At 39.9% G+C, this 72089-nt stretch overlaps 1 protein-coding gene across 1 annotated transcript; it reads right to left on the bottom strand.

The window, feature by feature from the left end:
* Positions 1–34250: 34250 nt before the first annotated feature.
* On the bottom strand, positions 34251–47418 carry LOC137284655 (transcription factor Sox-10-like). Its single transcript, XM_067816553.1, has 3 exons — positions 46882–47418; positions 36062–36399; positions 34251–35878 (listed from the first exon to the last, which is right to left on the bottom strand). The coding sequence occupies exons 1-3, from the start codon at positions 47247–47249 to the stop codon at positions 35151–35153; spliced, it is 1434 nt and encodes a 477-aa protein (XP_067672654.1). The 5' UTR covers positions 47250–47418; the 3' UTR covers positions 34251–35150.
* Between the last annotated feature and the right edge of the window lie 24671 nt (positions 47419–72089).

The following is a 72089-nucleotide window of genomic DNA, read 5'->3' as shown; positions in this document are numbered from 1 at the left end:
GTTTCTGTGGCCAGTCAGCAATGACAGGAATAGGAAAGAATGTGAAGATCTTGAACTTCTTTTGAGTAGTATATATTTTACCAGTTTTGAGGACCACCTTATGGTGTGGTGGTTAGAGCAAGAGCGGAAGGTGGTGGGTTCTCTTGTTAAAAAAACCCATTAAAATATGATACTTATTGGTCCCTGCCTCCCTGCCTGCTGCATGTCATTACTGGGAAAACGAGGACTGGTTGGCTCGGAGTCTAACGTATAACGTGTCTGAGTCGGGTATTCTTGCTTACCTGCAGCATGGTATCTCAGCGAGCTAGCACTAAAAAAACCCAGCTTAAGTCTGGGGTAGTACAAGCAGCCTCACATGCACACACATGCATGTCATCATGAGTGAAGTCCAATGTTAAACCCAATTTAGCTTCACCCCTTGAATTGTGAAATTGAATTTTTAATCAGGGAATGTTGAAATGCCCCTATTTATACTCAATGTTTAACTTTTGCTACAAAGTGATAATGCTGTAGGATATTTGATGCATACATAAAGTTAGAGAAAAGCATAGTCATTTGTAAGGATGTTAGGATAGTTGGCAGGGCTGAGATAAATTTGGACTGATGTGATTTATTGCAGTAGATATATCATGCTGCTTTTCAGGACGATGTACAAGTATGGCTTTTGTGTGTCTGACAGAACTGATGTGAACAGACAGGATGGCTTAATGAGAGGCAAGTCAAGTTTTATTTCAATGAGGTGAAAAGAGAAAGTTTGTTTTCACTAAGCACTTGGGAGATTTATGAAAGAAAAAACAGTAGACGATGAAAAACATGTATTCTTTGCTTCATTATCTTATGCAATAAAGTGTTGCTGATTAGCAATGAATAAAGGAGTGAGTAAGTGACTGTTTGAGTGAGTTACACTTTATGCCGCACTCAACGTTATTCCCTCTGGCTGCCGGTAAATAATCAAGACCAAACAATCCAGTGATCAACAGCATGAGCATCGATCTGTGTAGTTGGTATACATGGGAACTAGGTAGGTGAGCCCAACCACCTGATACTGTTAATCGCCTCTTACAACAAACATTGGGTACTGGAGACCAATTCTAACCTGGATCTTCATAGGTGCAATAATGAGTAGACCAGCATTGGCTAAAATGTGCTCATTCAGAACAGATAGTGTAGTCAGATCAAACACTAAAAATGCATCGTAATAATGACACAAATATAATTACTTGTATATGTAGTGTGTCTAAGTTCATCAGAACTTTAATGAGTGTTCTAAGAGTATGTCTGATGCTGCATGTCTGTTCTGATACAATCACATAGTTTCCAAATGTATCTGAGGAATCGAGATTAAAGCTGGTATTATTTCTTTGGTATTTACACAGATAATTCCTAGTTATCGTCTTCTTGTGATTGTTCCTCCTTTAAGAAATACATGCATAAGATTGACATCAGAAACTTGTTGAAATCTTATGTCTACATCATCCAGTAATAGTGTATGTTATCCATTGTAATGTGAGGCCAAATAAACAACCTGTCAACTCCTTTTGGTATATTCATTCACTGTGAAAAATAGTTCCTCAGTTTATTTAAAGATAATACTTGGACAAAGTTTGTGGAATAATTAGACCTTTAATAACAGTAACTACAAGGATTCTGTCATTTGTTTATGTCTCTTGTATGAGTACACTGAATATTTACCTTTTAAACCTAACAACACACTCACAGGAAAAGTCCTACTTCAAGTTATCAAGTTGGCATGCATATTTTTGAGTCAAAAACTTATGTCACAGATAAACACTTTTGTTAAACAATAAATCTAGGTTATTGACTGCTGTTTATTCATCTTAGTCCTTTCTGTGGATAGCAGTTCTAGAAGTTCCTTTTGGCATTGAATCCATTGCTCAAAGCATCTGAGACAGTTTTGTAACTATGTACTTTACAAATTTCAGTTGTAGATCTAAGATATTTCCTGGAATGGGGCCTATGTCAAAATGAACGTAACGCTATGACTATTGTAGGTCATTATTAAGGTATGGGAGTTATGGCTTTCTTGGTGGCAAGATTTCATTTAAAACCGGGCTCTGGGTCACGATTTTCTTAGTGCCTCAACCATCGTATGTCAGTTTGAAGTATGTGAGTTGCGATCGTCTTAGTATTAAGATTGCATTGAGGAATGGGGATCTGGGTGAAAATGTTCTTAGCACTACATATGGTCTCTGTTTACATATGGAAGTTAGAATCAACTTAAAAAGTGTATTGTGGGTTGTCACCATAGGTGACGACAGAAATATGCATCACAAATTGCACGCAAGTGAGGAATCGAAATCATGCCTTTACTGGAATGCTTTTACCTCTAAGTTACCCTACTACCCATCATCTGTTTGAAGAAGACATAAGGAGCAGCCAATCCTTTTGAATGAGGAGATATGAGAAGAAAATCAGATTCTTCTGTTCAGAGTAGCAGCAGACAGCAAAACTGATTGAAAAACATAAACAGCAAATTCTCATTAACAGAACTATGTTACCTCTGAGTAGGTATACAAGTTTATTCTGAGTATTTACAGGTGTCACACGCACTGAATATATGTCAGTCTACATTGTCTATACTTTGTGTTTGTAGGATAAAACTTTATTGCTACAAAAACATCAGCATCAGATCTGGGTCAAGATGTTTTCTGTGAAGGACATAAACAGACAATAAGGCCTGGACAAGTCGGCCCAGAAATAAGAGTAAATTTGGGGACAGTATTAGGGGTTTGGAAGACGGGAAGGGTTTGAAGTTGACAAAGACTTTTTGTTTTTAGTCAACTAAAGGTCATGTTTGTTGCAATGGAACAAGGGCTAGGTAAACCTACAGAGAGATCAAGTTTCACCTGTCTCTTTCATGGGCAGTGTTAATTTAGGAGTGGTTTCATCAAATATGTGGGGAATGCATGTCAACCACATCAAGAGGGTGACAGTGTAACGGTCTTGGTCAGCATTTACCTGGATGATGGTCAGACAGGTGAGATGAGGTAGGTCACACATGGGCTGTCAGATTTTCTACAGGTAAGGCTTCTATCTAAAATGTGTGTTTTGACATGTATGTGTTGTGATATAATGGTATTATTTGTGAGTACTCCTGTTTCTGTGGATGTAGAAGAACACAAATTAATTAGAATTGTTTTGATGTGTGTAGATGTACCTGTATGAAGTGTACAGAAATACTATTTAGTCTTAATCCAAACCCACTCGCTCACTGTAGTGAACAGTGTGTGGTGTATGTTCTAACACTTATTTCTCTTAACAAAGCAGTATAAAACATGTAACCTGATGAGATGTCATCAATCTCAAACAAGTCTATATGTAAGCAAGTCTACATTTCATTTTCAATCATGTGATAACGATACTTAAAAAATATATTTTTCCTTGTCACAGAGACTGAATTATATTAAAGAACTAATGTAAAACCAGTCTGATTTGATTACTTACGCAATACTACGATATTCAATACTGTTACCAATAATCTAGATCACTTGTATTGGTACAAGTTTTGACTTCCAATATTTTCCTTGCATATTTCATGGACATTTATTTTCTAGCATTTTACAGGTTATTGATAAGATCAATCTACCAGGAACTAGAGAATGTTAGACTCTGCTCTGTCTTTCACCAGTCAGTTAATAAGATATTTCAAACTATTAAAGTATGTTTCTGCCAAGAATCATTTTCAAAAGTATTTCCCCAAGAACATATATCTTAAAAACTCTTGTGACAATGCTGTTTCTTGGTTACATAAAGCATATTGATGGAAATCTTTTATATTCTCTGACAGGAGTATATAGTTTCAAACATCTAAATGTAAATGAAAATAAAATATGTTTGTAAGATCGTATACATGTGATATCTTATTGATAACACGTGTCAGTGTACATGTTGTTGCCATTACAGTTTAAACATGTTTAGACAAAACACTTGCCCAGTTCACAGGAAATATCTGTGAGTCAGTTTTAAAATCCAACTATATCTTGAGTATGTATGAATCAATATCAGATAGTGGTGATACTAGAGATTCATAAATGCATGTGTGTGAACTTATCCCACCGTTGGCACCTGTCATAAACACATGCAATGGCAAGTCAGTTATTTCACCTGAGTGAGTTGGGTTTTACATCTTTTCAGCAACATTTCAGCAGGGGACACTGGAAATTTGCTTCACACAATGTACCCATGTGGGGAAATGAACCCAGGCCTTCAGCAGGATCGGCAAACACTTTAACCACAGGTCTATCCCACTGCCTCTTATTTCACCTGAAGGAACAGGTAACCTTGATTAAACAACTTCTGAGCAAGACCTGTGTGATAATTAAGAGAAATCTTAAACAATAGAGTAGAGTTTTGGTGAATTAAGAAATCCTAAAGTAACTATTACCACCTGGTTTTGATATACTTATCGATGACACATGGAACTTATTCCCACAGATTCCATATCAGCCAGGTGTATGTACAAAAGGTAAGTCAATGTAGGTATTATCAGATCTACCATTATTTGTTCAAGATTACAGATCCCATTTGAAATTAGATTAGAGAAAAAACCTAGTCAGAGCACCTGTCAGAAAGGGATTAAGGACCATGCTAGGCATTAGTTTGAGGGAGTGATTTGTTCCTCAAACAGGAGATCAGAGGCTGTTAGTTCACAAATTAGCAGGTCAGTTACAGCGCTCGGGGAGAGACACTTGCCCTGAGAAAAAGAAACATCTCGTCACTGGAGGAAGATGTATTTATCAATACTTCAAACTCTTGTTTGTGTAGGAAGAGATTTAGCGCTGGCAGAATTTGATATTGTTAAATAATTTTACAGTTCTGGTATTTTGAGTCAAATTCCGAGTGCTTTTTTAGTTTGATGTGTGCAAATGTCTGCTGTAGTGGACAGTCTAGTCAGTATTGATGAGGGCTGCTTGACCAAATATGTTCAGCTCATGCAATACTTCAAATAAATTGTGTAATGAATTCTTTGCCCATCCTCCAGTCCACTGGTATTCTTAATTACAGGTGGAAAGTGGAGGGGATGAGATGGACAGGTGTGCTCGTCTGATCTCAATACCTGTACAAGTATTTCTATATGGATATATAGAAAAATGAGGTATTATGTTTATTGATCACTGAACACTTTTCTGTGTATTTTTTAAAATTGTGTGTACTTTCTAATAAGGTGAATCAGTCTCTAGCTCTGTCCGTCAGTTACTGTATTGTTGTGTTAGTTAATTTATAATTTGAACACTTTTCAGATACTTGCTACTGTCCTGAACTTGAGATATGGTATGAATTAAACAACACAATTCATATGATGGATCATATTTTTGTAATATCTTCAGTTATTGAGCTTTTAGATATGGATAAATCCCATTTCTTCTGTGTAGATTGTTAAGATGATTAGTAAAAAATAATGTGTTTGGTATTCATTTATGGAATAATGAATATTTGAAATTGACAATATAGCCGTTTCTGTGAAATAGCAGATTTTTAGTGAATATTTTTCTTGTGTTTTTGCATTATAATAATAGGTACTTTTCTTGGAAAATACTGAAAATATGACTTTTATGGAACTGGACAGTCTCTGTAAAAATGGATATTTTGTGTTGAGCTATTATCTTAGGTTTTTGTAATCTGATATGTTTATTTTTATCACAAATTTTGTTTTGATGTTTATGACTGAATATTCATTGACTGGACAGAGTTCTCAGCTGACTGACATTTAGCCGAGTACTGGATGGCTGAAAGCTGATCTATAGAACACGTCTCCTTGCAGAGAGCTGTTGATCTAATCAAGGAAACTATTGTTTTTCATAAGAGAAACATGTGGATCTACTTGTGTTAATGACCTTTTCTTTCAGTTCTATACCAAGTGGTGTTCCTGTGTCACATGAGGCCTGAGAACCCCAGTGATGAATCTTGGAAAGTCTTTATCAAAGTTCTTCATACATATATGAACATGACTGTAGGATATAAATGGCTTCTTCAGTGCTGCTGTCAAACTGGTGCTTACTTAATATAATCATGATATAAATATGCAATGAGCAGACTGTTGATATTTCATGTCATTGAATTTTCTTAAGTGTGATACTTTGTGAAGCATGCATCAGTGAGGATTTCATGTGAAGATGTTTACAGAATTTTTTATCCATGCTCAGTTAACATGAACATGTAAGTAATGTCCTCTCTGATCTGTGTACATTCAGTCATATGTCTGTGGTTTCATATTTTTCCATTATTTAGAATGGTTTCAGTAGAAAGTCATGTTTGTTTCTAACTGGGGCAGTGGTGTAGCTTAATGGCTAAAGTGTCTTCTCATTACCCTGATGACCTGCGTTTGATTCCCTGCATTTGTACAATGTACCCATTTCAAGTGTCCGCCAATGTGATAGTGGTTAGATATTGCTAAAACAGTAAAAAACATATACATACATACTAGTTTCTCATCCACTGGATAGTTCAAAACACTCTGTCTCAAAACGAATAATCCCATTACCATGTTTGACTTGGCTGTACCTCAAACCCCAAGACTCTGTCTAGCTCTGCGTTTGAGAATGGATGAAGATATGCATGTGGATGAAGAATAGAGAACTATTTTGGTCTTGTCCTCTGTTGTCCTTGATGATGACCTCTGATGGTAACTTTATCTGATTGGCCTTTATCAATGGTCACATGCTCCAAAAATTGGTACTGGATCGTCCTCTGCTGTTGAAGTTGTCCTACCCTGATTGATTGGCCTCTGCTGCTGAAGTTGTCCTACCCTGATTGATTGGTCTCTACTGCTGAAATTTTCCCACCCTGATCGATCGTTCTCTACTGCTGAAGTTGTCCTACCCTGATTGATCGTCCTCTGCTGCTGAAGTTGTCCTACCCTGATTGATCGTCCTCTGCTGCTGGGTTTGAGACAAACCTGGTTTTCATAATGGTTTGACAGATAGATTCAAAAGTCTGAGATCATTGTGAAAACTGATTTTGTCATTTTGTTCATCATGATCCGAAAAATAAATGTGAATGTGATGCAGCACCAGATGAAGACCTAGTGGAGGTTTTAAGAAGGTGAGTGCCAAGTGTAGTTATATTTGTTTGATGTCTATCTCTATCATGGCATGCAGGAACAGATACAGCTTTTTGAGAAAGGGGAAGGTGCACACCCTTGACAAAGGGGGTTACACACTTCATTTTTACCCATTTCCAATGGTCACTTAATATGCTTTCAGGACAACCCTTCTTGATCTGCCTATGGCATGCATGTTGATCTTGGCACTGTTTCACAAAGCTCTCAAGCACTGAGACTGCCATAATCCCACATTGGCTAAGACTAATTTGTGTTCTTACTGATGGCAATCACTAGTGGTGGTAACAATCTCAGTCTTGCTCCCTAAATATAAATGATTTTGATACTGTTGCTACAGAAAGCTATGGATTGTTCCATATGATTTCCTTCACAGATTGAAACATATGTCATCAAGAAGAACCATAATCTTAAGGAAAAGGTTAGTTTCACTTTCAAAAAACATTTGCCATGTAGACTGGAATCATTGAATCTTGATAGGTAAATATACTGTTGCCTGACTGAAATTATACATTCTCAGTATACAGGCAAGTGAGTTCAAAAACAGATCCAGCTGCATCTGATGTTTGGTCATGATGCATGAAACTGATGCAGCGTATCAAAAGCGGGACAAGTTTGGATCACAGATCTATGAGTAAACACTTTGGTTAAACTTGTAGCTCTGTGTGAGACATTTACAACAAGCAACACGGGTGAGTGGTCAACACAGGCTTCACTGCCAATGATTTCTGACTGAGTACACCCGAAACATGAAACAGGTGGTGAGTGTAGGACATGTTTGCTATATTTAAAATTAAAGAATCAAGTTCAAATTTCTGTCAATAGTTAATCAACAAGAAGCTGAGTTCATCTTCAAATTCTGATATTTGAATTATGACAAAGCTCTTATCCTGAATCCTTCTGATAACAAGTTCTGATTATTTAAAACGGTCATAAGAAGAAATATGAAAGTGTCATAACATTGTAAGAATGATGAGCGTCCGTATGAAGACTGAATTCATCATGGTTATAAATTAGCATCTGTCCTTGGTTGCTATAACTATCTGTGCCGTGGAGTAAGTGATGTACATATCCATAAATCTCTTCCTTTGTGGCCTCCATGAGAGGAAATGGTGTGTAGGAACAAGAAACATTAATTGTTCATCATAACATGTCGCTGATAACAGAAACAATTACATGTCACCATCTTGTTATGGTCCAGCTGAACATTGTTTTTGTAAATGGTTTCTGTTAGGCCAGGATAAAGTAATTATTGGATTTATGTCTCAGTAGGAAACACTTTACTCACAGTGGTATTCAGTGGTATTGTTATGTACCAATGTACTGATGTACAGTTACTTTCCTCCTTTATGTGTGAAGCTCATTTCTGGTGTCCCCCATTATGATATTGCTGGAATATTGCTAAAAAGTAACGTAAGACTGAAAGAAATTCAAGCAGCTAAATATTTTAGCAGAAACATATGATATTGAGAAACATGTTTTGAGTGCTACTTAAACGGCAAAAGAAATGCAACTCAGGCTTTGTGTCAAGTTTTTAAATAGAAGACATAAATATGAACTTTTATTAGATTTTTTTTTTTTTTAACTTGTGTTTCTTTTGCTGTTCATTATAGTATGATATTATCTGGAAGTGTTTCGATGGTATGTTTTATGATACAAAGTAGAATTTGAAACTCACAGTTATAGATTCCATGGAATCAGCTGTTTCTGAGAATTCTTGGATCAGTCAGGAGAGAGTATCCCCCACTGTCATGGTAGCATGAACATGTTGTTGGAGGCGAGTGCAATGCAGGACATGTTCACCTGATGTCAAGTTCAAGGTGTTATAAATAGTTATACCTTATACATTGGCTTTTATGTTTTGTTTTACAGACCTTAAGATCAATGGGCCTCATGATACACTCATTGATTGTGATTTTTTAAAATAAAATAAGTGAATAAATATCAGGGTTATTTGGTTTCAGTAATGACAAACTGTTTTGGATTCCAAGCACAGACAGAACCACTGATCTTGCGTCTCTTCAAATTAGTGCCAGCAGGACTGAAGGTCTTTTTGGGTTTGTGTTATTCCTCCATCATCAATCAGTCTCTAGATTTTGTCAGAATCAGCCAAACTGACAAGCAAAAACTTTCAGGATTATGTGTTGTCGGACTAAAATTACTTCTTTGACTTATTTGTTAAGAATCACTGAAGAAAATTATTCTGCCTTGTTTGAGACAACACTGTCTACAAGGTTTTAGAATTTGATGCATAATACGTTTATCAATAGAGGTTGATTAATATCTGTTTTGAAGTACAATACCAGGGTTTATTCAATAAAATCTTATCATGGAAATCTCAGGCGTGATAACTCTGTAGAAGGTCAATAAACGTACACTTAATGTGCTGTACATGTTTTGTTGAAACAGTTGTTATGTTGTTTAAATCCGAGGAACTAAAATTTCGCTAATCGATTTAAAATTTCTAAATCCTGTGGTGTAATACAGATCTATCATAAGAAGAATTAATACAGTAGAACTCAAGCAAAACAGAATAGCTAAGATTATAATAAACACATTCCAAACACACGAGGGTGACAACTGAATAAAATATTACCTGCTGCCAGGGTAACCACCAAACTCTCTGCCAAGAAGCTGTATGACAGTCGTATGATGTCATGACACATGCAGTGCCCATTGTAAGAAACAATTCGATCAGCTGCTTTTGAATTCACTGTGTATACATTTATTTTACCAACTTTCACTGATATATTTTGAACTATTTTATACTTTGACTCATTTGCACACTCAGATCCAACATAATTAACCATTTATAGTAGTTTTGAGCTTGTGAAAATGAAAAGATAATCTCAACATGGCTACCTTGAAATGATACTCTTGTGAAAGACTTGAATATTGTTTGACATAATGAGAAATATGACTTATGGCAAGTGCAAGTTATCTTTCTTTCCACACTTTTATGTTTTATCAAAGAATCCTATGTAAACTTATGTAAAAATGGAAATTCTTTATGAGTATTTGTCAGCTTGAGATATCAAAAAAGAAGCAATGATTAAAACTGCACTTTAAATGAGCACATTGCCTGTCAATCCACAGAATGAGCTACTTGGTGCAAGAGGTATTTGGTACTCTTGGTGCTTTAAGTGTGGTGGGATACCATAATGGTGAAAGCCTTTCTAATCCATGCCTAAATTCACTCACTCACTCACCCACCCACTGGCATCATATGAGATGGGTGGTATTCTTGGTCATACACATTCCCTAGTAACGTAATTATGATTGTGATAAGAGAATAAATATCGGAAAGACAACTTAACTGTGTTTGGTGAAGGCAAGACTGACATGAAACTTTGGTACATTTATTATGAGTCTGACAGTGATGGTAAGATGGGAACTTGATACCTTATTTGTAGGTATGATAGGGTTGAACTGGGAATTTAGTATCCTTTGTGTATGCAGTCACACCCAAAGGGTATAAGCAAATAGAGTGAGGAATTTGGTAATCAGGCTCTTTAACAAAGCTCATTGGTGGTCATCATACTCAGGTGGTGTTGAATGTAGGTGATCATGCTCAGGTGGTGTTCTCAGGTGGTACAAAGTCTTATTGTAGATCTTGAAACTCACATGTTACTGACTTTTGATCATTATACTCAGGTGGGAGAAAGTGTTATTGTAGATCTTGAAACTCAAATGTTATCAACTTTTGGTCATCATACTCAGGTGGTGTTGAATATAGGTGATCATACTCAAGTGGTGTTGAATGTGGTCATCATACTCAGGTGGTACAAAGTCTTATTGTAGATCTTGAAACTCAAATGTTCTCGACGTCTGGTCACCATACTGAGGTGGCGTTGACTGTAGGTCATCATACTGAGGTGGTGTTGAATGTAGGTCATCATACTGAGATGGTGTTGAATGTTGGTCATCATACTCAGGAGGTGTTGAATGTAGGTGATCATACTCAGGTGGTGTTGAATGTAGGTGATCATACTCAGGTGTTGAATGTAGGTCATCATACTCAGGTGGTGTTCAATATAGGTGATCATATTCAGGTGGTGTTGAATGTCGGTCATCATATTCAGGTGGTATTGAATGTTGGTTATCTTACTCAGGTGATATTGACCTTAGATCATCATAATGAGATAGTGTTGACTGTAGGTCATCACACTCAGGTGGTATAGATCCTTGTTTTAAGCTTCTAGTCAGATTTGATTGTTTACTGACCATGTGATTACTGAAGAGTTGCAGACAGTAGTTTACAACAACGGTCAGTCACTCATTTTGTCACAACCTTAGTTGGTTGTACTTGAAGAACCATTTGGTTCAGAAACATTCTCTACACAACAACACTCACAACTCTCTCCCCGGTATGACCAAGTCACCCCGATAGGTTTTATAGAATGCTCTACTAGATTATTGCCAATACTGCACCTTGTGCCCAGTAGCAAATCCTCTTACTGTGTGTATGTCTATCACCATGGCAGGACACTTGAAATATCAGTCCTACAGGATATAAGCTCATATCACTCCAGGGTTAATATGCTGTGAATATTCCGTCTGGAGTCATGGTATTGTTATATACTGAACCACTATACCAATTCATAGTGTTACCAGTGTTGTTGTGTTGTGTCGGCCCTCTTTGACCTGTCACAATTTCAGTCAAATTCCGAAGCTAATATCTTCAAATGTTATTTGTGGTTAAGTTATATAATATGGACATTTTTAAGTGGTCCACTGTTGCATCAAGACATTGCATCAGGTCTGTATACCTACTGAGGCATGTTCAGGCTTTTTACTAAATATGTCCACAACTGTTAGCTCAGTTTTTCTGACCAATTTGATCTTATTGGCTAAATGATCTGCTGTGAAATAACACTGGCAGGTTTCTTAGCCAAACTCTCCCATTTCCCCATATTACTTGCTGCATAGGTCACAGGTCAGTGTGTCTTCCTCTGTTTACCCTATGCTTAGGTTACATGCTCCATAGCTGGCTTGACTGGCTTGACAAGTCAGTGTGTCTTCCTCTATTCACCCTATGCTTAGGTTACATGCTGTATAGCTGGCTTGACTGGCTTGACAAGTCAGTGTGTCTTCCTCTATTCACCCTATGCTTCGGTTACTTGCTGCTTATCTGGCTTGACAAGTCAGTGTGTCTTCCTCAATTCACCCTATGCTTCAGTTACATGCTACATCCCTGGCTTGACTGGCTTGACAAGTCAGTGTGTCTTCCTCTATTCACCCTATGCTTCAGTTACATGCTGCATACCTGGCTTGACTAGCTTGACAAGTCAGTGTGTCGTCCTCTATTCACTCTATGCTTAGGTTATATGCTGCATACCTGGCTTGACAAGTCAGTGTGTCTTCCTCTATTCACCCTATGCTTCGGTTACATGCTGCATATCTGACTTGACCAATGTGTCTTCCTCTATTCACCCTATGCTTCGGTTACATGCTGCATACCTGGCTTGACCAATGTGTCTTCCTCTATTCACCCTATGCTTCGGTTACATGCTGCATATCTGGCTTGACCAGTCAATGTGTTTTCCTCTATTCACCCTATGCTTAGGTTACATGCTGCATAGCTGGCTTGACCAGTCAATGTCCCTTTTCCTTTCCATCTCATTCTTACATTACCTATTGCAGTGTCATCTTGACCATTGACCAGATATCCCATGACGCTACCAGATAACGAACATTTCGCGAACAAGTCTAGTCTATATACCAGTACCGGTCATCTGTAAGTGTAACGTCTCTGTAATTATGACCATTCCGTTAGGGTGTAAAGAGTTGTTTAGTTTCCCTTTTGGAGTAATTTTAAATAAAAACACTGAGGTCATGTTAGGAAACCCACGAAAGGATTATTCTTGTTTTGTCGCTGGGGTGGTATGGCACTGCTGTGATGATGATAGTATGGGAAGGTCTGCATGCCATGTGTGCTGCATTGGGTAATTTTAGTCAGTAGAGTGAGTGAGTGAGTGAGTGAATGCCAGCAGTGTTCCAGCTCTTTGATGATGTGAGCAATGTCTGAATGTGGATTGGAAATACCGCTTTTAAGAATTGACTGGGCCTTCGGTATGAAGATCGAACACCACGACACCGTTTTTGATGGACAGAGCATTGCCAAGACATCGTTCTATAATGGATTACATCACGAAGAGACCGTGCTGTACTGGAAAGAGCGTCACAAAGACATCGTTCTGTCGTGGAAAGGGCGTGACGAAGACATAGTTCTATGTTTGAAAACCCACCACGAAGATATTGTTCTATATTGAAAGAACTAGGGGTGACATAGGGTTTAACGTTGTGCTTGAGAATATTTTGCACATATGACGACGTGCATGCGTATGTAAGAGTGGCTGCTTGTACTAGCCCAGACTTAAGCTGCTTTTATAGTGCTAACTCACTGAGATACCATGCCGCAGGTAAGTATGAATACTCTGCGCAGACACATTATACTGACCCCAAGCCGACCAGTCCTTCCTTTACCCATTTAATGCCGAGCGCCTGACACGAACCAAAAAGGTCCATGTCTTTGAAATGACGCATCAGGGGATCCACTTTCCATTTTGGAAAGAGCGTCACGAAGACATCGTTCTTTGATGGAAAGGGCGCCACGAAGACATGGTTCTGTCGTGGAAATAGCTTCACGAAGACATCCTTCTTTGAAGGAAAGGGCATCACGAACACATCGTTATTTGAAGGAAAGGGCGCCACGAACACATGTTTTTATCATGGAAATAGCGTCACGAAGACATCGTTCTTTGAAGGAAAGGGCATCACAAAGACATCGTTCTTTGAATGAAATAGCGTCACGAAGACATCGTTCTTTGATGGAAATAACGTCACGAAGACATCGTTATTTGAAGGGAAGGGCGTCATGAAGACATCGTTCTTTGAAGGAAAGGTCGTCACGAAGACATGGTTCTTTGACGGAAAGTGCGTCACGAAGACATCGTTCTTTGAATGAAATAGCGTCACGAAGACATCGTTCTTTGATGGAAATAACGTCACGAAGACATCGTTCTTTGACGGAAAGGACGTCATTAAGACATCGTTCTTTGATGGAAATAACGTCACGAAGACATCGTTCTTTGAAGGAAAGCGTGTCACGAAGACATCGTTATTTGATGGAAAGGGCGTCACGAAGACATGGTTCTTTGACGGAAAGTGCGTCACAAAAACATCGTTATTTGAAGGGAAGGGTGTCACGAATACATCGTTCTTTGAAGGAAAGGGCGTCACAAAAACATCGTTCTTTGAAGAAAATAGCGTCATGAAGACATCATTCTTTGAAGGAGAGGGTGTCACGAAGACATCGTTATTTGAAGGGAAGGGCGTCACGAAAACATGGTTCTTTGACGGAAAGTGTGTCACGAAGACATCGTTCTTTGAATGAAATAGCGTCACGAAGACATCGTTCTTTGATGGAAATAACGTCACGAAGACATCGTTCTTTGACGGAAAGGACGTCATTAAGACATCGTTCTTTGAAGGAAAGCGCGTCATGAAGACATCGTTCTTTGATGAAAAGGGCGTCACGAATCGTTCTTTGAAAGAAAGGGCATCACAAAAACATCGTTCTTTGAAGAAAATAGCGTCATGAAGACATAATTCTTTGAAGGAAAGGGTGTCACGAAGACATCGTTATTTGAAGTGAAGGGCGTCACGAAGACATCGTTCTTTGAAGGAAAGGTCGTCACGAAGACATGGTTCTTTGACGGAAAGTGCGTCACGAAGACATCGTTCTTTGAATGAAATAGCGTCACGAAGACATCGTTCTTTGATGGAAATAACGTCATGAAGACATCGTTCTTTGACGGAAAGGACGTCATTAAGACATCGTTCTTTGAAGGAAATAGCGTCACGAAGAGATCGTTCTTTGAAGGAAAGCGCGTCACGAAGACATGGTTCTTTGACGGAAAGTGTGTCACAAAAACATCGGTATTTGAAGGGAAGGGCGTCACGAATACATCGTTCTTTGAAGGAAAGGGCGTCACAAAAACATCGTTCTTTGAAGAAAATAGCGTCATGAAGACATCATTCTTTGAAGGAAAGGGTGTCACGAAGACATCGTTATTTGAAGGGAAGGGCGTCACGAAGACATGGTTCTTTGATGGAAAGGACGTCACGAAGACATCGTTATTTGAAGGGAAGGGCGTCACGAAGACATCGTTATTTGAAGGAAAGGGCGTCACGAAGACATCGTTATTTGAAGGAAAGGGCGTCACGAAGACATTTTTATTTAAAGGGAAGGGCGTCACGAAGACATGGTTCTTTGAAAGAAAGGTCGTCACGAAGACATGGTTCTTTGATGGAAAGGACGTCACGAAGACATCGTTATTTGAAGGGAAGGGCGTCACGAAGACATCGTTATTTGAAGGAAAGGGCGTCACGAAGACATTTTTATTTAAAGGGAAGGGCGTCACGAAGACATCGTTCTTTGAAAGAAAGGTCGTCACGAAGACATGGTTCTTTGACGGAAAGTGCGTCACAAAAACATCCTGATTTGAAGGGAAGGGCGTCACGAAGACATCGTTTTTTGAAGGAAAGGGCGTCACGAAGACATCGATCTTTGAAGGAAAGGGCGTCACGGAGACATCGTTCTTTGAAGGAAAGGCTGTCACGAAGACATCGTTCATTGATCGAAAGGCTGTCACGAAGACATCGTTCCATAACTGACGACGCCTCTGGTACAGAACATTCTTCACCACAGTGTCTTTCTATAACAGACGTGTAATCTACATCACAGACCTGAAAAACATGGAAAAATTTTTTCGAAAGAAACCAACCTTGTACACACAGAAAGATGTCTTTCTCATCAGATTGACGTAAGTATATTTTGAAGAGTCACATGTAAAAGGATTTTCATGAAGATGGGTCACTACTTGAATGAGAGTGATATTGTACCTGAACAGGTAGACCATTGTGCAACGGAGACATGAAGGCGTGTTGCAGCGTATTCAACTAACGCGTCATGCACACGTTTTGTATGTCCATGCACTTCACGTGTCAATGAGGGATGAAGAGGACGTCGTTGGTACGGATACTGCAGATTTATGATTCAGATACATATCTGTATACAGAAACATATCCCACCCCGAATCAGAATACCTAACACTTCCCAAAGATACTACGTTTGGTCTCGCGGAATCGTTACTTGAAAGCGGCGTTAGCCTGGAAACCAATTAGACCGCAGCAGGCATGCCATAACAGGAGTTGGGAGGAGGATAACGGGTTGGGAGGGCATGGTCTCCCAGACAAGGTGGTGACCGGTGTGACCACACATGTCGTAAGTTCACAACCACCTGCTGGTATTCGGATCACCTTTACAACATCATGAAGACAGGCAAGAGCGAGTAAGTGAGTGAATCAGGTTTTACGCCGCTTTTAGCAGTATTCCAGCAATATCACGGCGGGGGACACCAGGAATGGGCTTCACACATCGTACCCATGTGTGGAATCGAACCCGTGCCTTCCGCGTGACGAGCTTTAACCACAGGGCTACCCCAACCGACCTGAACACTGGTAAGAACCAACACAAAGACCTAATCGGACAGGAATGGTTGACATGTCAGCGATCACGTGTTGGCCCACTTCTTCCGAGACGGACCAATAACAGTTGTATATATTGGTGTTATGGAAATATTTTGACCGCAATAACAGTGAAAACGTAACCTGACATTACGGAGCAACATATCACATAAGAGCAGACTTTTTTCCTCGTCAGTGAAAAATTAAAGTTGTCGAAAGGCCATTGAGAAACTTAAAGATTCTGAATGTACAGTGTATGTACACTAGACTGTAGTGGATTTAAATTTCATATTGGTTAGCCCACCTATGACTTCGGGGAATGTACACCGCTTGCTAAACAGCTTGTGTGAATAACACTTAACTGAGATAGAGCCATTTGTAAAATGTCAGCCTAGTGTATTTTTTCCACTATTGTCCTCTGTAGCTTATGAGTTTAAAACACACTAAGTCCCTTATTAATAAAACTACACAAGATAAACACGGACAGTAGATGTAAGTATTTAGGTAAACAGACGTCATTGTGGGGCCATACACCTAGACATTCCATGGCCTAAGTAGGTAAATTCGCAATCTGCAAGGTGAGGTCAGGATGTGTTTTGGAAGATTGTCGAGCTTGAACATCTTGCTTTGTCGTCTCGCAGTGATTGAGGACGTTTTGCGATTTAGATTTTAGTCAAATATTGACAAATACTCCAGTTCGACACAAGAATGGAGTTTAAATGGTAAGAATGAAGCCGCCATGTTTGAGAATACTGAGCTATCAATACCCGCATCAGCCGCATTTAGAAACATGATAGTCCACGTTGCTGGCGCTCAGCCGTTATGGCAAGGTCACGTGACTTGAACAATTGTCATGGCCAGAAATTCCAAATGTTGATCTTTTTCGCAAGACACTGTATAGGGCCGTGCTTGCAAATACAGAGCTAGAGCAAATAGACTGATATATCATTGGTAATATTGTTCACATTTTTCACATTCCTAGGGACGGCATACAAGTATTTGCATTGGGGGATCTTTTTTAAATTTAAGCCGCAAACCCTGGTAAGATTTGAACTTTATTTTGTGATAGACACACATGCAAATATATCCAACTGTTTTTTCCCGCTGATTTATCTTGTTGAAATCACAGAACGATTATGTTGTCTACCGTCACGTTTTCACGAGCCAGAATTTGGTTGGTTTGGTGTTTAAGGCCGCACTCAGCAACATTCCAGCTATATGGCAGCTGTCTGCAAATAAAAGTGTCAGCACCAGACAAACCAGTGATCAACACCATGAGCATCGATCAGCACAATAGGGTTACGATGACATGTGTCCAAGTCAGCGAGCCTGGGTCTTTAGTCTCGAAACGATCGTAGCACTAAGAATTCTTAACTTTGATCGTAACCAATGTGATTTGGCGGATGTACAAACAATATGCAAACATTGCTACTAATTCTGCATAATCACTCGGCAATTACAACACGCCCCGAGTGGAACCCTGATCAAAGAGTTATAGAATTCAGCAATATTCCACATCATGACAAACCAATGATTGATATCATGAGTAACGATCCGTGACGTCGGGGTATGACGACACACCATCGGCCAAATCGCTATGTTGTAAGGGATCAGGTTTTCCAATGTCATCAACCTCGACGAGCTGTAGAGTGCTGAGGATACACGCTAACCCAGGTCAGGGAACACAGGCGATACTTGTGACGTGTTATCGGCTGATTGGGAGTTACCTGTGGTCTGAGATAGACGTTTAAGGGTTTTACACCCATGATTAGGAATACAGGAATCCTAGGGGAAGTTAAGTTGACTAATGTGTAATTACCTGTACTCTGGATAAATTAAATCACTATCATACATTACAAGTCAGGCTGAAGTTTAATACAATTTTTTTCAAAGGAAAATCTGTATTCCTCGAGAAACATCGATAACACAATCGCACGCTGAAAAAGGGTAAACACGCTCCAGATCGTTAGACATGAGTTAGTACGTTAAACACACCTCACTACGTTGAACACGCACCAGTACGTGAAACACACATCAGTGCGTTAGTCAGGCGCCACGCAGTACGTGAAGCCCGCTCTAGTACGTCAGTAGGTCAAACTCTACGACGTATATCTACGACGATGTCATTCGAAGTGAAAATGTGACTTCAGGTTTATTGAACTCACACAGTGCATGTATGCAAGCAAGCAAGAGCCATCAAACTTATGCCAATAAGTTAAACACGTGTCATTACGTCAAACCCACCCCAATATGCTAAACACGTGCCAATACGGTAAACACACTCCAATACGTTGAACACAGACGATACAGCATGTTAAACCCGCGCCAGTAAGGTAAACACACTCAGTACGTTCAACACGCGCCGTACAGTACGTCAAACCCGCCCCGATATGCTAAACGCGCCAGTACGTTAAACACCCACTAGTGCTTTGAACACGGCAAAAGGGTAAACACATGGTAGATGATCTTATGTGATCTCTGTATATCTGTCATGTGAAGTGAAAATGTGACTTCAGGTTTATTGAACTCACGCAGTGCATGTATGCAAGCAAGCAAGCAAGAGCCATCACATCCGTCTTTTATCAGATAGGTTATAACCAAATATTTTGCTATGACGCGTAAGGATTCGAACAACTCACTTTCCGTTTTCCAGACGAACGCCGTATCCACAGGCCCAAGGAGGCGACCCGAGTAACAGATTCAGGACCCTTGCCATGTCGCGGACACCGAGTCTCAGTAAAGCCTGAAGATGACCGGTTTAAGCAGTTGATTGGCCTAACATTCGATCCTCTGGCGGGACATGTCGCTTTCTTAAAAAATAGCAATCCCACGCGGTAAAAGGGTGGAATAAACAATGGCCCGATAATGTAAATGTGCAGTGGGTGATAAATACATCTACGTTACATCTGTTGCTGAAAAAATTGTTTCTTGTGTTGGGATAACGCCTAACAACTATTTTAGGGATTGAAATTATATTTGCAAGAAGTTCCTTTAAATAGATTATGTGTCCCTTATATCTTCAGTATCAGGAACCGATATCAAGAAAAGCGACTACATTTATGCGAAAGTATGAAACCTAATTCTTTACAAATAGTCTAAGGAACGTCGACAAATAACAACAACAGCTGTTTATATGCAAATGAATTATAAAAACACGACCTTTAAAACAAACACATGTTTTGCAAACATTCTATATTTTAAACAAGAAGTATGTTGACACAATGTCTTGAATAAGATACAATGACGTTTCCGCGGTATATATCATGAAATTACATGCCTAAGATGTCAGTTCCGACATAGCGAGTTCAGGCGTTGTCCTAACATTAAACAAGGTTTACGACACGCATTCTGATGCATTTCATATGTGGTAGCATCGATTCTGTGGTCCGTGCATCCTTTTTAACACACCATTGCTTCCTTTCAGAACCTGTTATGTGGTAATTTTAAACACAATTTGCCAAAAAGCACTCAGGTGACAGTGGTTTGACTCCCTTGCAACCGATTCAAATTTCAGTCGACATTTTGAATTTTGGTAAGGGAGCGGATACGAGGTTCGCAAGTACTCAATTTCGAACCTATTTCACCGTTACCTAATAGTTAAAACGTTCGGAAAAACTCGTGTGTTTCCGAGAATAATCGTGAAATCCTTACGAAGGGACTGGTTTGAATGTATTTGTCAGAGGTGAGTTATCGAGGGATATTCTGAACGAGGTGGGTTCCTGTTTCGGAATGGCTGTACATGAACGGAACAGAATCCGAAAACTGTTTGACAGGTCGTCGTAGATATTTCCTTAAATTCGATGAAGACTTCCACCATTTCGCGTCGTCCGACTACATAACTGTCACGTGATTGCGGAGATACCACACCCCGTCTTGTCAAATTCACACGGGAGCGTGACGTTATATCAATATGGCCGCCGCGGAAGTTGAAAAGCGCCGTCCCTCGGACCAGGCACGATGTCTGCTGCCGCAGCCAGGGGTGAAAGATGGCGGGTAAAGTGACGGGTTACTTGGCCGCTAGGTGGCGTTTGAGACGTACAGGTGGTCACAAGTGGTCGGTTGGTGTCGGGCTGGGTCGGTTTACAGTAAAGAACATGACACATGGCAGCAGGCTTGTTAACAGCGGTGATCAATCACTGAAGTCGCTACCTCCAACACCTGTCCGGTGCAGGGACAGGTACTGCAAGTCATTTCATATGTTATCTAATCCAGCCATATATCTGTTGTCTAATATCTTACCTCTGTATTACCGAGTCATCCGTTTTGTGTCACGGGTTGACGTAACCGTGAAAATAGCATTGTGGTTAAGGGACGCATGAGTCTATCATCATCGTGCTGTCCCGAGGGAGTGATTGAATGTTGTTAGACGCCAGCATCAGAATGTTTCACGCTATATATAGGTGACCTGTAAATAATCGAATCTGGACGGGACAACCCAGTGATCAACAACATGAGCATCGATCAACGCACTTGGCTTGGGATACGATGACATGTATCAACCAAGTCAGCGAGCCTGACCACCCAATTCCTTTAGTCACCAGTTACGACAAGCATGGGTTGTAGATCTCTAGTCTGTCTCACAGTCCCTGAACCACATTTTTTTTCCTACTCCGCAGCCCTCTCTGCAGGGCTAAAGCCGCAAATGAAGCATATATATATATCTATATATATATATATATATATATATATATATATATATATCTATATATATATCTATATATCTATATATCTATCTATCTCTCTCTCTCTCTCTCTCTATATATATATATATATACACACACACACACACACACACAGAGATATATAGATAGATAGATAGATAGATAGATAGAGATTGGAGAAATGAGCAACAATGAACCCATCGTACCATGATGAGCATGGTCACCAGCCTCTGGGTACTTCAGAATCCCCAAGCTTCCAACCAAATGGTGGGATGGTATGTGCGTGGACGGGTTTCTATATGAATTCCGGTATCCCTGGAGATGTCGCAAAAATTTGGTAACGGTAGACCAAAAACAGTATATCAATTTCTTCTCCTAATTTTGGAACTATACTTTTATCGCCACCCCTCACTTAAACAGACACGGGAGTAAACCTCGACAGCCGTAAATTAACATGTTTCCATGAGGTGATAACACCTGCAGTACTCCTGGAGTAAAAACAGTGCCGTCAGTAATTTCACTTTACAGCACAGAGGACACTTTCATTGTGTGGGTGACAAGAAGATGTGTCAAATGCACACCGTAGTTTAGGGCATACGATAATTGCATGGATACCCTCTAGGACGAACTGTCGTAAGATCGGTTAAGATACTGCATCTGATGACCCTAGACCGGTTGGTTAGCCTGTTGTTGAACCTGACTCCTTGATGGTAGGCTGGTCTGTAGTTGAACCTGACTCCTTGACGGTAGGCTGGTTGGTTAGTCTGTTGTTGAACCTGACTCCTTGACGGTAGGCTGGTTGGTTAGTCTGTTGTTGAACCTGACTCCTTGACGGTAGGCTGGTTGGTTAGCCTGTTGTTGAACCTGTCTCCTTGATGGTAGGCTGGTCTGTAGTTGAACCTGACTCCTTGACGGTAGGCTGTCTGGTTAGTCTGTTGTTGAACTTGACTCCTTGACGGTAGGCTGGTTGGTTAGTCTGTTGTTGAACCTGACTCCTTGACGGTAGGCTGGTTGGTTAGTCTGTTGTTGAACCTGACTCCTTGAAGGTAGGCTGGTTGGTTAGTCTGTTGTTGAACCTGACTCCTTGACGGAAGGCTGGTCTGTAGTTGAACTTGAATCCTGGACGGTAGGCTGGTAGGTTAGTCTGTTGTTAGACCTGTGTCCTTGACGGTAGGCTGGTCTTCAGTCCCACCTAAACGGAGTGATACGTTAAACCAGATTCCTTGACAGGAGACTGATGGGATGATCTGTAGTCGCATCTGATTCCTTGACAGTAGACAAGTTGTTTAGACTGAAATTAAATCAGATTACTTGATGGTAGACTGGTGGGTAACGTTAGCATGACTATTACCACTACCGAAGTAAGACCTAACTCACGCACCCATTTACGCCCACGCGTATATACGTGGGTCCTCTCCGCAATGTTTTATCGCTCACATGGCGGAATAATATCAACCACGGTGTACAGAATCTTGTTTTATGCGCAGGCTTCCGAGTAAGACAGCAAGATATTAATGGTGGTACCATGGCTGCACTGACGTAATCCAACTCGAGGTCATGTGTCAATCATGACACCGGCGTATCCATACATGACACTTTCTGACTTACATTTCAGGCCTTGATTGGCACAAGGGATCATCCTGGATATACCTTACATGCAATACGTCATAGACTTTTATCCGTTAATGTTTTCGCTTCTTCCAGCTTCTCATTACAGCCCCGATGTTCTGTAGGTCACCGTGACATCCTAGTTTATACCCCAAGGGATTATCATGTATACTGCTGGTATATGTATATTTAAAACATTAGCAACCACGAAAGAGAATCATTTTACCCAGATGGGAATGTTATTCCAAAAGAAGACAGAAAGAAGAATGGACATACGATGACACGTTGTGTGTATACGAAGGGGTAAAAAGTACGGAAGTAAGGGATTGCTTCTTGAATCTGATCTGTTCCTGGTTTTTTGTATACTAAATTGAAGATGTACCATGTTGATTATACGTTAATATATGAGGAAAGTAAACATAAGTATATGGGGTATGTCGTGAAACTATTTAATTACTCTAAATATAGGTGAATATATTCTACATTAATTTTGCTGAAACAAATACGGGATTTTTCTTTCATTTATCAAAACACATTTTCTGCGATTGTGACAAAGACGAATATGCTAAGCTAATGAAATACACACGCGTTGAGATGAGATGTACAACTAACTGTCAATCAAGCAAACATCCCAGATCACTCATTAACGGGGCGTTTGACAATCGTGCTGTGACGCCCGGCGAACTCCGTAACCCCATCTTAAGAATGTTTATAATGGAATGTCCGTGATTTATGACGAAGGTTTGGTGTGTTTCATCTTAATCTGGTGAAATTGACAACTTGCGACATTAAGACAGCCTATTGCAGCTGCAAAGGCTCGAGGTGCAATAGCTTTCCACCTTGTACGTGTGTGCATGCGTGATACGAGAGGTAGATTGTGTCTGTATGCTTACGTTCTTCTTTAGTATCATTACGTGGGTTATAAACGCAGTAAATGATATGGCATATTTGACAATCAATTAAGTGAATATGGTTTAAAATAATTAATTTTGACGTCATTCTTACGATCAACAAACTTATCCTTTCTTAATGATTTGTGTACTGGAGGACATTCATGTTGTGTCATTACTTTGTGTATGTATGTATGTATGTATGTGCGTGCGTGCGTGCGTGCATGCATGCAGGCGCGTGCGTCCGTGCGTGAAAGTTAGTAATTGTTTCGGTAGTTTCATAGTAATTCTGAAGTATATAAAAACAGTTTTCCTGGTTCCATACAGATGAAGCATAATAATATATGGCCTTTTTTCTGAAACGAGCGCTTACATTCCAGCCAATAACGCCCTTCCGCCAGAAAGCCCTCTGTTCACATCATTCGACAGTCACGTACAGATTTTATTGTTATCAGAAATTCAAACAGTCCATCCAACCAGACCAACACAACAGAGTATTTACTATGTAATCCTGCTTCTAAACAACGAAGTTTAACTTATCAATATCGAAAATCACGGACATATATCACACCTTTCGTTAGAGGATAAACCTAATATGGTTCCACTAAACAATAAATATTTCCTCGGTTTCTCATCAAATCAATGAGATGTATCATCTTCTGTGTCTGATCGTATACATTTCGGTGGACTCAAAGTGTTTGATGCCGTCGCTTTGTTTGCACTAATATCAACTTTTCGACACGCACCGTAAACAAAGCCCCAAGGAAGGAACTTGTCAAGATCATATTAAAATTATGTTTCCATATTTCACATCTCTGGCACTCGACTGCTACCGGGGACCGTGTTTGTTTCCCATGCACAACTAAGAAGGGTCGAGCCCCCGGGGCTCGTGTACACAAAGGGCAAATAGGGACAACGTCCTTCAAACGGATACTTCATACAAAGAAAAGGAAAGAAATCCAGATATAGAAGTAATATTATAAATGATAAATAGCTGAATGTTTTCGTGAACCTAGTGTTGAAGTATTTCTATTTGAAACTTTAAGGTAAAGGGTTATGGTTTTAGAACTTGTTAATGAAAAAAATTGTCTCGATTTTAATCCAGTTTTAAATCAACATCTGCCACGAGCGAGCATCAGTGATGTAAAGCGTTTGTTAAATATTAAACGTCTACGCCCGGAAATATCGGGTCTCATTTATACATATTCATTTGTGACGTCATTCTAACTTTACGTCACACTATAATTTGAATGACGTCACCACTGTTGATGACAAAACAAAACAATTGTTTACGTGTCAATACGCGGTGAATAGTCTTTCAGTTTCCGGGAATCTAATACCATTTAATCATGTTTTTCAACCAATCAGATTACAGAACACAGTGACTTTTGGTTTACATTTATACATATTCCATTACACCCAGTTGAATACAAACTCTTAAAAGCTCTATTGAAATTTGTTGACTCCTTTGAATTTTTAAATATATATTCTACGATGGTACAGTCATGATATACTTCGGACTCTTGTATGTTGTTCAACCTGTTATCTTTGGTTGATTCCCTTCTTTATTTTACGTACAAAGTCAGAAAATGCACTGTTGAAATTTGCAGTTCGGCACACGTGTTCCCTATAGCGCGACGTAACCGTTGCGCTCTCACACAAATATCTAAGACTTTCTCACGGCTGAAGAGGAAGATTATAGTAAGGAAACTACAAAATGTCAAAACAGTCGTGATTTGGATAGAGAGGAAAAAGGAAAACGACAGCAAAAAGTACACAATCATTTGAGTTGTTCCAGTTCAATCACCATTCATTAATTCGTTCGTTAGTGAGTTCATTCGTTCTGTGCTAATATCATTCGTCCATTGATCTACCATCCATTTATTTGTCCTTGTATCCACCAGTCCTTTCATCTTACTGTTAATGTCTGTGTATCTGTTGTTCCGGAACAAGTCCGGGGTGCATCTCCAATCGTAAGAACTGACTAATGGTAGACGTGCATGTGGGTATGACACGTCCTCTGGCCAAGTGATGCGTCATGTGGTACCGTCTCCTTGCTAGGGAGTTTTAAGCATAGAATGTCAGAGCAACAGAATACCCACTCTTCTAATCTTCAGAAATAATTTCCGTTTGATGTAAAAGCAAAAATAGCTTTGTAAATATATGGACGAATCTGTCTCTGAATGTGACAGGACCACTCCTTATCATTAGCGCTTTACAAATATTTTGATGAAACAGTGTGGGTGGTGGTTGTCCTCGATACATTTTCACGGTTTGGTGGACACCTGGTGTCTTCCTTGTCTTGAGCCCCACATGCATCTGTCCTTTCTAGTTCGTTGGCGTAACACTTCACTTCAACTCGACTCTAGTTCGCTTTTAACACCTAATGAAATGAGTGATGCAGATTTGGAGACTGATCATTACCAGTCAATAAGGTTTTGAATTTCCTTCCTTTCGATATTATTGTTTGGCTGCTGGGTATTTGTGAATGTGGCTATAAACAACATGTCTTTACACAGTCCGGTTTCTTCAAGTATATATAATTGAATTAAATTCTTCTCTCAATCTGACGAGCAGTTACAGAACCCAACGTATGCTGGGCTGTATAATTCGTTTTGTCGGGGCGATGGGGTAGCCTAGTGGTTACAGCGTTCGCTCGTCACGCCGACACCCCGGGTTCAATTTCCCACATGGTACAATGTGTAAAACGCATTTCAGGTGTCCCCCACAGTGATATTGCTGGAATGTTGCTAAAGGCGGAGTAAAACAAAATTCACTCACTCACTCCTGTTGGTATCCATGTCCATCATTTCACGAGCCAATCCGTTTTGATCAAACCCGTCACTTGGTCAAGTGGTAATTTATTCGCTACGTCTATAACTGCAGACAATCACTGTTTCTACCATTGAACCTTTATCGATCTCAGTCATTCATTCCACCCACCCATCTACTCATCCATCAATCTTTTCATCCCTTCCCATCGCGCATACCCTAACATACCTACCGCCATCAAGGGGACCGACTTCCTTTGACTTGAGGGAAGAGTTTAGACCACGCCATTTGAGAACACAAATAAAGGCGGGAAGAATATGTAGTGTGAGATTTTAATGATGAAATTGACATTTTATTGCACGAGGTTATTGCAGAAAGTACCACCAAGATCGGGATTTAACCACAAACATGTGTCTATGCTGTAGATATGTTTATGTCTATCAAAATTGTGTCCGAAATTGTTATTTATATTGTATCGTAGTAATTTGATTCGCCGAATAGCATTTTGACGAAGACTTGAACGGATATCAAAGGATATATAAGTGTTTGACGAGTGTCAAAGACGACGTCTTTTGGCACCACTCTAATCTTCTACTGAAAAAAATATGAAACAGAGACATTTTACGATGTTGTTCTTTTTTTAAAAAAAATAGGTCGTGGTTAGGTACGAGACCACCTCTGGAATCCATGAGAAAGGCTTTGGGACGAGAAGAACGAAGTTGAGTCAATAAACTACGTGTCACCTATAATGCTGGAACTCTTTAAGATTTTGGTGGCCCTTTAAGGTTTAGTTCTTGGGATATGACATTTACAATTTTCAGATTTTATGAGGACAGTTAGACGTTGCCACAGAAATTGCATCACCGCTACAAACCTCCGTTAGCTGGAACAGTTTTAAAGCGACAATATCAGCTTCTTCAAAGTTATATAATAGTGCTAAATAAAAGTCACTATGCGTTGCCTCAGATGGATATTTTAAGGACACTAACACACTGTCGATGTGAAAACAAGTGCAAAGGTTCCAAATGATGAACTTTCGTACTAATCTTCTGTCCTATTAACACTAAAATGTCAGTTAAGGCCGAATAGTGTTTATTCTTGGATATTTAACCCGTCTGTTATGATGTTATGTAGTGTGCATGATTTGTGTTGCTGTGAAAATGGTTGTCAAACATTTTGCTAACTATTTTCATAGGACGTTGACTATACTTTAAACATGCAGACATATTTCAACAGCTGATATTTCTATCTGATTGTGATTCATAACCGTATGATTAGGATATGGACGGAATGATATTAATGAGATATTTTTATGATTATGGGAGTGCTTGATATATTTTATTTATTATCATTCAATGTAAATATTGCTAATGACCACGCCTAAAGTAACATCAGTCACAGATATTTCAATCTTTATAAATGTGTCGTTGAAGTTGTAAAAATACAAAACGTATAAATAACGAAATAAGAGTACAGAGTGTATTTGTAGGAGCGCCCATGCGTGTTTTTCTCCCATAGGACGATGGGTGCAGTATGTTTAATGCTTCGCTGCATTCTCACATCAGGGGAAAAAATATATTCCGTTCCTCACATTGTTTGAATGTGTGAGCCAATACTTGTAATCGCAATGGCATATTACGGCAGTATGATTATGATAAAATCATATTATTATTACACACCCATTCATTCACATACTTAATTGTCTATTCACATTTCTCATTCATTCGCCAGCCATCAATACATAATTGCTCCGACACGCTATTATGAATTGCAATCTTGTTGATGCACACGGCCAGTGTTCGTCTCGAAGTAATATTGACTCCATAATTCACACGTATATAACTTTTAGAATATCATTGTCACGCCGATCTAAGTCATCAGATACCAGCACTGGCATAAGCAGTAGGGTGATAACAGATGCGGTTTTATCGTATATTATAGGATGGTTGACCCATTTTCTCGCCAATCGTGCTTCGGTTTGATAAAATGTAAGAAAATAGCATAATGGATTATATCAACTTAATTGAACCTGAAGATGAATGATAGGAATATTCATATCATTTGTAACTGGGCTCAAATTTTTGCGATAGACGGCATCCCGGAGACTTGTGGCTTGAGGTTATGTGAAAGTGACAAATTCTCTCGTTTCTCGCAGCTTGAGACAATATGTATTAATTTGCACTCTGTTGCCCTTGACTCGGTGCGTGATAGCATATGACACGGAGGTGTCATTACACCTTATTCAATTTTAATTTTAATTTACGTGTGTTGACTCTGTTTAGTGCATTCAGATTCAATTTCATTTTTAATCATTTTTGTTTCTCATTCAACATCTACACAAACAAACGTGCCAATAATATATTCATATATTTGTAGTTTGTGAGAATTGATCCGGTAAGTTGAATTCAAAGAGTATGAAATCACTGTTAATTTTTTCTGCCTTATAGCGAGTGTGAAAATGCGAAAAATGGAATACTATACACATTATTTCGACATTTTAGTTCAAGTACATATATATATTATTATGATGAATGTATTCTAGATTTAAGAACCGCCTACATCAAACTCTCTCGTATTCAGAAATCACATTGCTTGTAAGCTTTGTTTTGAAAAAGGCCTTGTTTACTTAAACGAGAGAGTGTTTTGTTTAAGCGGAAGAAGAATAAACTACATATTTCTTTTTGTAGAGTTGTGTATGTTACTTTTGTAGTTTTTATCCAAACACCATGTTATGGGTTTTTAGGGGAGTTAAATTACAAAAAAAATTGGGTGGTCCCCGTTTTCTAGAAGATGACATACATAAGATCTCAGTTTTCGTGCGAAACGCGTTCTCTGCTAAAGTGATTAAATTATAAACGCATGCAATTAGGCATATAATATATCATGTTTATAATTACAAATATTATTTTACATGTTTATAAAAGCCATAAATAGAGAGGGTCTCGATGTTAGATAAACATTCCCTCGGCTAAGCTTTCCCGGCTCGCCCATACTAAGGAGGTGAATCAATGGTGTCTATATAAGAAACTGAGACGATTAGCATAAAAAATGTATTTTTCAAACTTGACGAGCTCTCTAGTGCTGCAGTCGTAAATTTAGGACACGATGGAGATTGTCGCATGAGTGCTCAGTGAGACTTTCGCGTACGTTAAGAATTCGTGCCTTTAACAAAATATTTTGAAAAATAACTTCAGACTTGTTGCCCTTTCGAGGAACAGATTAGGAACAAGTGTTCTGGAGGTTACCTACAATGTGTTAGGGACATATTCATACAGGTGATTTCAGCTTACTTGTTAAACGAGCTGTTTTCTTAAGACCTATACTTAAACTTGATGTATACGTCTGTACCTTTTGTCAGTTTAAGATATGTGGCACTGAACTCAAAGAAGATACTTTTTTCCTAATTGGGAACAAAACCTAAGTACAGAATATTTTAATATCAGTCTTTGAAAATATATGGACCTGTGTGACTATATATGTAAGCGTTAGTATTAAGTCATTATAGGCCCCATCCCACTGCTCAGAAAATTGACAGAAATACAATACCATGATGAATTATTGATGAAAGTGTTTGCTACAGGACAGAATGACACTCTGCATTTCCTTGCAATGCTCATGATGTTCATAAATGGATTGACAAGTCCACACACGATTGTTTTAAAAAAATATGGCAGGTATATATTGCCCCAAACAAACAAACAAAAAAGAAAGAAACAAACAAACATAAACCTCACGGCAATAAAAATATGGAACACGTATGGCACCGTTGACGCACTTGTAACATCAGCATCAGCGACTTCCACAAAATGTCGTCTACCTAAAACGAGTACCCGGGAAGATATGAATTTTTGCTGTTCAGTAATCGTATATGTGTAACTCGTGTGGGTAACTAGAAACATTCAGACAAACTCATGGTTGTTATTCTCTTTTTGTTTTCATTATAACAGTTGGAAGTAGCCACCGTCAAGTACCGTCAGCGTTGTGCGTGAGTTTGGGTCAGTCGCAGCGTCACGCTTGTCGTAAGCTGTAATAAATTGTGTTGTGTGTCACCGAAAATAAAAACATATATACTCTATGCTCTTTCCATGCATATTCTGTGACTAATGAACAAGTGTATGCAAAGGGGAGGTACATGGGTCTCTCACATCATCATCATCATCGTCGTCGTCGAGGTGGTAGTGATAATTATCATCATTGTTGTCATCATCATCATCATCATCATCATCATCATCATCATCATCATCATCACGATCATCATAATTTCCATTTCTTTTTAATCTTGTACTTCCAACAAAAGGACTAGTTTCAGACGCCACAGACTTTCCGTGTTTATCACAGGACTGATTTTTTGAAACAATGTAAAGCTGCGCACTATATCATTCAACGTCCTGCTTATAAAGTCTATATCGGTTGTGAGCGAATCCTCAGATTACTCCAAGACACGAGCTGATTTACACACGAACTGACTGATAATCGGGGTGATGTATGTATGTATTTACCCCTGCCAAGAGAAAACAGGGAACATTGGTATCTTGCTGATGACAGTTTAATTGATCCTGGAGAAGGAGCGTGTGTTAGTTTTACGTACGCCATTGCGGGAGAGAAAGAGAGAGACCCTCTACTGATTTGTAGTGCATGAGAACGGTTTGGATTTTAAAGAATGGATTATTTTCCTATAACGTTTAAAATGTGATAAGTGATATTCGTGGACATGCTTCCACTTTAGAAGAACGATGGTAGCAATAATTTTCACCCATAAAAGTCGAATGTACGATTCCTACTATATAGTGCACGTGTTTATGAATCGCAGTTGAATAGCGATGATGTCGACGAAGAGGTAAGCGGATCCTGCCGCAGGTGGCATCCGTCAGCAACACACGCAAAGGCTAGTCAATTGTTCACCCGTGAAACACTGGAACGTATGGTACGGACGACGAAAAAAGGAACTGCTTCACCCACCATTTTTGTCACGGAGGCAATATGCGGTACGGACGACAAAAAAGGGAACTGCTTCATCCACCATTTTTGTTACGGAGGCAATATGCGGTGGGGAGCGTATAAAAATGATGTCTTTAACATACCCGTAATGGTATACTAAAATTGATGGTATATATTCAAAGAAAGCCTTTTCATGGATGGTTGTTTTCTTTACCCATCCTTTATAAGCTGAAATGAATTTTGTGCCTTCAACCATATCCACCGATTACAACATGTTCATGACCTGAACACTGAATCAGTTTCAATTATCCATTTTCCTGTCGTATTCCGTGGACAATTCTACATACAGAAGTGACGTTTACGTCAGACATTATGTTCACAATAATATTAAAGTAATAGAAGTTATCAACAGGGTCTTAACTGCGGGAGGTGATAGACATCTTGAACACCTGTGGCCCGGATGTCGCTGTCTGTGTCCCGATGTTAGTTATGGAGCATATCATGTCATCATAATCTAACTGTGATGACGTTTCTCGACTATTGACGTAAACCGTGAATTGTATGGTTTTAATGGCCCAGGATATTGGTCACAGTCATACAAGATGTAAAACAGGTTTAAGTTAATAGATTTAAAGTTAATAGATTTCGTAACACTGGAAAGTATAATACTTGTGTCGTGTGAAGAAAGGAAATTCACTGGTGACATACAGTGGAAGCTGTCAAAATCGGCAACTGTCCAATCCGGCAAGTTGTTGTCAACACCATCATGAAATCAAAGTCTCATCCGATACTTGTACATGTATCATCAGCTCTACAATCCGGCACATTGTGTAAATTGGATTATTTATTCAGTCCCAAGGAGTGCCGGTTTAGACAGCTTTCACTGTAGTTAGATTATGAGTTGCATTAGGTCTTCTGGTGTGTACACATCCCATGACTTCTTTAACAACATGGTGGGAATGTGGAATGACATGAGTTAAAACCGGATTTAAATGTACAGGATCATCGGATATTTGTAGGTTTAGTCCCCAAAACGATCTTAGCACTGCAACACAACCGAGCATTGACTGGTCAGCCGTGTCGCTTATTCTGAACAAATGAAAGAAGTCGCCAGGTCCACCTACACTTACATCAGTCTTAGAGGTGGAGCTTTTGGATCTCGCGATAAAATCGCCTTATGCACGTGGGTCCTTTCAGAAACTGATCTAAAGCAACCACAAGACTGTGTGACGGTATAGTCAGTCATACAGACTGAAACAAATATACCCAGTGAAAGCTATTCAAGTCTAGAATGTGTTGCAAGTCTAGATGAAAAGAGAGAAAGTCACGGTGCCCCATGTTAATATATTCTTTGAATATGATTTAGGATTTATATCCTGTAACATATGTTATTTTAGAGACAAAATTTTAGGCGCCACGACGTTAGCGCTATTTCTGGAATGGAAATGTGAACGGCTGGTGGTATAATGTACCTCTTGTTCAAAGGATCTATCAGCTTCACATAACTGATAATATTGCTAATGAATGGCGTAGTATATTTTATTTTGATTGCTGTGTAAGGAGATATGTAAAAACTGGCCCAAGTGAACATTTGAATCAACGTCGGGTCACATAAACAAATCATAGAGCTAAATGACCCCATACATTCTGTTCCGGGGGGAATGTTTTATTGTGTAACTATTTTAAGTCTGTGTTGCAGTAGTTTGTGGTCTGGGGAGCGTCCGAGAATGACCACTCTTCGTGGTTATACTTGGCTGTTCGAGAGACTGAGCATACGTTTAAGCCGCTTTTAGCAGTATTCAAGCAATATTCCGAAGGGGCACACCAGAATTGGGCTTCACCCATGTGAAGAATCGAACCTGCGTGACGATGTAACGCTTTAACCACTAGGCTACTCCACTGCCCCTGACTGTTTCAGCATGTGGGAGTAATACTAATGATTCAATAACGTGCGATTTTGTAATCCGCTTACCTCATTTTTTGAAGAAGTCGCAACCCGATAATCATGATCATCATCATGATCATGATCATCATCATCATCATCATCGCCATCATCAGGTACAGCGGCGATGAGAGATATACGAGTAGGTGATTATTCTGAAGCCACTGTTGCATTTCACCTGATCTAGTCAACGTTTAGAACCAGAATACCACACAATACAATCACCTTGCCCAACACTATGATCCTCGTCCCAAGAAGGACAAACAGATGTCAAGGTCCACTGTTGCATTTCACCTGATCTAGTCAGCTCTTTTCAGTATGTTTAGAACCAGAATACCACACAATACAATCACCTTGCCCAACACCATGATCCTCGTCCCAAGAAGGGCAAACAGATGTCAAGGTCCACTGTTGCATTTCACCTGATCTAGTCAGCTCTTTTCAGTACGTTTAGAACCAGAATACCAGAAAATACAATCACCTTGCCCAAAACCATGATCCTCGTCCCAAGGACAAACAGATGTCAAGGTCCACTGTTGCATTTCACCTGATCTAGTCAGCTCTTTTCAGTACGTTTAGAACCAGAATACCAGACAATACAATCACCTTGCCCAACACCATGATCCTCGTCCCAAGAAGGACAAACAGATGTCAGGGTCCTGTATTGGTGACAGTTTGTATCTATGATATTACGCGAATCGTTCAGAGCTGGATAACCAGTGATGGTCTTCAATTTTGATTTGGCAAGCACAAACATGTGAAGGACCTGACTTCCGACTGTCCCAAGCCAAGTACTTCTTTAAGACCCAAGAGAGTACACGAAAATCTTGTAAAAAGTATAAACAGGTTTATTCAAAACTTGAATAATAACAATCTAGAAAATATGTACATGATTTATGAAGATGTTCTTCTCTACCTCTGAGATAGCTTATAGAATAAACATACCGAGGAACGGAGATCTTTTAGGTAACAACTATAGTGCTTTGCAATAAGGCTTGCATAGATACATCATCAAAGAGAGGGTAATCCAGCTATTTCGTGCATGTGTAGCACATGAGATCACTCTAATGTTGACCAATCACAGGTCACTACACAATGAAACTGACCAGTGAGTAGTCAGATTACATCTGCGCCAAGGCACTTGATCTAGGAAGACAATAGCACTGTAATATGATGTCTACATGTTTTGGTCATGCATATAGGCGTAACGTTGCGTCTTTGGCACATACAAAGCAACCCAAATCTAACTGAAGGCAAATATAATATGGCGTAGCTTTTCGCAACGTTAAAGAATCAAAGCACTTGTAGTCCTGCATGAGCTGGTGTGACAGGTATTTGTCTATTCTGATCGTATGTTGCTTGGCAAATAGTCTCTGTGAAGCTGATACTGGAGGGATGCGGTCTATGACAAAACATTTACATACACAGTATGGCACAGTCCAGACGATACGCCGCTTGGACAAACAGTTTCGTCAATACTGTCAGTAAGTCCGACCGATATCTTCTGGAGACACGAAAGATTGAGCGTAATGTCACAAAGAAGTTCACAAACGCACTTCTGTTCTCGCTTTAGAGACAGACGCCATTCAAGCAGTCCTGGCTTTACGAGCCTGGTTTCAAGAGCAGACGACACTCTCGTGAGCCTCAAGATCCTGTCATCCACATTGGTGGCCACCGGTATTATGCATTTGTGGGATGAGATCAAACACAGCTGTTGACGATGAAGCCACTCAAGTATACCTTTCCCATGTCTGTTCGCCGGGTACCGCAGCAGCTATCGGGTTGAACATCTGTCGGAGACCCATGGCGTATTGATAGGAAGGAGCAGCACCTACCGGAGCCGAGTTCTGGCCAAGGTAGGAACTCTGAACAGGTCCACCGAAAGGTCCTGGATTGTCCATATTGTACCTAGACGTGGATGCATCATATGCTTCGTACTTCTGATCGACTCTGTAAGGTTGAGACTGGTGGGCCGGGAGTTGTTCCATCTTGATATGAGAATTGTCCTCCTCTCTGTATTTGTAGTCTGGAGAGCCTGCGTGGTAGGAAGAGGAAGACGTTGATGAGACGGCTTGATGGAGCCCGGCCGTCCGGGACTGTGACGACTGTTCACTGATGTCGTAGGGAGAACTGATGCTGTTGCCGCCGTTGGTGCTACTGGTGGTGCTGGTGTTGTTGGGCATGTAGGATTGGATGCAGGAGCTGGCGGAAGACACTCTGTAGGAATTGGTCCAACTCGTGGCCGTGGTGGCCGGGACGTTGTTACCCTGGTTGCCGTAGCAAGGTGTGTAGTGGCCGGGGTGGGGACCCTGGTGGGAGCCTGGGAGGGTCGTTCCGGAGGGGGGTAGGTAGCGATCAAGGTCCAGAGGGTCGTCGAAGGGATCGATGATTTCTGGGCTAAGTTCTCGGAGATCAACACGGCTGAAGTCTATTGGATGTCCAGACGGCCCTAGTTGTCCTGAAACACGAAACAAACACATTTCAAAATAAATACAAAACGGTGTTATGTATTTAAATACGAAGTGTTGTTCGTATGAACTTGTTCATTAAAAATAAGTACCACGAAAACTACATGTTTCTACGGCTTGTTAACTCAAAAGAATTATCAAAGTTTACTCATTTCATCTGACACACAACTCACCTGTTCCAGCGCGGACTCCCTTTCTGTCATAGATACACTTCAAGTTGAGGGCCTCGTGCTGGTTGGGTGTCGTGGGTGGGGTAGGAGGGCCGTTTGATCCCCCAGGCTGACTCGAACACTCGCTGGAGCAATCATCGCTTGGTGATGAGCAGTCACCCACGGGCTTGAGCAGTACCCCTGGTGGAAGAGGGCTGGCGTTTTCGTTACCCTGTTGCTGTCCCTTCAGGGGCTTCCTTCTACGGGGTTGGTATTTGTAATCAGGGTAGTCCTTCTTGTGCTGAAGACGAAGTCTCTCGGCTTCCTCCACAAACGGGCGTTTCTCATCCTCGCAAAGAAGTCTGTGGACCAAAGATTTTGCGTCAGTTCGGATTTCATCAACAAAGCACAATAAGATCATACACATAATGACCATCCCCATACCGGTTCGAGTAATCGCAACAAACTACATATAACGTCAGTGACATGAACACCCACTCTTGACTATCCTCAGACACAATCGATTTCACGTAAAGGGCACCAATAACATGAATGGACCTCTGAAAATCAATAATGACACCAGGTGTTCGCGAGTAAGGTTCCTTCAGCTTAAGTAGTTATGAATCCTCGTCCTCACAACCTACCACCATTACAACTCGGACTTTCCAAACACCGATGTAACTAAACCGTAAGTGAAACATTATGACAAATGATATCTCCATATTAGATTTTACAAACGTGCAAGAGCGCCAAACGTGCAAGAGCGCCAAACGTGCAATAAGACGTACTATCGTTTATGTTGTAACATTTGAAGAAAAATTCTAAGAGGTGTGTTTGTACTGTTTGTTTTTTATTCTATGAAGAAACTTATAACGTCAAACCTAAGCGCCCAATGGTTATGAACTTATCGTTTCACAAATCACTACCTAACGTGATGTGTACATAACGTATTTGTTTTGTGAAGAATGTTGTTGGCTTAACTCATAATATCTTCACTCGATCTTTTGGTCCTGTCGCTAACAAGGGTACATTGTGGCAGATAGCGTTATACACTTCATATATATATGTTTGCAAAGCCTATTTACTGGTCATGTGACGTGTTTTATACAATGAATAACTTCATTGAAGTCACTAATACTGGAAACAGGGATTCTTAATTGCAGGTGTTACAAAGACGAGATCGAGTCACCTGTGACAAAGCTCAGCTAGATTTTCCTGAGAACGCGTAGCAACACACGTACTGCGCGGTAACTTTGTAACCCAATCACTCAGGCGGAAAATCAGCACGTTCCGCTGAAACATAGGGCCGGCGTTTTTACCTACAATAACCCTGAGGCCATAATGTTCTCAAAAGCTGATTCTTATGCAGAGGTTATGGAAAAGGCTGGACATCAATCCGCTGGCAATGTTTGACAAGATGGCGGTACATTGTGTTTGGACTGCGAGACTTTGTAATGGCGGCCGGACTCAGAACATGAGCGGGAGCTTTGGTTAAACTCACCAAGGTCTTACACCAAAACCCTCCCGCGTTTCTCAGATGTCAGGTTTATACAAAGACACGTCAGAACAAGCTTTGTTGACAGTGAAGATTCAGTTTAAGACAATTTCAGCTGAGTGGTAAGCCCTGCATGAGTTTTACAAGGTGCGTTTAACCAAACTATGGCATCAAGGTCCCCTAGATTAACTCTGAAGATTATCCATTAGGTCTGAAGGATCTGCATGGAACACTGTGCTTGGCTGTAGACGCCTCCCGTGAGTTGGAATCGGAAAAATGTCCATCAAGGTCGCATCAATATTAATCGCGGATTAAAAGGTCACCTCAGTGGAATTTGATGTATTAAATTAAAAAATGTTTCTCTTTTGGACATTCCTTTACTGTACAGGTTTGGTTTGAAGCAAACATGATCTTCGAAGAGAAGATTTTTCAGTGCATGTTACACAAGCGTTGTTGTTACTCACATTAGGCAAATATAATTGAAATTTAGCAATATTTCTTTTTAATGTACCAATATTTTTGTGTTCGGGTTCAGAAAAGATGAAAAAGACACCTTCAAAAGTGAACCCTATACTGCGGTATACCCATTCTTCAAATACTGTTTTCTCAGTAAAATATAGTTATTGTACCCATATTTATTACTAATTCACTTATCGCTGGCTCTGTTCAGACAAACTGACTCAAGTTACGTTACGAAATTAAAAAAAAATCTACCCTCGAAATTGATGACTATACATGATTTCCCCCATCATTATGAATTATGAGGTCTTTGGATCTTGACAGGCATTCCTCCACGTCCCACAAATGTACGGACGGATGTCGATGGAGGAGGCTCCGACGAATGAGTAGAGGCTGATAAACTGGTATTTCCGATCTCAGTGTGATCTCAGCGGACTTGTGGAATGCCATGTCGTTACCATAGCGTTGTCAGGGCAATAGTTGCGGTAACACAGAACCCAGTTGACCCTTCTTGTTTCCTAAACTTCTGTTGAACAATCCGTCAATGAAAGCCGTCTCTTTGATTGACTTAGTTGTATCTAAATTAATTCATATGAACTGATACAAAGTGACCTCACCATACGCATTAACTCTGATTGAGTTTGACGAAAGTTTACAAACGTGAATATCACTGGTATTGACAAACGTTTCTTTTCAGTTTTACATTCTCTAAAAAAACATTTATTTTCAGACATTACAAAAAGTATTTGATGTTATTTTTACTGTTGTTGAAGTTATTCTAGTGTAAATGTAGGGAGATGTATGGAGTTTGAGAAAGTTCAACCTCGTGTCATGTTCTTTTGTGCTTGCAAGCGTTACAAAGTGATGTTGTCTCTTACTTCCTAATCTTGTCTCTTACTTCGTCATACTGCCAGATTGTAGAATCATGGGATTACATGTCCCTCCTACCAGTGTTGGGTAACCACGAAAAGGCTTGACAAGGGATTCAGTATTACCACTGGGTAGGTTAGACTAGCGGCAACGTCAACACACGTGACAGAACGTCAAGCAATGGCAACAAGGTCACGCGTAATGAACTATTTGTTTTAGCGAAAGCAGACAATGGTTTTGGGTCAAATTCGACAGTTTTATGCCGAACACTGTTTAAGGGTATTTCCGACATTAGTGAGCGTATGCTAAGAGATGAATGTGCCTGTGGTCACGACCGCACGAGACATGCACGTGCTGTTGGCACTGCCGGTAAACTTTGACGAAGATTAATGATTGTACGTGACTTGCAAATTAACGTGACTTTCGCTACATTTCAATTGTATCCAACGTCCCGTCCTTTAAAAATGCAAACAACAGCACGCGATTCGTTGGTCTACCTCAAACGGCGGTCGACCTTTATGGAACATTGTCAACAAATGCGTTCTTTACAATGGACATGAAGGGAATACAATGACTTCATGAAGGGAGTTGTTGGACAATTTGATTAGTTTAATTCAAATATCGTTTGAGTTGACTAAAGTTTAAGACCTCCTGCCCAACAGTCTTCATTGTTTAACGCAATGTATCACTTTAGTGATAGTTTTGTTCATAGTAACCTCAAATAATACATTGAAGAAGATCTTACAAAATTTGAATAGTCTTTATATTCTGCGTTTAATGCCCGTAATTTAGAAAATATAACTCTTTATCTTTAAAATGCAATTTCTGTAACTTAAACAGTAAAATCTTATCTTATGCGGCTTGTTGTACAATTGCATTGCTACAGTATGTTTTGTGCTCCTGATAATATTGTTTGGAATAACAGGAATTCCATGTAAGTACCTCTCCATAAATAAGACACATTTTTTTCTGAAGGTTTACTGAAGCATGATAAAGGTAATTTATGACATACATTGTAACTGCTCGTTTACATCACCTCTTTCTTTGATGTGCCGCTAGTAAAACGCGCACCTTACCATACATCTAGACCCTCGTAGACGATTTCAAGAAAATGGTGTTTTTATCTTTTTAACTGATTCTAAGCAATGTGACAGACAGACAGAAATTTTTCAGGTAAAAAATAAAAATAGAACATTTTTAAAAACAAAACAACCTAAAAAGCTTCAAATGTTTTAAATATGATCATATTCCTGTTTATATAGTAGTTTATTAAAAGAATCATTAAATTTTCTGTAGTGTGTGTTATGAATTTCCCTGAACTCAGTCTTGTCTTGTATCAGCAATAGGCCTGTCGAGTTACAGGGCAAAAGAAAAAGTGAAAATTTATTGCGCTGACAGGTTTCCATACCAGCAAAAGTGACATTAACAGAGTCTGCAGAAACATGCGGACTGGTTCAACCCGGATGATGGCTGCGCGCCGCGGAAGACTTGCACGTGCGAGACGAACATCAACAAGTTGCAACGGAGAGGCCGAGGAATTGGGAGTATTTCTATGAATAAAGACAAAGATATTCCAACCCTTCTCTCCGTTCTGGCTCAGACGGGATACCGCCAAGGCTGGGGACATTCTTCCATGTTCTGAGACACCATGACACGTGACGTAACCCTGAAATTGCGTGTCTTTACATGGTGTCTTTATCTCAATAAAACGAAAAACATCCTTTCCCACTTTGAGGGTTCATCTTTTTATTTGCTCTTTATTCCTTATTTCGTCTACCTACCATCAATCGTTGAAGTGACAGGTTTATGTTAAGACTGTATCTTTCCACTGCGATAAAAATTATTCTTTTAGCCGTCCGTCATTATGAAAAGTATGAATAATAATATTGACTCGAGCGTCCTATTACTATGTATTTATTAACGCTGCACGAGCGATGACGCGTTTAATATGAACATAAACTGAATTTGGGAAGCTTATCTCAGTTATTTTATGGGTTTTTGTGGCATGATAATTTCCTTTCTTGAAACGAAAGATATACATTTCGAACAAAAACATCTACCAATTGAGCAGATACCTACAGAGATATCATTCAAAGTCGTGTAAAGCTGCAGTACAAATGATTCGCGAACGATTTCCTTTTTTAAAATTCTTTTCAACCAACGTTAAATGTATATTTCTTGCTATGTGTTAGACATTGTGCTCGTGCGTGACATTGATAAGAACCTAGTCATTTTTTCGGCACCTCTAAGTATACAAGATTGAATCTATGTATTTGATGTCAAATACATGTACGTTCGTAATTAAAGCCGTCAAACGTTTCCAGGAACTTTTTTCTCGCAGAGCGAGCACTGCTGAGTCACATGAAGAGATTAGGCTGCATGTGTTACACTTGATAACTGACTCATTGATAGAAAGGAGGGACAATCTTGTCAACCTTGTAAAACCTAGAGGCTTTTAAAGATAATATATACAGGATTAAGTTGATTTAATAGTTTTTCCATGACCATATTGGTTCCAGAAAGGCGGCGCGCAATACGCAATTTCAGTCACAGCAATAACGAATACTGTTTATCAAATAATGTTTAAAAATATTTTTTTTACAACATTAAATTTTGATTGCAAAGAGTGAGATTTTGCCTGAAACTGTCTGTTTTATTATGCTAGTACCGTGAAACCGATCTGTTTTAAAGGAGAGATACACTCTGCACTATGGCAGGGTAAGGAAGACTAGGTTAAGCTCCTTTCTATTCGACAAGACGTTGGAGGCGGTACAAAAGCTATCATTTGTACAGTAATTAGTACCGGGGATACAAAATGAGGACAAATACCCATGTTGGTAATGAATTACAAGTGACACATTTTGCACTGTCGCGTGGCCAGGCAGTGTTGACGATGAACATCACGCGCTCAGTGTCAACTATGCGGCTAGCACTTCTAATATTGAACGTTGGAGGGCAAAGGAACTGGGTATAGGAACATTGCTAAGTTGCCCGGGCCCCTGTTGTGGCCCAGCCCCCTCCCTTAAAAACCCTCACACCTGTGTGCGATCCCCGGAGGACGCCAGAAGACCCAGGGCTGATTTGGCCAACGTCTGTCACATTGTCGCGACTTGTCGTTAGTCTTTATCAATTTGTTATGTGTCCAACATCCGCCATATGGGTTCAGATACATCACGCGCTGTCCTATGGTCAGTGCTTGTCCGAGACTTAGCAACGTGACGTTAGACTGGTCAGAAGAACGGGTAACAAATGTAAGGATGTTAAATCAGCTCGTGAAAAGGTGTTTGTTAGTTGACACATTTTGTTTCCTTTCGCTTTGAACAACAGTTTATATTTGAGAATTGACACCGGCTACTTGAGCGCCCCTTTCTAATAGACAGCGAAATAATTGAAATAACTGGACATACTACGTGAAATAACTGCAAAGCCTGACATCGCATTTTAGAGCATTTTGCATGTAACCGAGAGGTAACAATTTTCACGGAACAGTTTAAATTCAAATCGTATCAAGTTACAAGAAATACAACAGTTCACTTGGATTTGTCAGTTGAATATCGTTCATATGTGTTTCATGACTTAAGCCCAAATGAATGTTTATTCAAATAAGTCGCTAAAAAGCGAAATAAAGTAAATATTTATTTGATTCTAATATTGAGAAACAATAAAAATGTTTCTTGTATTCTGGTTCTAAGCAACTCAAGAAATATAACTTTTCTTCTGAACATTGTGTTATTTCAAAATAGTCCTCATCACATATTTGTTTTTGTTCAAAGGTCTGCATTTTATCAGGTGTTGAAAAAATATAAATTTGTGAGGGCCTAGGAATATCTAAAGAAATAGGATACTAAAACAACACGATGCCCCTACTGTTCGCCCGCCTGACGTCTGGTTAACTTAGATAACTAACCCTTGGAATGTATCCTCGGGTTATTTAACATTTAAGCATGTCAAGACAGGATATACTTGTTAAAATTCTTCAGCTATAAGTTTTCATTGTTACGTGTTGTGGGATAAGATGTGATTGTTTATAAGTGTTACTGTGGCGTATATATGTGTTCCTGTGACATGTATCTGTAAGCCCGTCAAAAGCCCATGTCCGCCATTATGACCGATATCTCTGATAAAATGGCGGCAGATCGAAAAGCGGCGACTGAAATGATGGTATCAACAGCTCCTATCAGTTTGGCCAGATAGACCGACTTTGGCGGAATTGTTCCCATTTGGCAAGGTCTGACAAATTGTCACATGTATGTCTGTGTATAAACACAATGTCGTAACAGCGATGAATTAATTGCCGTCAAGCAGAGGCAGACGACATTCATACGAAACTAAACGTCATTCGTTAGCGCTGTAAGAGTGATGACGCGTTAAATATGAATATAAACTGAATTTGGAAAACATAATTCTGTTATTTTAGGTTTTTATACGATGGGAACATTCGCGTTGGAGTCGTTTTGTCGGATTTGTTGTCGACCAATACGAGCTCGATACAGGAGCGAGAGTAATATTGTTTGGATAAGAAGATAACCCTGGATTTTTTCACCGTTCTCACTCTTTTACATTTTAGACATTGCGGGAAAAAATATATTTCTCACGATTCGAGCTGTGACTTATCAGGCGAGAGACGTCGGAAAGCTGCGATATCCTTAACGCGGATTTAGTTAGGACATGCTTTTTGACCTTTAAACACATTTGAGGACACGTCGTGGACCACCCGCTCGTCCTTTATTGGTCACGGGGATAAAGCGTTGGGGTGGGAAGTAAAGTGTGGCTGACCTGGAAAACAGCTTTTGGAGTTAATTATGTTTTCAAAGTGACGCGAGATATTTTACAAACACCTCGGGTACGAATTCTTGTATACACTGCAGGACAAAACTGTATACGTCCATCTTTGACTGTTGCAAACTATGTCACAAGCAATATGGTTATTCGATGACGAAGTTCATGTAGTTGATACGGCAAATCATATTCGGATTTAGATCTTACTTTTGCTGTGTTTTGATGACACGTTTCAGACTAGTAATGTTTTATAACATTTGTAATCTTGGGGGAAATTCAACTGGCAAATGTATGCTTTTCTTTGCCCGGCGCTGAAGTTAATATATTTCAGTTTTTTGCATAACTGATCCAAAAACTAATTATTTCAGTTTCGGTTGGAATAAAGTGTTGAATGATTTCATATGTAACGGGAATACGGCGATTGAATGCACATTCCCATTCTTCGAAAACCAATACTTTTTAAATACCCGAAGAAAATAATCAAACATTTAACAGAGACAGAAAATTCAGCATGTCGCAGTATGCATTAACCGTTCTTATTTCTATACTTAATTCAACAATTTCCAGGTGACTGTGAATTATATGATGCTACTCGGTGTAAAATGTATTAATTATTACCATGTGGACATAGTGAATTATAAGTACAAATAAATTCTATGCGTTTTGGAAACGGAATGGTAAACTGTAATTTCCCTTACAATCAACATGCATAAGATGGGTTGTAATCGACTTCTAATCCACAGGTAAATAATTACCTATGTCCTCTTATCTTGTCCTGCTTCGGCGGGTAGCATTGTTATAGAATTTGATACCATAACAACGTTTGAGCGCATCTCTTTCAAAAGCCGAATCTGCTGTGTCTCGTTCATAATAGACTCCACGGGGTTACTCTTGCGAGTTAAACTTTAGTTGTTAGTTTTTAAAAAGGGTGAGTTTGATGGGCCGTGATTCCTCTGAGAATTTGACGTACGAAAGTCGAGGGCGCAAAGTAACCCATGCGTGCGAAGTGCGTCTAACTGTATCCGAAGCGTGCACTAATCGTGGCACTGTGCTCTTCACACTGGGCACAATCTGCACCCCAATGCACGCATGTCCTGCACGAGCAACATTAAACGCGCGTCGCCAAAACGCAACTTTAATATCATACGTGCCAACACTGTTATCAATTACGGATAGTCTCCGAAGATGAAAGCGCGTTGGAGTGTTGTCCCCCTGCAGGTAAAAAGGGTAACTCGGTCGAATGCCGGTGGGGACTCACACGACACACCTCTCCCCCGAACAGTCTCAAATCTCGGGGGAGAAACGCGAGGTGCCCCGATTCGCCCCACAGATCTGTGTGGTCCGAATTAAATCCTTTTCGCTGCCCTAGTTTAGCTTGATACACTATGTTATGTGACGTGGGGGACTTCTTATAGGGCGAGCGCGACAGCTAAGCCGTGTATCGAATATACAGTTTCGCAATGGGTTGCTTCATCCTGGTTACCGCAAGTGCTAGTTTAGATTCGTGTAAAGAGCATTTCCCACACGAACTGAGATTCTTCGAAATTTAGTATTTCGAAAAACGTATGCTCTGACATTTTATGATGAAAAGCATACTATGGATATAACTGTATGCATAAACAATCGGGTTTTACTCATAAAACAGTCAACGGCCTCGATATTGTCGGGTTAAGATATATGGCGACAACCTTTGTTGACTACAAGTTGGTAGACTTTAAAAAGCGACATATAAATTGTTGTTTTCAATCAGCATTAAATATAATTAAATTAAATTTCAATTTAAAACAAAATGTTTAAGCAGCGCGGTTAAACAGTTACGGGAGTGGATGGATTACCAGATATACGTTGAGGGAAGGTATAAGGGGAGAATTCTGCAATAAACAACCTATGAAAGTGACGATAAATTTATACCGTCAATGTCTATCAAATAGCAGTAATTTAACGTAACAGTTTGTCTGTGGGAGTGACGTTTATTGCTAATCTTAATATTTACAGTCTTTCACTGGAACGGCTCTATGCATATGTTCGTCTGGTCTCGCTGTCAGTGCGAGTTTCGGCGAGATTCGTTTGATCTAGCGATGTGGCACCTATTAAAATGTTAGCTAATTTGAATTACTTGCAGCCGGAGGGGAGACTTCATGACATATGACATCTTTACTGATTAACCTCTCAAACGCACAACATGGGTCTACAGCCTCTTTTAACTTTCTTCGTCTTTCAAACAGGATTAAATGTACTTGGACAGATATGTGATTAATTAGAGAACAGAATACAGTATACTGTATTTAGCGAATTTCTTTACCCCGTGACGTCAGTTGAATGAAGTGTCAGTTTATTGTTTAAGAACGCATTGGTTTCTTTTAATACTGGAATCATTTTAAAAAAAATAATGGCAATAATTGAACTAAATGATTAAAATGCCATCAATTTAGACTTTCGTATACTGTATCAATATCAAATGTATTTATTAACCTATAAAATTAAAAATAAAGGTTCAAGTTTAAATCAATAAGCATTCACATCAGATATCCGTATCCTAGAAGAAGATCTTTGACAAGCTGAGAGTGAGTCATGGCAGCCTCAGATATTACAGATATGAAGTTGGAAGAAATCAACAAGTGGTTTAAACGTTTAAACATGTGCTCATGAATTTCGCCAACGCTGTTGCATATTACATCCCCAGCCTAGACGAAATGTGCATAATTCATGTTGATAAAAGTAAATGATAAAAGTTCAAAGTTGATTGTCGGGTATTTAAACTTTACAAACATACAACACGTTTACAATGGGACAGATCCTGCTCTCAAAACCACTTATTTCCGTCTCGCTCAGAAACACATGGTTTTAAACTTTTTGTGCGGAAAATAATCTTCTGATCTAGTTTGAAAGTCAACATGGAACATCTGCAGAACATGAAGAACACTTTTTTGGGGATAAAACCCCCTTCTACGTGATCGCTCTCCGTTGACGTAGCAGTCGGCAGCCTAGATTCGGGTCGACTGGTGTACCATGCATTAACGACAAGGTGGGACACTTCCATATATTAACAAGAACAAGACACATTTAAATTCTAGCAACACTACAAAAGTGCTAAGCTTTGAGTCAGTGAACTTCTCTAAATAGGAACTTCAGCGTAGTTGAGATTTAATAGTGAAACAGTCTGTTAGAAACCACATAGTATGTTTACAGGTTAGGGTATACAGACAGGAACAGAGAGGGTGTATACAGGGTTCATTCCTACCTCCAAAGCTTTCCTAAAGTCTTGCTCAGTTCCGCGTTATGAAGATGAGGATATTGGTCTGCAAGCTTCCTCCGAGCAGCCTGTGCCCATACCATAAAAGCGTTCATAGGTCTTTTGATGTGGGGCTTTCGTTTTTCTCCTCCGTTAGCCCTTGATGGAGTGGACACAAGTGACCAGTCATACCCTTTGAGGACTTGAGACACTGCCTCTTGGATGTGCATGGAAAACTTAGGGTCATCCGCACCAATACCCGCAAGTCTTTCCTTCATTTCTTCTGGGGTGGGCATTCCGGGTGGGTCCCCCTCGGGATGTCCAGGTGAGGGGGAGCGCAGGTCGGGAGAGCGGCTGTTCTCAGTGTCGCTGCTCATGGTGTTGGATGGTGTAAATGTTCCAATATCAGTGATGGTGGTTATGTCGTCTGCTGTCTTTCCAAAACTGATTGGACGTCAGACGTGAAGCCTTGTGTAGTCGCTAGGACAGTTTGCCTGATAATGAATTACGCTAGACAGTGTGGTGGATTTGATAGTGCCCAAGAACGCCCTGGGGGTGCTGTTGATGTATGTAAATGAGTCGCTGTAAGCCCCGCCTCTTCTGTTCCCCGCGAACCAACGGTGAGACCGGCTCGGCTGTAGCGGCAGTGCGCACAGGATGAAACGAATTTGTCAACTCGACTCACATTACCACTCTCCGGGGCGGAAAGAGTAGAACAATCTTAATAGCAGTTTCTGGCTTTAATCGCAGTGGCCTGCTCACAATATGAAGATAATAGGAGAAAAATAAACACTGCCTGGTAGAGCCCATAGGACACGTCCTCCTGTAAACCTCTTCCTTTTGCCTGGGGTATTAAGTGCTAGTTATGCTGTAAGGGTGGACGTGGTCAGACAGCAAACCTACCTCACCTATCCATCAAAAATAAAACCTAGGTTTTGGTAATTTCGTCTAACATATGCATCACTTTCTGCCGTGGTCTGTCTAAAACTAGCAATGGATATAAACACTTGGATAAATTCATCTTCTTAGTCTCAAAATTATTTTATTCACCTTGATATTGCATTGTACTGTATGTTTTGTAATCTGTTTTACAGATCCATTGATAAACAGTCACTATCGCTGTACGGAGCTTGTCGCAGCGCGCGACGCCTTGACACGGCCCCATTTCATTCATAAGTTGCAGGCATCACGTGATCCTCAAGGTCGTGGCTTCAGGGGGCGGGGCAGCGTACCCGATTATTGCCTCAGCTCAGCCGGGTAGGCGAACCATTCATGAGCTGTCTGTGGAAATATCTACCCGACATGTGCCGCCATTGTACAGCGTACAGTTAGTCTGGTTGTGTGGTTGAACAACACACGGCGTGTAGGCTTACCTGACTATACTCCAAAGTGATTTGATCACGAAAGTAAATATCGTGATGCTATGTGTTACAGATAATATGCATGACGTGGGTTGTCAATCAGACTTCATTATCAGTTCTTTGGCGGCGAAGTGAAATCATATAAATCCGCTTTATACCCCATTTCCAAATAGAACCTGGCGTTCATATCCATGTACACGACGTGCTTAGTTCTGTCATTGCGGTCCAGTAAGCAATGTCACAGTAAAAGGACTTTCGTCAAGAAGTACTGTTAAACATCAAGACAATCACTGGCGCATAAACACTCACATGTAAAACCTATTTATTTCTAGAGGTGCTTGAAACATCACCTTATAACAGGCACATTAAGAAGTCGTTTTATCCGCCAGGACCCATTAACTCGCAAATTTAAAACTTCGCTTATCATGTTTTTTTTTTCAGATCATATATTTTATCTAATTCAACATTATTATGTACTTCAGTTGAGAGTTAATAATATATTGAGGAACTACACATTTCCGTAAAGGATACTCCTAGTACTTGCTCTACAAGTGAAGAAATGAAGTAGGTTTTATATATTTAACACAGTTCTTAAGAAATACTAAAACTTAAGCTCTCAGGACGGTTTTCCGATTCTCTCATTGACGAACAATTCCAAACTAGCTTTACATATTTACCATTATCATAAACCCTTCTTCACTCTTAGGACAAATGCATAAAACTAAGTGTGTGTATAGTTTATATACTAACACTCTTGAGGTGAATTCCGTCGTTAATAAGACGCTCTGTAGTGTCTCTGGAACGTATTCGGCGCCTGGCTTTCAGGCCGTTTCTCCTTCAAGAGTTATTGCCAGAGAATCGTCCTGCGATTCTTCATCTTCAGGCACCAATGGCGCCGCGAACTTTTCTACAGCTAATTACGATGGCTGCACAAACGTTGAAGGGGCTGTTGATTATCTGAACAGGACTATTAAGATTTAATTTGTGGGTTGTGGAGAGATGTCGGGCGAACTCTCACATAGGGAAAGTCTATTGATAAGCCCTGTGAAGGAGTTTTGGGGTGGGATTTTTGGATTTTCGTTGTGGTTCGCTCTTGAAGGGGGCCACGACTCACTAACCCCCGTTGGGTATGGGCTTGAAACCGTTTGATCTGCGATCAGAAATGGCTGTTTCTTTGAACATGCTACCATTTTGATATGATTGTCTACTTGTACATATCCCCGTTAACAGATACCATTAACTGCTCTAGGTTCTATTAACCCTTGGTGGTACGGCAAGGTGATATACTGTGGCCAGCGTTATTATCCCATACTTTGAACCGTTATTTATGAGTTAATCAAACTCAGCGAAAAATATTATTAAATCATCACGAAGCCGTTTTTTTCCGTTTAAATTTTAAAAATGTGTGAGGTGTATTGTTACGGTTAATTGTGGTCTAAAAAGCTGTTAGAGTTTAAAGGGTTACAACATCCCTTCCAGCATGAATCAAGCATGGAAAACAGGAAACTTGCAGTCTGAACGCATGTAATGAATTAGGGGCTAATTGGAGTCACCCCTTGCCGTCCCTCCCATCCCACGGGATAGTTTATACAACGACTATAATTAACCACATCAAAGAAATAAACATCTACAGTAATATGTACAGTTAACACCTGTAATTAACAGGTAGATGGCGACGAGGAGCGGTGGCGACCAAAACCGTATCATGTCCTTGCTGCACGTGCATTACGATCAAAGCTGTCGACAGAGAAGTAACATGCACGTGCAAAACGTTCCCGTCAGTATCGGTTCCTGTTCGTCATTCAGCCGTTACAAAATACGGTAAAAATTATCAAACTCCATTCAGTTCATTAAAGGCATAATGGCCTCACAACTGCCTAACATCCCGTTAGCTACCTCCTATATGGCTATTGTCGTTTTTAAAGTATCCAATGGCAAATAAAACGTTATGGAACGTATCTTCCGAATGGCCTTCTCGAAACGTTAATGTTTGCTCATTGCGCTATAGGAACATTAACGCATCAAAGGGCTCTGCACAGAGTTTAGTTACTATTGGCCTATTGCTATAAGGCGTTTGCGTGTGAGTTTTAGCAATGTTTTGTTTGAGACATCAGGAGAAAGATATTAAGTCCTTTGTGATAATAAACCTGTCCAGCTTCATAGCGCCTGGTTAGGGTGGGCGTTGAGGTGTGGGGCAGAATTAGGGTGGGTTGGGTAAGACTGGAAAGGAGTAGCAGGGTTAAACCTATGTGTACTTGAGGGCTGGTTTGGAGTTCATGGTGTGTGTGTGTGGGATGGTGGGGGGGGGGGGGGGGGGGGGGACTTGGGGTTTCGGTTCTGTAGCACTGCTGAGACTGTGAGGAGGGGGTTTGTGTGGGGTTTTGATGGTGGGGGGGGGGGTGTTAATGTGAAGTTTATTTTAGGTATTGAAGTGTTTTCGGACAGTCTAGACAAAGTATTTGGCTGGATGGCGGGAAAAGACTGTGTTGGTGTACGTGTGATGTAGGGGTGTGTTTGTGTCAGTAAAGAAATCTGAATACATTGTACTTGCATGTTCAAATGTCAATTTATCAGTACGCAAAGTTTCAATGGTATTATAATTTATCACGTATTTGTTACAACGTTACATATTGTCAATACCTCAGTATACCGTTTAATAGATGTAAAACAAGATACAGGTATATGGATACATACCCCACTTTTAGGTATTGAATAAACGCACTTTCAACATATTTGTCATTGGTAGAATCATTGACAATCGAAACTAAACAAGCATTCGTTCGGAGCCTGGACGTTACCAAAACACAAGTTCGTGTTTCAATCAATATCTCCATTTCATATCAAGATTATTGTTTCGAATGTAATTATTGAAATGGATCACTTTTATGCCTAACAAAAACAGTTTTAATTGTTTCGCCATGATCAGGTGATTAAAAGCGTTCCTATAAACGATGTTTTGTCACTTGTCTTACTGTTTGCGTTCACAAATGTTTACTAGCCATTTGGCACCTTTTTCGTTCTGTCGTGTCATTGAACGTGGATCGCGACTTAGTGCATACCTGCGTATATTACACCATATATCCTTACAGGTCCCGGTTAACTCTGCGGAATGTGTGTGGAGCGATTGTATAAAGCTAGAGCACATGGTACAGCTGATGTGATAAAATGGCCAGTGACCCTTTGACCTAAATCTTCATGTAAATCAGATTATAAATTCTTTGTAGATTGTGTATGGTAGTTTATTCACGTCACAAGTGTAGTGGGGTAGGCCAGTAGTTAAATCGTTCGGTCGTCACGCCGATGAACTGGGTTCGATTCCCCACATGGGTACAATGTGTGAAGCTTATATCTTCGAAATAGAGGGGCGGTTGGGTAGCCCAGTGGTAAAAGTGTTAGCTCGTCACGCCGAAGACCTGGGCCGAAGATTCCATATTTGGACACATTACTGGTGTCCCTCGATGTGATATTGCTAAAAGCTGCGAAAACCCTTACTCACTCATTCTCAGAGTGTGTAAAGTATATAAAATGGCAAGTTACCAACTGAACCCTGAGTAGCATAACTGAATGTAAGCATATCGGGGTATGCCTAGTGTCGATATTAGACCATGGTGCCGACATCAGGCCAATAGAATCGATATTAGACCATGGTGTCTAAGGACTTTTCTGTCTTATTTGAACGGCACATTGAATTGACATGGCTTAAGTTTAAACTGTTTCACAGTATGTGGATTTAAAAGAAAGATAATGAACAACGCTGCAAGTTCTATCTATATGTTTTCATAGCAAAGTCTAAAGACTGGGCCTATTGCTCGTATCTTTCAACTTAAAGTGCAGGGAATCTAAATCTTGAACGAAGAATAATCTATGTGCCGGTACATTTGTGTATTAAATGATAATGTTAAAAAAACAACAACCGTTTTTCAAATGTTGACTGAAGTGAAATTATGTCCCTGAATCATTCACAGCATTTACATTATAATTCCAGTTCATATCATAATTACTTGCATCGAGAAAACGTGTTTTCTTTCCGCACAGTTATTTCCTTATAGGCAATAATGTTAAGATTTCTAAACGTGCAGATTGAACTTTTGCTTCTTGTTTTGTTGTACGTGGTAAGAATGATTATATTATTTCAGATATGGGTTTATAAACATCACAACAAATACGTTTCATTAACACGTGATTTGTTCCAGTACTACATAATGTTTACTCTGAATAGAGACAGATGGACGATTTAGAGACTGGATTAGGTGTACTGTTCTTGGTCCACAGTGACTCGGCAACTCGTGATCAAATTTACATAATTTCTACATTTAACAGACACCTGCCAAATTAAACCTTGAAATTATGCTCTCGTAATATCCTAATGCTGAACTGTAAATTTCGACTCGTCAAATTTCAGATTGCCTAAATTCTCCATCGTGTCATATTAAAGCGTGTGGAATTTTTTAAAATTGCGGAGGCTCTAATTACCTATTGTCTGCTATCCCTTTAAGTAATTAGTTTGGCACCTGACCTAACCAGGTATATAGCGCCATGGTGGCCGAGGGGGCTCGTGACGCAACGCTCCGTGTCCCCCTCGGCCCTCTTAGTGTCACATTGCACTCGTGCCCATATCGGGATGGCAATAACACCGGTCAAAATGAAAGCATGCACGCACCATAATATCTTCAAACTGTTATGATGAATTCCACATGACGATGTTGATGTGTCGCGGCAAGGAGCTGTGAAATGAATTAGGGGCCGTCCCAAATTAAGACGGTATTGTTTAGAGGGAAATAGTTTTCGATGGATATTCATTACAGTGTGTTCTTTGGATGAATGGTATATGATTTGTTATTATTAATTAAGATTGTATCGTGGGTTATTCGTTATAATCAACACTTTTGTTTGAATTGATAGTTTACATAGTTTCCTGACTGTATATCACAGTAAGAATTTTGAAATGACCCCGGACATATTTGACAACTCCTCACAGGGTCATCAAAAGAACTATGCCCCCAGCAGCGATACCTCGCCACCAGACACCATGCTGAATTTACAAACGCGGACAAACATATGATCGCTATTAAGTTCTTCTTGGGGAAATACTCATACAAATTAGCCTCTTCAGACTTGATCTAAAGATGCTGTGAAACCAACATGCTAACTTACGATCCGACTTTGGGTGTTCCCGCCAAAACACATGTCTGACATGATGTCATCAACATGTCGTCTGCTTGGATGGCACCGGGATTTGTGGGTGGGGTGGAAAAAAAATCATAACAATATCACAATCCACATCCGATGTGTAACTTTGACAGATCCAACATTCCTTTGAATTTGTTTCTCATTTCAACACGTCTCCCTTGCAACGCAACACGTTTCCTCGGCGTGCGTTTTAGTGCTAGGCGTCCGTGGTTAACTATGGAACATGTTGAATAAAGATTGGTAGGGCTTTAACAAAGGACCGTTTGGGGTGTATACAGTACTGGGGACTTAAGGTTATGATGGGTAGATACATGCGGGCTGAAGCTGGGAGGGGATGCGTGAGTGTGTCTCTGCGTGTCTTGAGCATGCGACGGTGGTGTAGGTGTGTTTAGGATGTACGTATGTGGGTAGGTCGCGTCTGTGCGTATGGTGTGATGTTGGTGTGGCGTGATGGTGGTATGTGTGTCTGTGTTGTGGTGGTGGCGATGTGTGTGCGTCTGGTGTGGTGATGATGATGTGTGCGTGCTTGTGTGTATAGGGTGTGCGCATGATGGTATGTTGTCTTGGAAGTTTTACATTGCTACGCTATTATAACTGTCCTCCAGTATAGGAATAAAATCTGTCGCAACTAATCAGAAAGTATCTGACTTCCCTAAAGATCAGTTTTAGTTGACGGCTGTATGTGATTGTTTTCGAGACGTGTTTACTTATGTGCTACCAGTCCATCTTGTTATCAGGTGTACCAGGCCAAAGAACTACTAAAATCTTACAGGCCACAACAAGTTGGATATAATAGCTGTAGATACGATAATGCTGACGTAGACAAGTGTCTTCAAACAGTTTAAGGGTCGTGTGGCCATGTGGTAAAAGGGCCGTTGTACAGAGGTATGTGTGTCTTTGTGAGAAACCTAAGATCGGGAGTTCGAATCCTAGTTTTGTCCATGATTATGTTCGACAGCACCATAATCGTGTTCTTGTGGTTTTTGTGTACCGTTCACGTTGGCAAAAGGCCAATTCGCTCGCTGTCCACAGTTATCTATTTCCTGATCTTACTACGCTAAAGGCTCGGGTTCGAATTCCACATTGTGAGAAGCCTGTTCCGGTAGAAAGCTGTGATATTGCTGGAATATATTCGCTGATTCACTTACGAGGTCGCTCGCTTACCCAGTATTGAGTCCCGATTCTCAAAACGTCCGTAGTGCAACGACATTCGTAACGCTACGCACGCATTGTGGATTGTTATTAACATATTTTATTCACAGAGAAAAGGATTAGAAACAAGTTCTACAACATAGAATACCCTCTCCTTGGTATGCACACGGGTCATTTAGATTCCCGCAACTATAGCTGACAGTTAGTGGACAAAATATAGTGCCAGTGAAAAAGAGATAGAGCTTATACAGAGTATTATAAATATGCGGATCGCGTCCCTGAAGTCGTTTTTAAGCTGTTATTGTGTCTCATATGACGTAGGAGCGGGTGGTCTACGTTTCTGTTGTGACACGTTGATAACCTATTGCCTTCTTCTTCTTCTTCAAAATTACTGGACTCTTCGTTGCTGTAAATTTTACCTGATGTATTATGACGATGTTTCGTTTATAACATTTTCCATGCATTCTATACCCAGTCTTCATTATCTATACTGAGTGCCCGTTGCCAGCCATGCTACACGTCCACTTCATTCATATCCGTGCCTGTTTACTCACACCAGGATATTGAGGGACATTCCAGTACAATAGCTAGATCCGGTTGTTGTATCAGCTCAGTATGTCTCTATAAGTTGAACGTTTATCTATCCACTAGATATATAAAAGCCTCAAACTATTAGAATACTACTACTCTCTTACAAGTAGTCCGTGGACCATGTATTGTGCGTATGGATTTGCATGACTATCAGATTGTGCGATTCTATGGTATTCTTTGTGTAGTGCAAAGAAAGTTGTATTTCTGTCGGAGAGAAACGAGATAAATCTTTGACTTTAAAACTTTATTCGCTGCGTTTTTCCGTTTTTCTGCTGAGCAAGATCCGTAACGTCTTGAATTAAATAGCACTGTGAATGCCAAAGCCGTTCGTGAAATGACACATCCGTTTGCGGTTAAGTCATGGGAAAATACAGATTAATAAACTCGTGGGCAGGCATCTAAATATATACACGGAACTTGGACGGGTTTATATGAGATTAATTGAGGAGTGGGTTCCGAATGTACAATCGTGTGTACATCGGCAACTGACAGTCCGCGATAGACTCAGGTTCTCAAAACTTCAAACACCGCCATTGCAGTCAGCGAATCGTCTAGTTGCAAGTCGCCACGAAGACGTAAACATATTTTATTTAAAACTGATATTGAGAGTGTTTGATCATAATTTGTTTTATCAACATTGCACTGATAAGACTGACACTTGTTGTAAAAGTTGTGAATATTTCAGTTGTATCGTAATTTACACAAGCAGCGCGCCACATCCAGCCTTCCCGTTGCTCGTGTGTTTAGTCTGCGGCGCTTGGCCCGACGTTTCGTGCCTTTCTGTCACCCGATGGCGATGCCGCCCGATATGAACATCGGTTATTTGTGGTCTTCAAAACTCGATGAAGAATTGACGAAATTTGTCAACTGGAGCACCCTAGTGGGCAACTCCCGTGGGACCTGCCTAGAATATGTTTGAAATACTATTTTCGTATGATCTTTTGGCATCAGGGCGGCGCGTAAATGGTAACGTAAACCGTTCTCTAAGTTTCACGACATCAAGTCTCCGCCGGCGTTTTGGCCGTACTAAATGAACCCACCAAACGCGGGCAATATCATTTATTATTTCATGACAGATGTATATAATGTTATGATTACTGAGAGTGTGGATATGCTAAGAAAATAAGCCAGATCTGTATTTTGACAGAATGAGAATAAATAAAAAAATATAGAAAATATATCCATTTTGATAGCCGCCATGTTAGATGTGGTATTGGATGTTTAAAAATATTGCCCGATAAGCGCTATTAATCAGGTCATCTGTATTCAATTATTTATATAATAAATACAAGGGGAGTACGTATTGTCAGTGACATGTAATATGAATCATATCAAGGTTTATAAAGCGCACTCAGCTGAAGTAGAGTGTAGAATATAGCGAAATCGAGTATGGAAACGTGAGATGAGAAATGTTATCTGTTGTACAATAATTATTAAACTCAATGTGTGTAAACAGATATCTATTCTGGAGTAATGGGTTCTTTTCTCAGTCTTGATGGTAGGAACGGCAGCATATCTATTCCTATATTTTAGTCTTACAGTCCCTGAACTACATTATTTTCCCTGCTGCCTTGCCCATCCTGTCATGTTAAAGCTCTAAATTAAGCACGTCTAGATCACCCCAAGTTCTCCCAACTCACTGGGGCTCCTTTTCACTGGGGCTCCTCTCAAATTACATATACTGTTTAAAAAAGTAGGGGAACTGTACTTTCAATGTACATTTGTCGAGACATATGGGATTGAATCAATGTTGATGCAATAAGAATGGATGTTTTGAGAATGCATTACCACATTGATTTCATTCAAAGCAAAGCTGTTCGTTCAGTTGTCTCCCTTGTTAGGTGACTCGAGTATGTCATGAAAATGTCAGATTTACAATTTTCAGTCAGTAATGTCTGATTTGACCTTGAAAACCCTGACCATGCACAAATGCGAGAAAATTATCGGAAAAAATGGCCTACAGTGATTTATCGACCTGCCTGAAAAACCTCCCATGACACCCCATGCACGTGTAAGAGGCTCCGACGTTGTGCACGTGCTTCACATGCATTGTTTTTGCGTGTGGTGATAACGTGAAATGATGCTGCATACACAAGATAAATGTCATTGTAACGTTCCTCAATGGGTTTTCTTTCTACCAGACTTCAAACTTCAATTCCCCTACTTTTTGTGAACAGTATATATTCAGGAACTAAGCTTTAACCTGTCAAATATTCAGACAGAATAGATGATATGTTGCAGCCATGTATTAGCAGAAAATGTTCATTTGACATGTACATAGGGTACACAATTGTCGGACTTCCGTTTAAGAGAATATCTTGTCTCGTACACGGTCCGGCACTAACACCTCACCCGTTCAAAACTGAAAAAATTTAAAGAAATAGCTGATTTAAGAGATTGTGTTTACCTTGGGCGATAAACACTCATGCCCAAACAGGATGTAAATTTATTCTAAAACTGAGAACTAGTATCGGGGCGGTTTGGTAGCCTTGTGGTTAAAGCTTTCGATCGTCACGCCGGAGACCCAGGTTCGAATCCCTACATGGGTACAATGGGTGAAAAACATTTGTGGTGTCCCCCGCCGTGATAGTGCTGGAATACGTTTGCAAGCGGCGTGGAGTCATACTCACTTACTCACTCACTCACTGTAAAGAGTCGTGCCTGGGACAGACAAATTAGTGGTTGACGTCATGAACACGAAGCCGGTGCAGTTTTACACACAGTGAGGCAAGTCTCCCAGAAGGAACGGTTCTATCATCAATGCTCAACTATTGTCACAACGTGAGATAATGGGGGTGTATTCGGAGTCGAAATCTCCACAAGAGTGAGTGAATTTAGTTTTACGCCTCTTTTAACAATATAGCTGTCATATCACCGGGGGACATCAGAAATGGGCATCACACGTTGTACCCGTGACTTACACCTAGTCTCTGAATATATACAATTTTGATAGCAACAAATAAACCCATTTCAATTGAAGAGAAGCCCCAGTGAGATTCAGGGACCCTGAACAAAGGAAATATAGACTCGCTGCAATTAGGGCTTTAGTATTGTAGGGAGGGTAAGACGTTAGGGAAAATAGTGTGTGAGACAGACTAATTGTACCCATGTGGGGAATCAAACCTGGATCTTCGACACTTTAACCGCTAGACTACCCCCAACACCCCAAATCCCCACAGGAAAATAAAACAAACAACAACAAAAATAAAACAACCAACCAACCAAACAAATAACAAAGGCAGTCGCTTAGAAACGACTGGATTAATGACGGTGTAGGAAATTCGTTCTGACAAATGGCGGTTGTGTTCCATGGGTCTTGAAATCAAGATGGTAAATCTTACAAATGCGAAATAAATTATGTTATATAAAAATATCTTCATATACCACCAACATCACGCCCTGAGCTTTATCTGATGAAAACATGCATCATATATTTGTGAGCACGTTGCCTCCATCACTCCTCCTCCTCTCCAGTGGAGGATCACGTTGACTCAGGTTTGTACTCAACTTATCGCTACCACAAATCTGTGGAATTCCTGTGTTTAAGTGCACATGTACGTTTTTGTTATCAAAGCGTAGTTGATACATATCTAACGACTACATTTCCTGAAATCATGGAGATTACTGAAAAACGCCGCGATGAAAGTTTTAATGTCAAAGATTTATCGCGTGTACACCCTCCTTCACTCATAATAAACTATGTTAAACCGATTTAACTTCAGAAAGTATACACGAAACCTGTCTACGTGACGAATTGATAAAATACTGACAAATTATTTAATGAATTATATTTACCATACAAAAAAATGGACAGTTATTTGCACGCACGGGTGATACCACGCTCAAGAAGATACACATGGTTTTCACCCTTGATCCGACAGCATGGGAGGGGTCCAGGGGTGAACAAGTCACGTGATATGATATCCAGAACTATTTGCCAAAAAACTCAAACATGTCAGTAAACATTGTATGAAAAAGATTACAAGATCCTGATTCCCTGACGACTTGTTACTGCTCCAACTAAGCGTCTGTTGACCTGCTTGTTGTCAATCAGCTGTGACCAACAGATCTGTAACAGATAGCTTTAGTGGTCACAGATCTGTGACAGATATTGATAAAACACGATAAAGCGACCTCAAGTGAGGTGATATATATTTACAAGAGCAACTAGATGAACAGAGTGATGTAAACATCAGAGCAGCTCATCGTGTGTGACCTCGAGTTACTCACGTCAGCAGAGAGATATGAAGCCCTTGTAACACACTTCTTGCTGATAATCGTGATGTCGTATTTGTCATTTCAGTCTGTTTACTTACATACTTACGTGGTTGAGGCTTTTTTCAGAATGGCGTTCTTAGTGTAAACTGTGTAATAATCTACATTTGAGTTTTCTATAACTAATCGTAATGTTTAAGACATCGTCTTCTATGCCCGTCACGCCAAAGACACGGGTTCGATTCCCCAAAAGGGTACAATGTGTGAAACCCATTTCTGGAGTCAACCGTCGAGATATTGCTGAAATATTGTTTAAAACGGCGTAAATTTATATTCTGATACAGCAATCAGATCCAAGTATGTTTGAATGGTAAACAATAAGGGTTACCTACTACGCCGTGCGAAGGAACGAAAGATCGAACGAACGAATGAATGAATGAATGGATAAAAAAAAAAACATTAAAAGAAAATTAGGCATTAACAGTTAGCAAAAGCCAAAATATCAACAATGGAAAAGCCAAAATAGCTAGTAAACCTGATTTAATTTAAGTGTCAGTGTTAGTTCTACGAAGGAGTTAAGGCACTACGCCCCTCCCATATATCAGCTGTACAAATGATACTGTCCTTCAAAAGAAACCACTGCGTACGTCACTGGTGATAAAAAAAGAAGTAAAAGCGAATGAAAAAAAATCCTCTTTGTTCAATAAAAAGTGTTACAGTAAACACGTGCACCGATTGCGTTTAAACCCATCTACATAAATACCACCAGGTGTATTCAAATACAAATAAACGAAGTGTTTTCTTAAAAACGGAAACATGCACATATACGTATTAACCATATAATACCTATCACTACCTCCCCGCGTGGATTTTGGGGAAATGTGTCTATTTTAGTATCGGTGACAAACAATCCTGTCACGACTGTCGCTGAACCAGTTCTTTCAAATAAATCGGACAAAGGATTGATATTCCCGTTCGGGGCAGAACATATTCATATGAGGGCCCTTGTTGAAAGTTTGAATGACAATAATATGACCGACTGGTACAATGCATGTAGTTTCCAACAAAAGTGGAGACTGATCATGTCTATTTTTATCAGCTGAAGTAGGCGGATTTCTACCGGCTTGAAACACGCAAGCTCTGACCTGTATTCAAGGTCAGGTTGAACTCGTGTCTGGTAGGGGTGTTCTGCTGATAGACAGGAAAAGGTGATACACTTTGTTATCAGGTGCTCTGTGTCGCAGGGCATTTCACTATCATTTATGGCAGCGTTTTCCTTTATTGACATTACCACCTTCACCACTATCATCATCATCATCATCATCATCATCTTCATCATCATCATCATCATCATCATCGTCGTCGTCATCATCATCGTCGTCGTCGTCGTCGCAGTTTTCTTTCGACGTCACAGATTCTGTCACCAACACACCAGTAGCTGTTATCAAAAGACCATGGCAACAAATGCTTTCTACCAACACATGACAAGAAGTACCTTCTACCAACACAACACGACAAACAAACAGTACCTTCTACCAGCACATGACAAGAATTACCTTTGACCAACACAGCACGACAAACAAACAGTACCTTCTACCAGCACATGACAAGAATTACCTTTGACCAACACAGCACGACAAACAAACAGTACCTTCTACCAGCACACGACAAGAATTACCTTCGACCAACACAACACGACAAACAGTACCTTCTACCAACACAACATGACAAACAGTACCTTCTACCAACACATGACAAGAATTACCTTCTACCAACACAACATAACAAGCAGTACCTTCTACCAACACAACATGAAAACTAGTACCTTCTACCAACACAAAATGACAAATAGTACCTTCTACCAACACATGACAAAAAGTACCTTCTACCAACACAACATAACAAGCAGTACCTTCTACCAACACAACATGACAAACAGCACCTTCTACCAACACAACATGACAAACAGTACCTTCTACCAACACAAAATGACACAAAATAGTACCTTCTATCTTCTACGATGTCACAGATTCACCTTCCAGTCGATGTCAGGGATTCATCAACACACCATGTACCTACTGCTTAAACAACACAACAACTAGAGTCTGTTGTCAGTGCACCACTGGCTATACTGCCTCTATGACACCGTGCGACCCTATAGTGCGGACACCTGCACTGTCCAGCATGTGGGTCATTGAACTCACACACTAACCCATCTGTAGTCACACCTGTGTCTTGTCGATAACACTACTACAGCCATACGCCCCCCGAGACGCCACTGTCGATATCATATCTACACCAGCAATGAAATGTAACATGTCCACATCTTTGGTGAATGAAAAGGCTGACTGCTGATAAACTGCTCTCAAGATCGCAATACCCAGAAAGTCAGGTAAGGTTAACTTCACTCCTTGATGCCCGTAGCTAGTTCACTGTACATACATACATGCATGCATGCATGCATCAATACACACACACACACACACACACACACACACACACACACACACACACACACGTAAGTACATACATACATACATACATACATACATACATACATACATACATACATACATACATACATACATACCCACCTTCAAATGAAAATCCTTAGTCGTTTCACAAACGTTGAATCATCAAAGTGTTCTTTATACATTCGGAAAATAGAAATTGACATTCCCAAACATAGCATGTCTAATATCGCTAAATATCACATCAGGACAAACAAAAAATTAATTGCAAAATTAGTTATCTCCCGTATCAGACAAGACTAAAAGCGGGCCCCGACAGTTCCCGCGCGCCGTGCCGCCATCTTGCTTGGGGCAAGATGTGATAGCGCAATTCACACGACTCGTCAACATATTTATGAGGAACTATAAGGGGCCAGCTGATGTAGATATCCTCGGGTCCTTGCCTTATCAATGATTGACAGGGTATTAAAGCAGTATTTATTAACTCAATCAGTTGTATCGGATTATCGTGGATTAATTTCAAAAGGATTAATCCGTGACATATTTGTGATACATTCATTGATATCCGGAGTGATCGGTCCGACACGTGCCAGCGCTGAGGCGCATTGGAATTGTAACGTCCAAACGTAATTCCAAACGCGACATATTGAGTTATGTATTTCATTCATTTTACACACCTCAAATCTTGTAATGCGGCCTCCAAAATATAAGTGAAAAAATGCCTTGATTCGTTTGCATATGCAACGACAATTGGCTTGTGAGTCATTTACTCGTATTATTAATGCACGGATAAACATAGACAGTTTTGCCCCAAGAGTGTTATTAAAATTTTCTTTTGCATTTGCAAAAAGAAGACTATTGACCTGAGAGTCACTGACTCGGATTACATATGTGCCAGGATAAATAAATATAGAGACAGACATATAAATTTAGCTAGTTTTGCAAATAGTCTCACATAGGGGTAGCCTGTCATACAGACCCTGAAATATATCCAAGAATACCCACGCAAGTCTAGAAAATGTGGCCAGCCTAGAATATGAAGAAAGTCTGAGGGCTTCTTTTCATTATATTTATATTTTTTAATGTGAATTTTTTCTGAATAATATGTTCATTTCAGAGGCTAGTTGTTATTCTAAAACAGAGTGTGTTCTGTTCTGAGCAACAATTACCTTACGTTATCTGATCTTCTCACTGATTCTGTCACATAACCAATCAATACCCCGGACAATAGTACATTACAACCTGGATATATTGTTATGTTCCATACCTCCGAATGAACATGTATACTTGTAGATGCTAAAAACGGACGCGCATTTATTTCCACCGTGGTTTGGTCCAGTGCAGATCGATTTAACATGATTTTATTTAGATATGATGTCAATGGCGGCCCGTTACGATACAGATGAAGAATGGTTTCTTGTGCTGAACATTAACGTGGAATCCAGGTTCGGTGTAGGGGCGGTGCTTAAACCTTTAGATAACACAAGTATCGAGGCCTGTTGTGTGTTTTGAATAGGCGGGGATGCAGATGGGATCTGAAATTGGGATGACGAAAAATGGTTGGAAGCCCAAGCAAATTTAATTCATGTAGATGGTAATCTGCTGAATGAAGTTTAATGGTGCATATCAGTTAATGACTTGGAAACAATGTTCTACTTACACATGTTGCTGTAAACACACACTCACGCACATTGCATGTAACGCTTACTTAGATATACTGGCTAAAATAACATGGTCTTTTACAGCAGACAAGCTTCCAAGGAAGGAACTTTGTTATATCTGTTCATTGACTTAATTAGTTTAACTACCCGTTATAACATTAACATAACACTTTTTGCTTACACATATTACTGCTGACAAACACTTAGACACATTGCACTTAACACGTACTTGCACACGTTCCTGTAACTACACACTTAGACACATTGTACTTGCACACACTTATACATACTGATGTATGCAGACACATAGACACAGATTTCACTTAACACATACTTACACATGCTGTAAACACACACTTTCCCATGCATGTACTGCACTAAAGACACTTTCACACATTGCATTAAAGACACTTTCACACGTTGCACTAAAGACACTTTCACACATTGCACTAAAGACACTTTCACATACTGCACATAAGACACTTTCACACATTGCACTAAAGACACTTTCATATACTGCACTAAAGACACTTTCACATACTGCACTAAAGACACTTTCGCATACTGCACTAAAGACACTTTCACACATTGCACTAAAGACACTGTCACACATTGCACTTAACACGTACTCACTTGGCACTAAAGACACATTTATCCACACTGCACTAGACACAGGGACTAAGAGGCAATACTTAGATTTCACGGCGCAGTGAGTGTTGGTGTAGGCGAAATTCTGGAACATCAAACAATGCTTACACCAAAGGACCATGAAACATTGCACGCTGTAGTGGATAAAATAACGTGGCCTTTTATAGCAGATAAGTTTTCAGGGAAGGGACTTTTTCATATCTGTTCATTAAATTAATCAGCATAACTACCCGTTATGACATAAATTAATTAATTGAGAACCTCAATATCAAAATGCTCACCAGACCCAACCCGCCAACTCAATGAAAACCCAAAACAAAAAGTTATTAAATTCAATAAACTAGAAAGCAATAGTCACATCTTACACAACGAAGATACATGTGTAAAACTGAAGAATAATGAAATGGTTTCTTTCTATGACCTTGACCAAAAAAGACTTCCGTCCAAGGATCAATGTCCTTGGTTAATCTCGAGATAAGCATTTAAGCGTACCTTCGAGACAACCAGACCTGCAAATGATAATGTGATCCCTGAGTAATTCTCACCCAGTATCTTGAGGCAAAACAAACATCACTATTACATTAGAGTTGATAAATTGTGCAAAGAAAATGGCGGTCATGTCCCTTCCGGAGCTCTCTTCATCATCCTCTGCCATGTTCGCCATAAGCTGCCTTTGACAGATATGCACCGCTTTACCTACATTGAAAAGAAAACATCGTGAACGTCGGGCTCGAGACGAAGTGTGAAGGAAACAATTGAGACAGATTCTGCCGCGAGACGTCGCTGCTAGTCGCCATCTTGTAGTTATGTCATGTAAGTAGCAACGCTGACAGGTGCTCAGTTGAAGATCGTTAAAGTCATATTACCGTAGGTACCTCTGTCAAACTTATTTTTTGAAAACCACGAGAATATTTTTATTAATTTTTCAGCATAGAATTCTTACAGAAACATTCGTTGCATAATAAATAGGTTTCTGTGGTATTCTAATTAATGGTTTTCATCTTTCAGATTTTACTTTTTCATTTACGCACACACACAAACACACTCAGATGCTCGCAAACAAACCGAATTCAAAAGTCAGTACGTTGAATTATTACAGTTCTTTCGAATGTCAAATTTCAAAGTAAGCTTTTGTCCAATGTCGATACGGCAGATACGTGAGACTGAATATTCTCTGGTTGTCATTTGGTATTTTGTATGCGTGCATATATTTATTGTGAATATTCAGAACCAATTGTGTGCCCCTTTTCTATGTCTGGTTAACACGGTCTGGCCTTTATCGGATCCATTTCTTCATGTAAAGTAACAGACACGATGTCATCCAAGCATAAAACCAATCAAATGTTTGATGTGGAGATTATATGAGCAGCGGCCATCTTGAACCTAATTGACCATACTCTCTAACCAGTTTACATTATCCCCTGTTTATTTCAGCTGCTGTCTTTTCAACTCGTTGCAGTTTGTACAACACGTGAAATTTATGTCCACGTTGAATAATACAAGAAGAGGAGGACGAACGCTGTTGATGGGGGCCACGTGGTCAGGCAGTCATATTTCCACACGTTATCGTCAAGTTAAGAGGCCATCTTGGCTGTCTGTTTGATGTTGGCGTTTCAAGTGCCAGTGGTCTTGCCTCGATGGCGGGACGAGGGCTATCTGGAAGACCTAATCTGAGATCTTGTCAGGGTATACTTGACTTGTACTGACAATATAATTAAATGTTTCGGGGATAATACTTTCTAGATGGTCGTGGTTGTAGCGAATTTCCTTGATTGACAAGTGTTTTGAAGGTAGCAAGAACAGTTGTATTTTTAAGAATCATATTTGTCTAATGGAGCGCGTTCAAATTTTGAAAATAAAAAGGTTTTCGGATAAATATGGGGATTTCGATATGTACTGAACAGCAAAAGAAACGTGTTTCAAGTGTTTAAATCGACGACATAAACACGAACGCTTGCTTACTTTTATGAGATTTAATCTTTTTTTCGAATCTTGCGTTTCCTTGGCTGTTCAGTATACTGTAGTGTTATCGCAGTAACTCTACCTGGTGGAAGAAAGTCCTACATCAGACTCATATAAGAATGGGTGTACTATTTCAAGGATGATGCAGTTGTATCATCGTTCAACATACTGTTCCACCACATTGAGGCACATGCGCCACCGATGGGGCAGAATACGTTAATCTTTTCTTGAACACTTCTCGAACACTATTTGATAGTGATTCGTAAATACTTATGTTTATGATATAGCCTGCATCGCAAAATGAATTCCGTTTTAGCGTAGTTGAGGAAAGAGTGTTGCATTCAGTAATTTTCATACATTTCTCTTGGAAAATATTTGTAAATATGTGTGAAGGCCCTAAAGTGACGTATATTTATGAGTACTGAAGCGCTAGATGTTAATACGGCGGTTTCAAGACGGCTTTTACATGATAATATAATAATGCATATTATTATGAGTACTTTAATACTTGAAGTGCGATTTTGATATTTTTTCTTTAGTAAATAAGGTACTCCATCGTTTATGCATAAAAGCACCACTCGTGCGATAAACCAGACGCAGTATTGAGGAATTCGCCTCGGTTATAATGGCCAGTGTACAACCATCCGTGGGTAATAGCTATAGCGATATAATGTTAAACGTATAAGCATCCGAGGTTAATAACTCGGTATAATCAGGGACGGATACAGGTTTTTGAGAAAGGGGTAGGGATGGGTATGCACACTTCATTTTCACCCGAGTTTCAATGGTCATATAACAAAATTTCTGGACAAAAGAGGGTGGTGCGGTGGTGCGCACTCCTGCACTCCGGATCCGCCTATGATATTCAACACTAATATTGTCGTTAATTAATGTCTTAACCGTCAATCTCCTGCAACCATAGTGAGTCTTCATACTACATAATCGCAGTCAGTGTATCACTGATTTGATTGCCTTAGGTGAGACAGCGAAGGTAACAACTCCCGCCTCCCTTTCTATCGGCGTTTCTGTAGGTAAGATTTTTATTAATTGCATCTATCACATGAAGGGGCGATCCCGCGGCGTCTGAGTGGGGTTTTAATTAACTGTGAGTTCCGATTGCCGTTACGTCCCCTGGACGAGATATGCTGTAATCTCCCGTCAGAGTGGCCGCCATGATTGATGACGTCATGATGGCGCGAGGACAGTTATTGCCGATAAGTCATATTGTAATGGGGTATATCACTACCCCTGATTGTTGAAATTAATGGGATGAACTAGGCATCAGTAGGATTAATTACAGCTTATACCAAGTTTATTTTGGGTGACTAATTGTGTTATGTACTCGTGTATCTGAACTGTCGTCCTTTGAAAACCTCGATTCCTTCTTCCATACTTCGTAGGGAGTTCAGAAAACCATAAACACACTCGATCGTATGGTACAGAAATATACTTCCCGTCAAAAGTTTACACTCATAACTGGAAATATATCCACTTACCTCAGGCAACTGTTCTAAACACAATTTTGTAAAATATTCCATACTGTTTAAAGGTACAGTATACGTACTATCTGTTTAAACAAATTCGTAAAGTTAAAAAGATTAATGTCATGAGTTAAATACATGATCACAATCAATGAATATTGACGATTTTTCAACAAAACGTTACACTAAAACGCAGCTGTTCTCATGCACGATATTTGCACATGCTTTTCAGTATTTTGATGTATGATGCTCGTGCACGTCATCTTCGTAACGTTTGCAGTTGGTTCCCCAAGTTAGTGGAGAAATCAATCTTTCATGAAACTATATTAACATAGCACATAGTGAATGTTTTAAGTGAGTCTAACTTTTGATGGGAAGTATATTTCCTGGACTTATGTCGGCTACAACTATTTCAACTACAACGACCACCTCCATTTCTGAACCTAAAATGCAGGGTTTAATATGGGTTCGTATTGGTCACACGATGTACAGAATTCAGAAAAAGAACCATTACTCACGGAAACTGTAATTTTGATAGTTGCTGATATTGTATACAGAATACGCGCACAACGAAACTTTGGTTCACAACCCACCACCATCACTACTACTACTACTACTACTACTACTACTACTACTACTACTACTACTACTACTACTACTACTACTACTACTACTACTACTACTACTACTACTACTACTAGAACTTGTACTACCACTACCGCCCCCAATACTACTATTAACACAACTACCACCATCACTACTACTACTACTACTACTACTACTACTACTACTACTACTACTACTACTACTACTACTACTACTACTACTACTACTACTACTACTACTACTACTACTACTACTACTACTACTACTACTACCACTACTACTACTACTACTACTACTACTACTACTACTATAAGAACTTGTACTACCACTACCGCCCCCAATACTACTATTAACACAACTACCACCATCACTACTACTACTACTACTACTACTTCTACTACTACTACTACTATAAGAACTTGTACTACCACTACCGCCCCCAATACTACTATTAACACAACTACCACCATCACTACTACTACTACTACTACTACTACTACTACTACTACTACTACAGCTATAAGAACTTGTACTACCACTACCGCCCCCAATACTACTATTAACACAACTACCACCATCACTACTACTACTACTACTACTACTACTACTTCTACTACTACTACTACTATAAGAACTTGTACTACCACTACCGCCCCCAATACTACTATTAACACAACTACCATCATCACTACTACTACTACTACTACTACTTCTACTACTACTACTACTATAAGAACTTGTACTACCACTACTGCCCCCAATACTACTATTAACACAACTACCACCATCACTACTACTACTACTACTACTACTACTACTACTACTACTACTACTACTACAGCTATAAGAACTTGTACTACCACTACCGCCCCCAATACTACTATTAACACAACTACCACCATCACTACTACTACTACTACTACTACTACTACTACTACTACTACTACTACTACAGCTATAAGAACTTGTACTACCACTACCGCCCCCAATACTACTATTAACACAACTACCACCATCACTGCTACTACCTCAACAACTGCTTTCTATACTACAGCCAGCATTCTTACAACAATAAATTCTACGAACCCACCTAACAAGGTATGTTAAGGACCCTCATGATTTAAGAAAGACAAAAGCATTTTCAAACTTTTATTGTTGTTTATATATTTTTAGAGACTGTAAAAGATGTGTTCATGTGACGTGAATGAGAAATAGAATTTGTTTATTCCCCTTTGGGACTCAAACTGAAACGAAACGTGTAGATTAGGCTTGGAACAGAAAGGCTCATGTGCGAGGCTTTCGTGCAGATTTTCCAAATATTTCAACATGAGCAAATCCCTGAGCCAAGCTGATTTTCTGAGAAGGTGTATGCTAAGAAAAAACTTACGTGAAATCACGCAAGGTTCGCCTGTGCTTGTAGCTACTTTAAGGCATCGGCAGATCACACCTATTTTTGCCAAATATTTGAACTGGAGTCCAAAAGTGTGCAAGATTATGAAAGTAAGCTGCCATCCCATCTGAATGTACATATCTGAAAATATTCATGCCAGTGTTTCAAAGGTTATCGTAAGGTTAAAGTTTGACATTGTGACATTTCTAGTTGAGAAAAAAGGTTCATATACATTTTCGTCGTTTAGTGACAGATGCTTGCTTGCTTCGATGTCTCGTCGAAATTATATACATGTATTCACCTTTTTTCATTTCATTCTTCAACTTATTTTGAATTTAACTGTTAGCAAAAGAAGGCTTGAAACTTTGATTGCAAACCTACTCGAAATCTAAATAGGCTGAAAAGAGTTGAAAACACTGAAACAAATGACCAACACGTAAACCGTTCATTGTTTCATTTGTAGGCACCACCATTGCTCAGAGACGTATACCTTCTCCTCCCAACAATGTACATAGTATGAGTATAAGATAGCGTACATTCCTTGTATAGAACATTAACAAACACGACAGCTTATCAACGAAAGACAGCATAATCAATATTATTATCTTTTAAATAAACTAGGGGATATTTGATTTACAGGATTGATAAGTTTAAATGATGAAACCAAGGAGGAAACAGATTATGAAAATATATTAAGGGAAAATGTCATAATTTATTCCATTCGGTCGTAAATGCTTCATCTCTATGGATATATATTACTTTTTAATGCGTTGGCGTTAGCACTGGCCAGTAAGTACACTCGCAGAATGGAATATTCTCTAAATGTGTGAATGGTATATATATTCTTAACAACATTTTGCGAGTATTTAGATTCAAATGAAAATTATCATTTCCAGTGCATACGATTTGTGTGAATTAATCGTATATATCAGTCAGTGTACCATGTTCGACCGACAGCCAAATGCCAACATCCCATTCGTCACGGCCACGTTAAGATAACGTCATATTAAGCGCTGCTCTCTAAGACAGATATGTGGCCTCCTAATGGCTTTATTACCCGCCTCCCTCCGACGTTTACCTAACGGTGAGATGGGGACAATACCTGTCTAAATGCCCCCTCTATCGTTATCCTCCCTAACTTAAGGGGGGACTTCCCCTCCCGACGTGCACGCCAAACCATGATGCACGAACAAAGCGTAGATAACGCGGATTCTACACCATTGCGTGTGCTAATTAGCCATCGGTTTTGACAAACTGACATCGCTTAGACTGAGATAGAATTGTAATTAAGACGGTTATTAGGTGCTCATAATCAGTAAACGACAACACCCGGTGCTGAGCCTGTCACGTGACTGACGTCGTCAAGGCGTCAACAGTAACGCCAGTGTCAGAGTGCTTAATGATCTTGGCGCCCCTAGATGGCGCTTGTCATCATACTGTCCAGCCACCGACTTTGATTGGGTGAAATTTCCTCAATATCTTGTAGTGTTGCTAACATAGCATTGGGGCTGTCATTAGCTATGTCAGTATCGCTGGACCTATGATGAATGGCATCGTTTGAATGACGTGTGCCAAGTACTTGATATACGATATATCGATAAAGATTTCAATGTATGGACATAATGGATTAAACTAATCACACCAGAGCAAGGTGTTCATGTAATATAACGTTTCTGTTTGGAAGAAGCTTTACAATTTTACCATGATGCGAATAAACCAGGACAATTACGTACACAGTCCCACATAAATGCTAAAATGACAAAATGTTCCTGAGTCTAATAATGAAGCACACGACTTTATGGATTACAAGTTCTGGTTTAATGCCCAGAACGTTTCATCGTAGAATCCTACACTGTTATCAATTGTAATTCTACACTGAAACGTTCTATGCAATAAACAAGAACTTGTTATCCATAAAGTCTTAAGCTTCGTAATTGACTTGTTATCCATACCGTCATATACATATACATCAAAATGGGAAAACCATTTTAGATAATAATATTTTTAGTAATGAACGAACCGGCTTGTTTAATCCACAAAAACTGAATAATTCGTATACTAGTGTGTAAAATACATCGAGATAATACTAGCGTGAGTGAATGTTCTTTTGTGCCTGTAGCATTTTCTCCACCAACACCCCATCATGAGACAACACCTTTTGTCCAAGTGGGGGATTGGTCCTTGGTCTTCGGAGGGGTAAGTCAATGCCTACTCGGTTACTGAATCCGTGTCGTAATTGGCACATTGGAATCCTCGCTTTGAAATAAAAAGGCCCAAACTGCCATTGCGCATTTATATTTATCGTGATGAATAATAGTGGATGGTTATTTTTTACTGCAAAAGTAATGTTTTTTGTGTACTTCACAACTGTGGAATGTTTCTTAACTTCGCGGGGCGACGGGGTAGCCTGGTCTCGTCGCCTCGTCGTATCGAAGATCCGTGTTCGACTCCCCACATGATACAACGTGGAAGTCAATTTCTGGTGTTCC

This window comes from Haliotis asinina, chromosome 5 (assembly GCF_037392515.1).
Source record: "Haliotis asinina isolate JCU_RB_2024 chromosome 5, JCU_Hal_asi_v2, whole genome shotgun sequence".
NCBI classification, from domain to species: Eukaryota; Metazoa; Mollusca; class Gastropoda; order Lepetellida; family Haliotidae; genus Haliotis; species Haliotis asinina.
This window is presented reverse-complemented; position numbering and strand designations above follow the sequence as displayed.

Bases quoted from the DNA above. Each gene is read 5' to 3' on its own strand.
- LOC137284655 (XM_067816553.1), bottom strand. From the start codon at position 47,249: ATGAGCAGCGACACTGAGAACAGCCGCTCTCCCGACCTGCGCTCCCCC. The intron at 36,400-46,881 runs GTAGGAATGAAC...TTTGGTCCACAG, and splicing joins ACTTTAGGAAAGCTTTGGAG to ACTTCTTTGCGAGGATGAGA. The intron at 35,879-36,061 runs GTGAGTTGTGTG...TTCGTGTTTCAG, and splicing joins GGGAGTCCGCGCTGGAACAG to GACAACTAGGGCCGTCTGGA.